At 40.4% G+C, this 72,089-nt stretch overlaps 1 protein-coding gene across 1 annotated transcript; it reads left to right on the forward strand.

The window, feature by feature from the left end:
- Nucleotides 1-13,168: 13,168 nt before the first annotated feature.
- LOC126278838 (odorant receptor Or2-like) lies at nucleotides 13,169-46,314 on the forward strand. The gene is made up of 6 exons (XM_049979113.1): nucleotides 13,169-13,423; nucleotides 22,643-23,091; nucleotides 27,598-27,697; nucleotides 41,837-41,941; nucleotides 44,571-44,732; nucleotides 46,252-46,314. Exons 1-6 carry the CDS (start codon nucleotides 13,184-13,186, stop codon nucleotides 46,312-46,314), a joined length of 1,119 nt encoding a protein of 372 aa, XP_049835070.1. The 5' UTR covers nucleotides 13,169-13,183.
- The last annotated feature ends 25,775 nt before the right edge of the window (nucleotides 46,315-72,089 follow it).

The raw sequence follows: 72,089 nt of genomic DNA on the forward strand, positions 1-72,089 counted from the left end.
GGAACCGGCAAGCCTTCCCTCTCGGGAAGCAGCGCCTAGACTTTGTGGCTAACCGGGCCGGCTCATATTGGAATACTGCGATGTATCTTTCACCAGCAGCTGTTTAACGCCAGTGCTTGCTAAAAGAACTAACGGAGACCAGACTGAAACAACTGTGGTCCATGAAGCTCGCGGGGCGTTTTAGGATTGCTTTAACAAGATGCCAAATGAACATGATAATATTTAGTGTGAGGGTTAGTATAAAATGCTAATGCCAGCAAAACTCTCTATTATTCGAAGACAGTTTGAATCACTAAGCAGATCGAACCTTGTTGGCCAAATAATGCGATTAAATATCTGTATTAGACAGTTTGCCGATTTCACCCTTCAGAGCCTTGCAGCAACTTCATGAAGCAGATGACTTTTCTCTGTAGCCTGCCTTATTGACGATAAGAGGTGAAACTGCTTATCTCCTTTCAACGTGGAGATTTTTGTTACCACTCACTATAATTTTCCAATAGATCAGCACGTGTACTGCTTTATTCTTTTGTTAAAATGAATAAGAAACGGAGTTTCAAATTAAATATATTATCTTTTTACTTGTGTTTAGAGTACTTAACATCTGAATTAAAGAAAGTCCATTTTACAAAATTTTCGTAATTTATAGAAAATCTGTTACTCACCTAGTATTGTCTGACCATATGGTATCTGTATGGATACTAAAATCAGGCCGTATAGGCCACTTCTGGAATAATTATCAAATATCCGTTTCATTTTTAGTTCCTGTCCACATTTCATAATATTTGTCAGTCGTTTCTCTTTACATCTATTGTAAATCGAAACTCAGAAACGCAAAGTTCGAGAATCATGTCCCTCCTTTGCATTCGACGTTGGTTCATTGGATGAAAACTTTTCAGTTTCCCTCTGCATAAATCCGAGTACGTCTAAAGCTGCCTTTGTCATTATGAGAGATGTACGCCGGAGCAAGTACTAAGTTCCTCGTCTCGTACTGAACTGCGAATACAGAATTTTGAGTGTATGGCCTACCAGAAGAAAAGCATGTGTCTCTCGATGTCTCAGATTAGAGCTTAACACGAATTTCTGCAGTATCTACGCACTGACTATGAAGAAGGGTTGTGATCCATGTTGCTCGTCTGCGCATCCCTCAAGCCAAAATGATTACTCATAAAACGATAACATTTAAGAGTGTTGCACGCCGAAATGATTTAGAAGAAGTACTACTTCAAGCACTTTTTGTATAGCTGTAGATATTACCAGAACCAACCTTTGCGTATTTTCACCCATTTTGAATTGGAGTAACACATTGGTATCTTAATAGTTGTAAGGTTGTATCGACAAGATGTTTGAAGGCGTGAAACACGACTAGACATAAATAGAGCTATGCAAACGTCTTTGATTACTGTAACTCCTCAAGGCATTCAGTGCACGGCTGCGGAAATCAGTCCTCTTTAACATGTGTCGATTAACGTCAGAATTACTTGCCATATTTATGAAATGTATACCGACGGTCAGACGTTTTCTGTCCCCCATGATAAAACCTATACATTTTATTTCAGTGTGCAAAGACGTCATACAAACGAAGCACACCAACAAAATAAATATTTTCTGCCACCATCACTAAGTGCAACACAATATTATTTAGATTTTAGCGTCTTCAAAGTATCCACCTTTTGCCGTCCGAGCAGCTGCTCAGATTCCTGCTATTCTGGAGATAAGATGTTTTTGGATTTTTGCAGATATGGAAGTTCAACGCCTCCACAAATTTTCCCATAGATCGTGACGTTAGATCACCTCAGTTTTGTGACCAGCCTGGCAAGTTAACTTTCCCACAGGTCTTGGAGGCTAGATGACTTAAGTTTTCTGACCTGCTTCTCATGTTCATCACATAAGAGTTGAATGGCGCTTGGTCAAATCATATTCTCCAGTTATCCGCATTTCTCATTCCCATTAATGTAAGCTCTGCACAATTTAGAACCAAGCTGGCATCATTGTCCTGATGCAGAACAAACCCATGACCAATATGTCTCTTTCCAGGTGGAATTACATTGTCTATCAGTATCCTGGAATATTTTCCTTCTTTCACGTTCCATTAATTATCGCAAGACAGCTGACTTTATCAACCGCAAAACATCCTCATGCTATGAGCGACCCTCCACCATTCTTACCGCTGGCGTCATGCACTAAGTCTTAATATATTCTCCACGAACTGGACAAAGATTCGACAATGGCTTCCAAATACTTCAAACTTACATTCATCCGAGAATAACACCTTAAAACATTACTGCACGCTCCAGTTTTTATGTTGCTGTATCCGCTGAAATCTTTTCATCTAACTTTGTTTGCGTAATAAGGTTTGTTGGGTGCTATGCACTCTTTTAAACCGTGCTGGTCGCAGACTAATTACTTCCTCATCTCAGGTACGGTTCGAGTCCTCTGACGTTTACTCTGTAGATATATGAACTGAAATCCCAATGTGATGTTACTCGTAGTCTTCGTGTTTTTGCATCGGTATCAATTTTCTTGAACCGCGGCAATTTATTCACCTCTGGAGTTTGAGATATACCAACTTTTGTTGTTATTGCCCTTCAAGAATAGCCTTCCTGACGCAGATCTTTAATTCCTGTATTTTTTGTAAATTGCAGTCTCGTGCTTCAGACACTTTGAAGGGTAATATGGTATGAACCTGTCAGATACACAACCACATTGTTAGATGCATACAGTGTACAGTAAACTACTGCTAAGTGATTGCTACAGAAACAGCTAAAGAACTGAGGCCCATCCGAATGGAATTGTCTTAGGTAACGGCATATCGATGTTGTTGTGGACACTAATCAGCGCCCCTCTATGCGAAAAACCGATAAAATTCACAACAGAGGCACTTAGTTTTACATGTTTGCACTCGTTTTATTATCAGAAGTGGAATATGGTTGAACACCCAAAACGAATCCCTGTTTTAACGACAGTTCTATAGTTGCGATTTGTGTTTGAAATATTTTGATCCGTAGAGTAAAATTTATTTTGTGTGCCTGCAGTTCTTGTAATTGTACCCTACCTCACGTAAATTAGGTTCGCTTCGAATGCCTTAATTACTGAGCGAGACACACTCGTTTACATGTATTTGTTACTACACCCTGTTCCGAAATTTTTACATTTTGAAACGTTAAAATTAAAAACTAGTCATCTGAACGAGTTATTTCATAGATAAAGTTTCTCAAATTTGAAAGATGCAGTTTGTAGACTTCTGTTTGATTACTGACTGTGCAAAGAAGATATTGTATAAATCACTTAAAACATGTCTGGAAGAAGAAAAAGAAGAAGAGAGACTATGTCATGAGTTCATAAACCCGTACGATCGAAAAATTTATAACCTTGTAATATAGCCGTAGATTCTCACAGAAAAGTTTGTGGGTTGCTAATCCACATGTTGAGCAGTTTTGTAATGTGATTCAGAGCACCGCTAGCATGTGGGACAATTGACGTTCGCTATTTGTTAGGCAGCTGAAAGAGCAAAGGGTGGAAAATATTCCGGATGGCTGTTAATCTTCAGTGGGAACTAGTCGAGTCGGTTGGAGTGTTTCATGCGGTGGTTGGCAGAACCGTCGAGTTAGGGTCAGAGACAGTAAGTAACATACTCGATAGATCATTGGAACATTGTCGCTTCTCAAAAAAGCGTACAACTTGTCAGTTGACTGGTAATGCTAGCGGTTCTGAAATTAAATATCGTCTTATGGTATGGAAGTAGTTATCCTGAATAAACGATGTGAGATTAACTCTAAACTCGCTTTGCCATTTCTCAGATACGGTATTGGACAGATGATGAAAGATTTTTGTTGATGCATATTAAACTGCTTTCTCAGCAGCTTACAGCTTTAAAAATGAATAATAAAGGTCAATTTCTTGAGCGAAATTAATTTTTAGCTGTGCTACACGAAATTGCATTGAAAATCTGTAGTATACATTTTTAAACAAAAAGGTGCCTTCCGTTTTACTGTTTACTGAGAACAATGACGGTTAGGATAGGTGAGTAATGCCGTCTAGCAGGCCTTTGTAATTCACACGAATTTGGTCTTTACTGTTATGTTGGTGCGTCCAAATATTTCGGTATATTTTGATATTAAATTACATTACTCATTCTGTATAAGGAAACATACGAAGAATCAATTCACATAAAACGTCCGCGAAACACTCTTTAATACAAATTTAGTGAGCAGGAATCTACTGACAGTGGAACTAACTCGTTTTCCTTCGTTATTTCTATGAACTTCGTCAAATCAGAGGGGCGGTACAGTTTAATGAAGAATTACAAGCTTGGGCCATGTTTGCAATATCGACAAATGGTGAATGTTGCTACAAGCCTTATTCTAGTTGTAAGAATTTTTCCTGCGACTGAGCAAGAACTTAAATTCATTCATGCAAGACTGTGAGGCACAGCTATGAAATGTACAAATAGCCTGCGTACAAGAGGATTTTTTTACACTTCAAACTTGTATACAATGTCCTGAGAGATGAACGCTCGCTCCAATTGAAGAAATCAGTTTCTACGAGACATTTAACTGTCATTAAAAAGGGAAGATGGAAAAGGTTTTATGAAAGGACATGATACAGAAGATTTCTATAAATCTATCGTTTCATATTTTCTATTTCATAATGCAATGATTTTTGTTTGAAGGCAGGCGGTCATCTGAAAAATTGGATGATGTGTTCAAGGGAAAGAGCTTCAGAAATGGAGCATGTCAATAACAAGGTAACACGCTGGTCCACCTCTGTCCCTTATGCGAAGCAGTTATTGGACTTGGTAATGATTAATAGAGTTGTTGAATGTCTTCGAGAGGAACATGCAGTCAAGTTATATCCATCTGACATGATAGATCTTCAGATTGCCCCAAGCACACTCAATTGGAAAGAAATCTGACAACCTTGGTTGCCAAGGTAGAATTTAGCAAGCACGAAGGCAAGCAGTAGAAACTCTCATCATTTGAAGGCTGGCGTTATCTTCCTGAAACGTAACTCCAGGATGGCTTGCCATGAATGTCAAGGAAACAAGGCATAGAATATCTTCAACGTACTGCTGTGCTGAAAGGATGCCGCCGATTACAACCAAAAGCGTCCTGGTATGAAAAGAAACGACACCCGTGACCATGACTCCTGGTTGTCGGGCCGTATGCAGATCGATAGTCAAGTTGGTGTCCCAGCACTTTCCAAAGTGGCATCTCCAGACATGTCTCTGGCGCCACTGATTGGAATACAACTGCCTTCAGTGATGCGTCTCGATTGGAATTTTGTCCCAATGGCCGGCGAAGAAGTGTCTGGAGAAGACTTTGACAGTGCTGAGACACAAACTCGACTGTCCCCTGCCATACGACTCAACAACCACGTGTTGTGGCCTGAGGTGTCGTTTCATTTCATAGTAAGTCCCTTGTGTCGTCATCAGTGGCACTCTTACAATACTGCCTTATGTCGACGGTATTCTACTTCCGCTTTTCGTTTTGTTCATGGCAAGGCATCCTGGGCTTACATTTCAGCAAGATAACGCCAACCAGCACAAGAAGAGAGTCTACCGCTTTTCATCGTAATTGAAAACACTACACTGACGACATATCTTCCCCAGTTAGCGTTTGGAACATAGTGGGCAGGCCGCACCAACCTCCTCGGGATTTTGATGTTGCAGAAGTTTTCACAGTGAATTCAGTAAAAATGTTTTGTTGTGTCATATTTGACAATATTTGTGACTAAATTGTACTACGGTTCTTTACTGACAATATACTACAGTTCCACATTACGACGTCAATATGGTTAAAATAAAACACAAATTGCGCTGAATGTCGATGGTAACCGTATCTCTGTGTGAGGGAGACCATCTGGTATTGCAAGCAACATTCAAAAATCAGTGGATAGAACAAATTAATGATCATTACTTTACGCGTCTCGAAGAACTTCAGCAATGTCTTCCGACATCAAGCACCATTTGCTGCTTTACCTCCTCAAACACCATTTGAAAGGGGAAGATGATAATACATCATGTTCGACATTAACGAAATGTAATTGACGTTAATAATTAGCTGAAATAGCTATATACACTCCTGGAAATTGAAATAAGAACACTGTGAATCCATTGTCCCAGGAAGGGGAAACTTTATTGACACATTCCTGGGGTCAGATACATCACATGATCACACTGACAGAACCACAGGCACATAGACACAGGCAACAGAGCATGCACAATGTCGGCACTAGTACAGTGTATATCCACCTTTCGCAGCAATGCAGGCTGCTATTCTCCCATGGAGACGATCGTAGAGATGCTGGTTGTAGTCCTGTGGAACTTCTTGCCATGCCATTTCCACCTGGCGCCTCAGTTGGACCAGCGTTCGTGCTGGACGTGCAGACAGCGTGAGACGACGCTTCATCCAGTCCCAAACATGCTCAATGGGGGACCGATCCGGAGATCTTGCTGGCCAGGGTAGTTGACTTACACCTTCTAGAGCACGTTGGGTGGCACGGTACTGCATTGTACTGTTGGAACAGCAAGTTCCCTTGCCGGTCTAGGAATGGTAGAACGATGGGTTCGATGACGGTTTGGATGTACCGTGCACTATTCAGTGTCCCCTCGACGATCACCAGAGGTGTACGGCCAGTGTAGGAGATCGCTCCCCACACCATGATGCCGGGTGTTGGCCCTGTGTGCCTCGGTCGCAGCTAGCGCCATTCGACGGCCAACACCGCGGTTCCTGGTGTGTCCGCTGTGCCGTGCGTGTGATCATTGCTTGTACAGCCCTCTCACAGTGTCCGGAGCAAGTATGGTGGGTCTGACACACCGGTGTCAATGTGTTCTTTTTTCCATTTCCAGGAGTGTATTATTTTCTGTTTTAGACTTACTTAAAGTTCCACTGGAGGAACTTTAAACATCGTACATTTTTAGAAGTTTTTCATTAATGCTTCGTCTAATCTTTCGCTATTTTCGACAGGAAGAGAGTGATGCATCATCTATATTACAAGACGACAGTCGTTATTGACTGGCTATACAGCTTTTTAGTTTTCTATCCTCGGCCTAGTTGAGGTTGTCTTATTGATGGTACAGAGATTGAACAAACATCATCGACAATGTTTTGAAAGTTTTTCACTAATATTTCATTTCGATAAGCACTTTCTTCGGAAGTAAGAAAGTAATGTATCGTGTTCTACACTAGAAAAATATAACTGACATTAATCACTGGCTTTTCTTCGTGAAATTTCCACCGTAACTTAATGTTAGAAAAGGTGCGGCTCATGGTTGCAGTACTAAGGAAGGCTATAACGTTTACTGACCATAACTATTGTTTCTGGACTCAAATGGTTTAAAGATTGTATTTCCTTCAATTTTTCAGACTCTACTACTAAATAATACCAAGGGTTAGCACCTTGATAAGATCTGTGTGAAGTGTAGCTACGAAAGTCAGTTTCTCAGCACTTTTGAGCAAAAACCGTGCTAAAACTGTAGTCCTTTGTAGAGATCTGCAGTGCGGTGTACTACTTATACTGCACTTTGTCGTAACTATAATCGATAGTGAAACTACGAAAAAAACCAAATACATGTTAATTTCGTGAACACCTAGATCAAAGTGCCAGCTGCTTGGTTTGCTTCTGTTAATAAAATACAGGGACAGGATCATTGACGTCATTATTTCCTCCATCAAACTCATATGGTTGCAGAATTTGCTTACCCAACATTAAGTTTACCACTTCAGCAATGGTCATTAAATGCACATATTTCACCTGTTTTAGATACTTTAAATGTGGAGACCAGAAAATTAAGATACATTTCCCCTTTCTAAACACATCCGGAGGGAAGGGAGGTTTATAAGGAAGATATTTTGCATTTCTAATGGATTAAATGTCCTTGGATACGTCAATTTCTGTGACTACTCCATCACGTGGTCATTTTACACACTGACTTTTAACATTTCATACTCGTATTTAGATTCTTTCCTATACACCTTTTAAAATAATTAGGCTCCCTTGTTTACGCTTTTGCAAATGCTTATGCTTTTTCTAATAGCATTTCACAGTATTTCTTTTTCCAAAAAATCCGGTTTGGGTCTTCTGATTTCAATCTCTTCCACTTTCAATTTGCTTTTGGAATCACGTGCACATAACGCATTAACTAGATTGTAATAACGAAGTTCTGTAATACGGAACAGTTTAAGAATGACACAGTGTTTCTTTTTCTTAAAGCCAAATACCGCATAAAAAGCAAATTGACATCGGTTTTTAAATATCTTGTGTCTAAAACTGCATAAGAAACAACAATGAGACCGATATTTAAGTATCTGGTTACTGGCTCAAGTCATGATCACCCTGCTGTCCATCGTTTCCTGCCGCACGATGAAATCGAGGAACAGCATTTTGCGCAAGCATCTCTGAGTGTCTCAGGGGTCACGTTAAAAATGCGTTCAGCAATGCTTGCCTTCAGTTAAACTAAGTTTGTGACTGGAACACTGAACACAGCGTCTTTCAGATAGTGCTACAACCAGAAGTCATGTACATTAAGGCCAGGTGATCTGGATGGTCAGGCTGTACGGAAGCGATGGCTGATAAGTCTAGCGTTTTCTAAATATCGCTGCAGTACCAGCTTCACTGGCCGTGCAATACGTGGAGTAACGCTAATTTGCATATAATTGATGCTACCTAAACATCCACGCTGTGAAATGGTAGGAATAAAGTTGGTGTGCGAAAGACTCTCGCAGCGTTTACCAATGACGGTGCATGTAGCAAGACCCGCAGGAGCCACCTCCACGAATAAAGGTGGCCCTACGAGAAAAGATGACGTCAAGCCGCACCACACACTTCTCTTTGCAGAATAAGAAGGTACCAGCTGATGTGGGAGGGGATTCTCCGTTCAGCATATTCCACAATTTTTTATACTGAATAGTCCTTGAAAACGTAAATGAGCTTCACAGAATGGTTCACGGCCATTCGTCGTCTGTTGTGTCCTGCGGTCGGCAAGAAAAAGAACTAACAGTAAATTTGAACACACTTTATTATAATTAAAGAAAAACGCCTTTTTGGCATACACTAACTTTTAAACGTAAGAACAACAAGAAAACACACAACTCTTATGGTGACAAACCAAGTAAGAAAACAAGACTATGGAAGAAAAATACTGACCAAAATCTACTCTACGCGGTACAAAATACAACGTGCTACTACAAACGGTGCAGCGAATGAATACAATGCTAGGGTGAAAGTAAGTACTGGTTGGAGCTGTTGTTAGCGGGTGGTAAACGCTGCCGGTCTGACGGTCTAGACGTGCCTATAAAGCCAGGTCGACGTAGTGCTACATGAGTCATATGAGTTCTGATTGGTGCAACCCTGTCACGTGTCTGCCGAAGTAGTTCCGTGGGAAGTCTCTTATTGTTTCTATCCGCTGCCGATGCTTCTCTCCGCACTCCTGTATGGGGGTCGGCAATCCACCTTGCGTGCCGGTTGTGCGGGCCCTCTAACAGTCAGGGGCCGCTACGACATCGTCCACTTCCATGCGAGAAAGAAATTCAAGAACAAGCCTTTGCCTTATTGGCAGAACAGCTGCTGAACATAAGTGGTTTTATATGGTTAGCAACACTGGTTGTTTCGTTCTATTTTATGCACCATACTCACAGACATATTTAAAGTTTGGGCAGAACATGCAGACCGGCGCTCGACTTCTTCCGGAATGGTGTGGTCACCTCTTCTACTGACCAGTGATTATTTGTTTTCCATCCTCTGCCACAATACACTTCAAAAGAAAGTATCCCTTCGAATTTCTAATCAGTCTCTCCAGACTGTTGGCAGACATAGGAATAATGCCTCTTTTCATATTCCTCAGTTTATGGATCTTTTGCAGGGCTACTAGTTCACTGTCATTGCTAAAAGAGATCTACCAGCACCGTGCGATCCTACATTGAGACATTCCGAACGTCTCAGAAGCAAACTGAGGATAAGCCGTCTACACCACGTTTTTTGTTATGCATATTTGCCGCTAACAGCGCCATTTAGTAGTAACATTTCCATTAAAAGATTATTTTTGTTTCCAATGCCTTGCACCCTTGTTCGATATAATTCCTTTCAAGTTTGACGTCACTCTGTGCAATGTTTCATTTTTTTTTTCACCGCTTTGAAACTGGAATTTCAATTACCCACTGAGATGAAAGAAAGTCATAGGAGTAACATTTCATAAAGAAGTGCATTGGCAGAGCTGTCGGTTATACTCAGGTGATTCATGTGGAAAGGTTTCCGACGTGATTATGGGAGCACGACTGGAATAAACCGAGTTTCAAGGTGAAATGGTAGATGGAGCTAGACGAATGGGACATTCGTTTTTCGAAGACATTGGAGAATGAAATAGAGATCCATAGTGTAAAGAGTGTGCTGAGAATACCTAATTTCGGACATTACCACAGACAACACAGCACCAACGCCCATCACTTAACAACCGTGAGCAGCTGCGTTTGCGTAGAGGTCACAGTACTAACACACAAGGTACAGTTTGTGAAATAACCTCAGAAATCAATTTGAGAAGTACGACGAACGTTTGCTTTACGAAGTGCGGCGCAATTTGGGCTTAGTGGGCTATGGCAGCGGACGATCGACGCGAGTGCCTTTGCTAACAGCACGACATCATCTGCAGTGCTTGTACAGGACTCTTGACCATATAGCGTTGACACTAGACTGCATAACCCGGGCCTGTTCAGATGAGTCGGTTTCCGTTGGTAACAGCTGATGGTAGGGTTTCAGTGCGATGCAGAACCTACGAAGCCATCGATCCACGTTGTCAACAAGGTATACTGCAAGCTGAGGGTTGATCGATAATGGAGTGCGCTATGTCTACGTGGAGTGGACTGGGTCCCCTGGTCCAACTGAACCGATCATTGACTGGAAATGTGTCACATTCGCTACTTAGAGATAATTTGCAGTCATTCGCGGACTTCATGAAACTTCCTGGCAGATTAAAAACGGGATTGAGACTCGAACTCGGGACCTATGCCTTCCACCAACGGAGCTACCCAAGTACGACTCACGACTCGTCCCACAGTTTCAGTTCTGCCATGGCCTCATCGCCTACTTTCTAAACTTCACAAAAGCTCTTCTGCGAACCATGCAGAATCAGCACTCCTGGAAGAAATGATATTGCGTAGACATGGCTTAGCCACAGCGTGGATGATATTTCCCGAATGATATTTTCACTCTGCAGTAGCGTGTGCGCTGATATGAAACTTCCTGGCAGATTAAAACTGTGTGCTGGATCGAGACTCGAGCTCGGGACCTCCCGAGTTCGAGTCTTTACCCGGCACACATTTTTATCTGCCAGTAAGTTTCATATCAGCATATCAGCGCACACTCTGCTCTAGAGTGAAAATCTCATTCTGGCAGGAACTCAATTTTAACTTGATAATTCTAATTTCCCTCCTCCTTCCTTCTTCAAGCTATCGTCCACATTAAACAATACCCAGTCCAAGCATTTAATAACCAAAATCTATATGGAGATTGTAAAAGGAGCGAAGATTACAATAAACTTATAGGTTTATTTAGTTCGTCATGTTGAGATTGCTCCAGTTCTTCTTTTATAAGGGTTTGATTCTTGAAGCTATGAGTCTGGCATCAGGTCCTCATGGTTAGTTTGAAGTAAGTAAATTTGAAGATCCTTTTTGCAGAATCTTTTAACGCAAAAACATTTTTTCACATTTTGGTATATCATACAGTCTTATGATTTTTCACATTAGCAAAGCCGAAATTACGTTGTTCGCACCTGTTATACAAGAATACGTCCAATCACATCAGAGGCAAGCTTACGACTCTCTCAGTCTGCGCGAAAAACACTGTTCCAAAGGGTTTACAATTTTTCTTAACTAATGAATTCCTACTAGTTTTCGTTACATTATCAATTTCGATTTTTGTTTCACAAATGAATCCAGAAATAAACATAGTAAACAGTACAGGATGGCGTAATAAATAACAGAAATTTTAAGTTAACAAATATTTCGTAATTTCAAATGTTTATAAAAAATTATTTTAACTGTACATTCAGAACTACTAACTTTCGTTTATAGCAACGAAATTAACATATTTTATAAGGTAATTCCTATCATAAAATTTTGCTTAAAATATAACATACTGTGTACAAAATTATATCAAAAATTTCAGACAATCAACTGAGGCAATACTGACCTGCCCAAAATTTTAAAATAATAGTGTTATTGACAACTGGTGTTGAGGAAAAGTATTGCTAGAGTAAGATGTCGTGTTACACAGTGCACTATGTCACCGGGCTATTACTGTTCGCAACTAGTTTGGAGAACGTTCTCAGCCATTCGAGCGAATGACTTGTCTATCGAGGTCGCACAACTAGAAACCTATCGAACATCAATGGAATATAATCGAGAACTGAGTTCGTGCACAACTCTCTGCACCGGAAGCACTTACGCAATTATACACAGCTGTACAGGTAGCTAAGTTCAGTATGTCCACAGCGGATCTCCAAACGCTTGCCGAGTTCATGCCCCGTCGAGCTGCTGAAATATGCCGGGCAAAATAAGGTCCTAGACGATATTAAGAGATATGCCATTGTCTCCACAGTATAATCTCCATGTATGTCTCTGAATTCGACATTTTCTTCTGCTTCTTCAGCGGTTTTCTTGAACCAGTGGAATCTCTGGAAGTACTTGTATATTTCCCCTCTGAAGTCCTCTCTGTTGTGCGATTGGAAGAGTTAGTTGTTCCAGCAGCTCTCTCAAGCACATCGTAAAAGTAACTTTGTATTCGTCCTTGAGTTGGAATTGCTCCTAATCACACGTACCCGATTGCGAGAAACATTCTCCGTACCAGCACTGATCACTCACTGCGATACCATGCCCCGTATATGCGCTGAGACTCTGCTGATTGGGTCACTCCTTCGGCACATCGGATGGAATCGCCCAGTGCTTAGAACAAGAATACGTTACTACCACGATATTTGTTCAATCTCTACCAGTAACTTCATGTTAGCGGTACTTACGAAGCCTCTTGTCGGTAATGTCGCTGAAAAGCAAAGCCGTACGCCCATACTCCCGTTTCTCTGTGCAGGGAGTACCACAATATGGCCAGCGAGGCACGGTCTCCTTCAGTGGCGGCGGCGGCAGAGGCTGCCAGCGACCTCAACCACTTGCTGCGGCCCCTGCACTGGACGGCCGTCATGCCACTCACACGCGGCAGCGCCACGTCACTTCTCTGCTACCGGCTCTACACCGTCGGCGTTATAGTCCTGAACTTGTCATTTTTCGCATCCACGGTCATAGTCTTGTACAGCGAGGGCACAGCAGACCTGGACGTTTTCACTCTGACGCTCAGCGTCGCAGACACAAACGGCACCTGGCTCTTCCGCATGGCGCACACCTTTGTGTGCGAGCGTGCCTTCCATAAGCTCTCTCATCAGGTCAGTATCGGAAATATGATACAGTGTGTCGCTTTACTGCAACTCCTCTCACGTTGTTCCACGTTCATAGATTCTGGATGCTTACTAATCTTATTCGTGAGTTACTGCTTTTGTCTCCAAGTATTCTACCAGAGCAAGTTGATAATCACTGTAAACTCACTCAGTTCACACTTCTAGGCAGCACCATCACACTGATACTATTCACATTTCACACAGTGCGGCACTAAAAGTCTCAGTGCTCTGTGTGTTATATTATTGTTGTGCTTGTAAGCTTTCTAATTAACTACTCACCCGAAATCGATGAAACTGGCGTTACTTCTCGACCTAATCGCCCTGCAGACGTACACATTTTTCACAACGCTGACGCCACGATTCCATAGCAGCGGCGAAGGCTTCTTTAGGAGTCTGCTTTGAACACTGGAAAATCGCTAAGGCAATAGCAGCACGGAAAAAGCCAAATGTCACTAGGAGCCAGATCAGGTGAGTAGGGAGCATGAGGAATCACTTCATAGTTGTTATCACGAAGAAACTGTTGCGTAACGTTAGCTCGATGTGCGGGTGGGTTCTCTTGGTGAAACAGCACACGCGCAGCCCTCCCCAGACGTTTTTGTTGCAGTGTAGGAAGGAATTTGTTCTCCAAAACATTTTCGAAGGATGCACCTGTTACCGTAGTGCCCTTTGGAACGCAATGGGTAAGGATTACGCCCTCGCTGTCCCAGAACATGGACACCATGATTTTTTCAGCACTGGCGGTTACCTGATTTTTTTTTTTTTTTTGTGGCGGCGAATCTGTGTGCTTACATTGAGCTGACTGGCGCTTTGTTTCTGGATTGAGAAATGGCATCCACGTCTCATGCATTGTCACAACCGACGAAAAAAAAGTCCCATTCATGCTGTAGTTTCGCGTCAACATTGGTTGGCAACATGCCACATGGGCAGCCATGTGGTCGTCCGTCAGCATTCGTAGCACCCGCCAGAATGACACTTTTCGCATTTTCAGGTCGTTATGCAGGATTGTGTGCACAGAACCCACAGAAATGCCAACTCAGGAGGCGATCTGTTCAACAGTCATTCGGCGATCCCCCAAAAGAATTCTCTCCACTTTCTCGATCATGTCGTCAGACCGGCTTGTGCTAGCCCGAGGTTGTTTCGGTTTGTTGTCACACGATGTGCTGCCTTCATTAAACTGTCGCACCCACGAACGCACTTTCGACACATCCATAACTCCATCACCACATCTCTCCTTCAACTGTCGATGAATTTCAATTGGTTTCACACCACGCAAATTCAGAAAACGAATGATTGCACGCTGTTCAAGTAAGGAAAAAGTCGCCGTTTTATTTAAAACAGTTCTCATTCTCGCCGCTGGCGGTAAAATTCCATCTGTCGTACGGTGCTGCCATCTCTGGGACGAATTGAAAATGAACGCTGCCTCATTTTAAAAGAATGCGCATGTTTCTATCTCTTTCCAGTCTGGAAAAAAAAGATTGGTAGCCTTAGAACTTGAATGCACCTCGTAGAACGCCAACTCATGTGAACAAGGTTATTCCGTCTTACATAGCGTGTTTGCGAGAAACGTGAACCGATGACGCAATATGATGTAGAAGTTTTAGGCGCCCGCGCTAGCCACTAGACGTCCCATTCGGCTTCAGACGCTACTTTGTACGCTGACGGACCTTCGGTGGAACGTCTCACAATGTTGTTTGCTATTTTGTGATCGCGACTCATTGCCACGATTCCCAGTGGAGAAAATTGCGTAGAAAGGCCTTTTCTCCGGAGAATGTAATGCTGTGCTGCCTTGGTGGATTTAGGTTTCGGACATACGTTTCCATCTGCCGTTTATTTTTCCTGTACGCCAATGGAGATTTTAGTGGGTTCTGTGAGAAAATTGAACTGCATTAACTTCAAATGGAAACCCGTGTCTGAAACCGTGATCCACCGAGAACTTCACAATCATGGAAACATAGCGCTATCTACGCAGGAGCAAGCTGCATCGTCCACTGAACTTCGTGACATTCGGCCTTCCGTGCATCAATGTATAAAGTCATACTAGCTGCTGGAGGGGTGGTCCAGGGGCAGACTGCGGCGCCTGTAACTTCTCCGCTCTGTAGCGTCCTTGGATGACTTTTGCCGCAACAGTTCTGCGACAACCTGTAGATTGATAAGCAGACAATATTCGTTTCAGACCCATTAGTTATTAATGGGTTATTCTTGTTGGTCCTACTAAAAATAATGAACACTTCACTACTAGTTTCGGTCAAATGACCTTTATCAAGGTAAGCTGACGTAAACGCCAGTGTTACTGGCTGTAGTGGTCTTGCTTCTTGACGAAAACAGCTGTACACAGATATTACTGCAAACGTTTTTTACGTACTACGGTAGGCTCAAAAGAGCAAATGATTTTGTTCAGATTGAGGTGAAACATTCCTTCCGTTTATGCCATTTTAGCTTAATCATGGTCATTTGACCGAAAGAAGATACGGGCTGCTAGGAGTTAGAAGAATAAAGGGAAAGGCTGCTAGATGGTGTAGTTATTAGTTCTTGCTGGTGAGCCTTGCCGTCACAATGATGGACGTTTGCGCTTGAGTATTGGATACAAACAGAGAGCTATCAGAATATTCACCCACTAATGCCATTGCCTTCCGTATTTACGACATGATTTCGGTACCAAAAAATTTTTTTTTTTTTTTTCAAATGGCTCTGAGTGCTATGGGACTCAACTGCTGTGGCCATTAGTCCCCTAGAACTTAGAACTACTTAAACCTAATGACACCACACACACCCATGCCCGAAGCCGGATTCGAACCTGCGACCGTAGCAGTCACACGTTCCGGACTGCGCGCCTAGAACCGCGAGACCACCGCGGCCGGTCATGATTTTGGAACGTTGGACGCAGTATTAGTTCACTCCCTTGAGGAGCCAGTTATTCCTTTTCAATGTTTTGCAGCCAGCTAGTTTACTATCAATATGCGCCTTGGCGATCTCACTTGTGCTTGACCCTGCTAGTTCATGTTTTTCCTATAACTCACATACCATGTTTTAGTCACTGGTCGCGTTCATTGTTTATTTGCGTAACTTTGTTTTTATCATGAACATCCACCTGTGCCATGATGATCGGAATTAATACATCGAAGTATTAAGTGTTCCATTATTTACGTAAGGGTGTAATTTAGGTGTTTTGCCTTTCGATAATAAACCTAGCTGTTGTAGTGACCGTTTGTTTCATTTATGGTTAGGTGATCTCTCCTCTCATTAAAATCTCTATTCGTGTGGTGTGGTTACCCCATTTTCACTTTTATTATGCCACTCTTATAAATTATCATTCAGTACGCCATTTCTGTCATGTGGCAGTATTGTTATCTTTAAGTAATATGCATGATTGTTTTGGGTCACCTCAAGTTGGACTGTAAGATTGTAGGGTCACGCACTAGGGTGACACACTGCACAATCTTTTTCTTCAGGAAATGTAGAAGCAGGACGATGCGTACAGAAAATCGTAGCTTCGAATCCTACTTCCATAGGATACTGCTTGCAATTTATCTGTTCCATGCTCAAACCTAAAGTTATTACGGTAAATTGCTGCGAGTGGGAGTCAATTTAAAAGGATCTTGAGACAAGAACTACAAGGCAGTGGGTTACTAATGGCACAACTTGTCACATATCAGGAGCAGATCCTCGCCTCCAAGCCACTTTCATTGCGTCCACTGTAGTGAATATGACACAGCTCTTGATATACTGGCCGGATAACCAATTGGAGCTACTTCCCGCCCAGAATCTAATCTACGTAACTACACCCTAGACCGTTACCTTCTCAATTCACTGGACGAATTGATGCAAGCGTATGAGGGACGCACTGCCACGTAGCGGATGCTCCAGTATGTACTTGCATACCGTGATGAACAATTCATTAAAATCATGGCTGTATGTCTCTCGGTTTCTGGTGCTGTTGTGCTCATGACTCTACTTAGTGTAACCTTTATCCCCTCTAGGTGCTAAAATGCTTGACCACTGGAGCTATCAGAGCATCGATAGCCAGAAGATTTGGGTCATTTTGGAAAACACTAATTACTTTAAGAAGACGTGAATGAACAGTGCGGTTCACCCTGAAATAGGAAAAGTAAAATTGACGAATATAATACATATCTGTCAAACTATGAATGTGTTGAGTGATTTCCCCAGTAATCTAAATGGATGACAAGACAGTGCAAAGGAATACCAGAAGGGGCAGGAGTGTTGTGCCACGTTTCAGACTGGCATAGCGAATGGTTTTTGCTAAAGAATCAGAAAAACGCCATCATAAGGGGAGTATCACAAAATGTTGGTGAACTTGATGTAAGAAGAAATATTAATCGAGCTGAGAACGCTGAACACATTACGATGCCGACAGGGGTTCTGAAAAAGCTGATGTGAATGTAGAAATGAATGTTATCAAGTTGAGAAATCAGCAGGAACGATCTGTCTAACTTGGTAAAAACTTTCTAAACCCAGAATCACATAAATATTTCTTTTTTACAAAAACCGGTTTCGACAGGCTTTGCTATCATCTTCAGGTTGAATAACTTCTTATTGTACAATTCCTTCTGTACTGAGGGCCAGTTGATATCAAAACTGGATTAAGATGAAGCTGTATGTGTGGTTTAAAGAACCTGGAGTTTCTGAATCTGTAAGACTTGCTGGTGTTGTACGCAGCATATTATCGTAAATGAAGAACGCTGATACCCGAAAAGAGAACTACATATTGTCTGACAAGCGATTCTTAGTGGTGCAGTTCTCAAGGGCATCCTGGGATGCTCTCTGAGTGAGGCACCCCTTTACATGTCAGCGATTCGCAGCTCGATTGCATATCGCAACACAGTACTGTTAAACGTAGCACGCAGAAGATGACAGTGATATTGGCTTTGGAATTTGACACCATGAATATAAAACTAGGAGAAGTGGTATCGTACTGCCGAACGATTTTTCTCTGCATCTAAAACCTGTTATGACTTAGTGTGCACGATGGCTGTGTTTTCAGAAGCACTAACCGAAATTACTTGTAAATTTTATTCCAAAATTCAGATAGACGTTATTAGTTATGCAGTCACAGACAGCCAATACTTATGAGGTGAGCTCTACACCTATATTCCCTCTCAGAGGAGTAGGGACTTTGTCCGTGACAGACGCTACCATTAATAGCAGCAAGTCGCTGCAAGAGTGAATGCTGCCGACTTGGCTCCTTCACACTGTCGGACCACCCAGTGGGAGACTGATGGTCATCTTCCTGGTGGGCCATCTGAGCCACCTAGCTGCCAGGCCATCACTACCTGAGTGGGCTGAGACTGTCACTGCGCCTATGCCTTTGTGTGGCATTCACTGTTGCTGTCCACCAACATCCATACGGGGTGTCGAGATTGGATACTTCACGGCCCAGTACGTGTCGTGTTGATAATAGGGGCAGATAAGGTGCCTGAGGCCACAAGCTGCTTGTCTGCTACGCGTCACCTTGCGCTGCATCCTGAGTCGGCGTCTGTGCCGCCATGCTGATTGCAGCACCTTGCTGGTTGCAGCCATCACCTAAAGGAACACACAGAACTCCGTAGTTTCGGCTATTGCTGACACTAGTTTTTTACCAGCTATCGCAGAGAGCATTGATTGCGTTCTCAGATCTGTCTCCACTGCTGTAATTGTTATGGTATAAAGGAGTAATTTAGGCAGCATTGTTTCCATCACGGTCCAGTACATGCCTACCACTAACTCGCGATAGCCTTACCCTGGGATGTGAACAGCCACACATCTGAACCTATCACAATCAGCTTCACTTCGCACCATATGGATTACACACCCCAAAGTTAACAAATTCTCTTAATTTAATTCCAGAATCACAAAATATTGTATGTGACATAGTAGGTCATTAATTAACCAAACGAAATTCAAGTCTTTAAAATGGAAAAATTCTTAGGCCTCATTAATTAAAACTACCGGGCTGAATTGACGTGGTCCATATATAAAATTTCTTCTCCTTCCTGACATTTCGTTGTCTACTGCAGGCAACCTCTTCAGTCGCCGAATCACCTCAGAAGATGTTGCCCGCAGTAGGCAACGAAACGTCAGGAAGGAGAAAAAGTTTTATATATGGACCACGGCAATTCAGCCCGGAAGTTTTAATTAATGAAGACGCCGGCCGTGAAAGCTTACATGTTATGAATTCTTAGGCCAATTTGGAAGTTGCATATCTTAGAAGTGTAACACCACCATAAAAGTATTGTTGCCCGAATAAAAGCATTTTTTAAAGATTGTTAGCCATCGCAGTTAGAATAAGGAAATGTAGTCTAACATTAAGTTCATAGTCTCCATCTCTTGTGCATAAAATATATCATTGCTCTATGTATTTAAAGCGGACACAGTACCTTTACGGAGAAGCTAAATGAGTTACTCCGCCCTTAATAGGGCACATACTGCTGGTTACTCTTTGATGTGTTTTGCCGTTACAAAGTCCTTCATTTTTATAAGTTTAGGTAATTCTTTGCCCTCATCGCAGAATTAGCTTTCCAGCTCAGTTGATAGTCGTAAATTACAAATGTTTTTTAAAACTAAAAAAAATATTGTTGATAGTAAGAAACTACACGCAATTAAGACTAATACGATAGTAATGTACACAGTCAAGTCACCTCAATGTGAAATAACCACCGCGTGCTGGGGGGATGCAGACTACAGTCCAGTCTTTACCGTAATCTGGAATGTGACCGATTTATCATACGACCGAACGAGTATGACCGTTGGCTTTTGAGTCAAGGATGGAAGCATTTCCGAAACGCCTAAGTTTGTAAACCATGTGTCGCTGTGGTTAAATTATGACGAACATGCGAAATGACGCTATCCGAAACAAGCGCCGCGGCGTCTGAGGTGCCTCATGGGTGCAGATGAAAGGGCGGGACGACGCCTGCAGAGATGTGAATGGGCGAATAACCTTGAGACTTTCGAGCAACTGGCCACGCAGATGAAGCAAAGGGCTGCCAATAGCGTGTCTTCAACGACTGTTTAGCGACCGCTGCAGCGTTAAGTCCCTAGAGCTCGCACCGAGTTAATGCACCCATGCTGACTGGTGGTTATCGTGATGAAGGATGGAATTTGCACGCCAGCACGGCTACTGGACGCCCACCGAGAGGCGACAGGTGGTTTTCTCCGATGATTCGTGTTTCATGCTGCATCGCACATATGACCGCCGGAGTGCGCAGCCCTGGAAGAATCGGTGGCAGGTCTCAGACCGGAGGAGGAAGCATTATGGTCTCGGGAATGTTTTGTGGCATTCCCTGGGCGATTTCATCATTCTGGAAGGAGCTATGGAAAAACACATGCATCTGCCCTTGAGGATCATGTCCAACGTAACATGCGATTCGTTTTTACTAGGCGAAATGACAACTAGCTGCAAGGCAATGCAATCTGTCACACAGATTGTAAGGTTTCTGCCTTTTTCTAAGAGCATCAGGAAAAGTTTACCTTATTCTTCTGAGCACCAAAATCCTCGGATTCAAGCCCAATCGCGAATATGTGAAACCACTTCGATCGGGCTGTTTGCGCCATGCATTCTCAAGCGAGAAACCTAGGGCAGCAGGCCACTCCTGCCTTCCAGAACCTCAATGTCTCAGATCGAGCGTGTCTCTCAGTGGTCTGCTCTGCAAACGCTGGCTATTAAGGCTTTGGAGAGGCGTTCACTAAAGTGTTTGGATAGTGTATTTTTCCGGTGTAAGGTAATTGTTATCTAAAATGCCAGCCACTACGTAAGTAGATTCACACAAGATGCCTCTCCTATCGCGAAGAATAGGATATAAAATGAGGAGTTCTGAACAGAAAAATATTAATGTATGTCTCATGACAGAGATATATACAAACCCTCCTAAAAATAATGGAAATGTTTGAAGAAAGATCAAGTATGCACGACTTTTAGCTACCCTATGTCATGAAATAAAGTAGTGAAATTTTTAGACTTTATCCAGTGAGAGGGAGAGACAAATATTTTTCCACTGTGATATCGGAATATAAATTCTGTATTGTATTTCTGCACTATGTTCGAATTCAATGAATTTTAATTGTAATCAGATATTTGGGAGTTCCAGAGAGGTAGTTGCGTTTGTATTATTCATAAAACCACACGTACGCGCTACGGCAGTTAATGGAAAAATATAACTTATATATAGAGATCTAAAAAATAATATGACTGTTCAAAAATGGTTAAAATGGCTCTGAGCACTATGGGACTTAACATCTGAGGTCATCAGTCCCCTAGAACCTAGAACTACTTAAACCTAACTAACCTACGGACATCACAGACATCCATGCCCGAGGCAGGATTCGAACTTGCGACCGTAGCGCTACTGCGGTTCCAGATTGAAGCCTCTAGAACCGTTCGGTCACACAGGCCGGCAATATGCCTGTCTTAGCTGGATTTTGGGTCTCTAGTTTTTTCAAGAACTGCTTGGAAATAAGTTATACATGGTAAGAACGGTATCACCAGCTTAATACCATAAAACTACTTGTATGGAAGGAAGGTCTCATCTCCAATTTTATGTGTAGGTAATATCGATAAGTAAGATGCGTCAGGTATCCCTGGAACATAGCCTCGACCTTTGTTCAAGAAAGATAAAGAATCATTCATCGTCAGCATCAGTATCGTTCAGACATTGTTATGTTTCTAACTGATGAAGGTAATGCGGTTTTTAGGACAAGGGACTTTAATGTGGTAAATGGAGGGTGTGAATTCCAATATACTTCTTGAACAGGTTGCAGCATTTTCACCATAGCCGCTATCATTCATCTCTTCCCGAAACACGTACTTATTCTTGTTCAACTTATCTGGTGTTCAACCTCTGACAGCTTCGATGCCGATATTTGGTTTAAAACTTCCTAGATCACATCATACTTATTTATTTATAACTACTGTTCAGCTACCACCTTTGTGAATTTAAAAGGTAGACCATGTAAAACAAAGTTGAGTGTTTCTTGCAGAGAGACCTTTGCTGTGTTCTGTTACAAGTTCTGTGATTCGATCTGACGGGGGCAATAACCGAAAGGTAAAAGACGTTAAGCAGTCTAGAAGACTTAATTATCAAATTCCGTATTTAGGAAATTAATTACTTTTATTAAGTGCCTGTACTTGCAGTTTAGAGGTCTCATAATTCTATATAAATGCAGTTGTCATTAAGTCCTTTGAACATACACAGTGATGCATTTCTCTGCCTGCAGGTGGGTGATGACTTCGCTGAGTTCCTGACTTGGGACGACATTCCGATGCTACGCGCGCAGTGTCGCGTTATGCGTCGATTCACGCTGACCTACATCTGGTTCGGCATTATTGCCTGCGCCTACTACCTGGTCTCGCCCGTGAGCGCTGAGGGCCTGCCCTTCATACTCGCTTTGCCCATTGATGCGATGCAGCCGGTCGGCTTTGCCGTCACGTGGCTCTACTGCACCGTGGTGACCCTCCATGCTGTGGTGATGACCATGGTGCTCGACTCCTTCAATGTCAGCCTCATCTCGCAGCTACGTGTACAGCTCACACTGCTCAACAAGAAAATTGTCAGTCTCGCCAGAGAGATGTCGGAGAGAACAGATAACTCTTCAGAAACGACTGACCATGCTGAACTTCATTATCGACTGCAGAAGTGTATCCTCCATCACCAAGCAATTATTAAGTAAGAACATTACCAAGTAGTCTGGACTGTACTATTTTCTACTTGCTTAAGGCGTTTGTATGCATACTTGAGACAGTATGTGATGTAGCCTTTTGGGTATTTCACTACCAACTAAAGTCTGATTCCAGTTCAACTATCGCATTCACATGTCCCCATAGATTCACTTTTCACCATCTATATGTTACACGGAAATAATGAAATCATGAAAAAATTGATAGTATTGGTTGGGAACAGATTAAACTGCAATCGTCAGGTCACAACTGTGAGTTATTTGAGTACTCTGAGAGATGGTTCAGTTTTAACTACAACAGATGTAATATTAGTTCACATTGTTACTTAAATGAATGGAAGATTTATTTAACTTTGACAGATTTCCTTGCTACAGGATTACTGGGTAGTTTACAATTATCATAGAACGGCAACGCATCACTTGATGCATTATTTTATAACTGATCTCTTCAGGTACAATGTTGAACGTTGCGAAGTGTATTTCATCAGAAACTGTAACAGTCTCTGTTCTCCTCGATGATGTTGACTGCTGTAGGTGAGATATCAACCTCGAGCAGAGTTCTTGGTAGCTCGACTCTATACTGACCTCAGTGTAAGGGAGTTGCTATGCTGTGTGGGAATGGATGCCTTCATTAGCGGTTCCGATACGTCGTTGCAGACAGCTGCAAGCTCTCGGTAAAGTCCGTGCTATCGATTCGCGTTACTGACATTTTTGTGACACCGCGGTCTCTGGACGGTACCATAGTACTGAAGACCTAAAAAACCCGTTCTGACTGCAGAACAATCAATAGATATCGCAACAACGCAGTGGCGTTGTATCTAACTTATACACGGTAGCTAGTTTTGCTCTAATGTCCCGAAATATTTGTAAAACAGAAGTAACAGTCTGAATAATGATAATTAGGCTCACACCACACCATAGGAACAGCGAATGGCATGGCTCGGCGTTTCCCCTTCAACCACTCGGTTAAGGTTGTAGCGCAGGTTATGCATGCAAAATGGGGTGCCAACTTTTTATCTTGATCATGAGCAGGACAATCTAAATACAATTTATATGCCTTCTTAACCAAATCAGTGATTGGTTTTCTTTGGGCTTTTGGAGTGTATTTCCCACACACATAACAAAAGTTGTCAGGGTGGTTTAGACAGCGACGAGATTTATTAGCTGCCATTTTTTCTTAATGTAAGTTTTAAATACAAAACGTCTGCACTATCTTTCACAGGAACCAGTCACTGAGGATCTCTTTCATACCACTACATTACCACACCAACCATTTACTGACGATTTGTAGATCTTCCAGCTCTCCTCTGCAACGCAAAAACAAACAATTAAGCATAAAAACAGAAGAACAGCGAAAAGTGAATACTGAATACAAAAAATATAAAAACTTCCAAAACTCAAAAGTGGCAAGTACCAGAACATTTTGAAAGGTATATTCGTATTCTACTCCAAAAAATACACACTAATTGCTGGCCGTTGAGGTCTAGCGGTTCTAGGCGCTTCAGTCCGGAACCGCGGGCCTGCTACGGTCGCAGGTTCGAATACTGCTTCGGGAATGGATGTGCGTGATGTCCTTAGGTTAGTTAGGTTTAAGTAGTTCTAGGTTCTAGGGGACTGATGACCTCAGATGTTAAGTCCCATAGTGCTCAGAGCTATTTGAACCATTTGAACACACTAGTTGATGTATCGCATCACAGATGCAAAATGGCTGTTGATTACTTTTATGAACAGCAAGATGTGGCTTATGAAGCTTGTGGTGACATGTTAGACCTCCAACAACCTCCAATGAGGTCTCGCTTGACAGCAATGAAGTCAGGGGAATTCACTATAGGGCGTCTGGCTCGGAGCTATCCTTGAAGTAACCGAATTTCAATAGTTCGTTGTGCCTGTGTGGTGCAATCTGGCGTTCAAGTTGGCGCTGCAAAAGCAGTACGATGGGCCACAGCCATACGCCGAGCACATGGCCTTCAAGAACCTGATCTTCTTGGTACAGTGACAACCGCTTCCAGCGGTCGAGTTCAGTGGATACATTCTTGCCAATTCTGTGTGCAGTATTGTAGAAGGAACACCCAAAAATGTATAGCCCTACTACACGACCTCGTTCAAACTCAGTGAATTGTTGATAGCTAACGCTCACGACCGTTACAGAGTGTATTTAAAGCTAACCTAAATTGTACCCTATAGTAGCGGTACTAGCCTCACTCTTATGCGAATGGCACGAAATTTTTATTCGCTTAGCCTTTCAGATGTATAAAATCACATAGCAACTTTCCTTTATGTCGTACAGCATTTTCCTGGTGTTGTGACTTTTTTTCCGTTGCTGTGGTACAGAGTCAGCTTAACACGTCATACAACCAAATTACTGCCTAGAATAATACACAGAAGAAATTGAAAGGAAGTTGAGGATGTCTCAAGAGACGATCAATTCGTTGTCACGACAGTTGAAGGTACGAAAGACAAAGACCTGACGTTGCACTTGACAATGGAAGGAAGACTTTACAAAAATCAAGGCACCTCGATTTGTAACCCTAGAAAAAATTTGACGCTTTAAACAGTACAAGATGTTCGAATTGCCGGGAAAAATACCTGTAAGATATAGGAAACGCCAGGTAATATACCATTTGTATAAGAACTAACAAGGAGCAATAACAATGGAAGGACAACTGCGAAGTACACTGATTGAGAAGCATGCAGAACTGTTCTTTAGTCTGTATAATGAAGAAGCCAAAACTGAAATGAAGAGTAATGTAAGGAGTGATATTGAAATTGAGAATGAAGGAGCATTGTTAATGAGATTTGTGGATGACATTACCATCCTAAGAGAAAGTGACGAAAAATTACATGACATTCCTAGTGGAATGAACAGTCTACTTAAAAAAGAATATAGACTGTGAGTAAACCGAAGAAAGGGCGTAGATAAAATGAGATTAGTGATAAATTTAACATAAAATAGGGGACCACACAGTAGGCGAAGTGAAGGAAGGCTACTATTTTCGAATCAAGCTGACGTATTTTGGACGAAGCCAGGACATAAGAAAACAGACTAGCAAAACCTAAGAAGGCATTCGTGGGCAAAATAAGTCGGCTAATTTCAAACAAAGGCCTTCATTAAAAGAAAATGCTTCTGATAATGTACGTATCATACAAATAACTGTATGAAAGTGAACCGTGGAATGTGGGAAAGCCAGGATAATGATGGAATGGAAACGTTTCAGATATTGTCATATAGACGTATCTAAAAATTTGTTCGAGTGATATGATACGCCTCTGTAGCCGAGTGACTCACGCCCATGCGGGTGACCAGGATTCGGTTCCCAGTACTGCCAAGCATTTTTCCTCCGTGGGAGGAATATGGTTCAAATGGTTCTGAGCACTATGGGACTTAACATCATGGTCATCAGTCCCCTAGAACTTAGAATTACCTTAACTTAACTAACCTAAGCACATCACACAACATCCAGCCATCACGAGGCAGAGAAAATCCCTGACCCTGCCGGGAATCGAACCTGGGACTCCGTGGGAGGACTGGGCAGTGGTAAAAGCCTCGTGATACCACTTGATGGGCGACGTAATTGACAGTTAGCGACTCCAAAGTCGAAACGCCAACCACGATGGGAGAGCCGTGTGCTAACTCCATTTACTGCATACCGCATTCAATGATGAGTGACTGACGATGACATATCGGCCGGTAGACTATCACATAGTCTTTGAGTCTGGATCGCGGGGTTTCCTTTTCTCCTCTTTGACAAAACACTAGGAAGTTTTCCGAAAAAAACTCTCTGGTAGAAATGTGTGAAAAATATTGAAGAGAAGGAAAGACAAAATGTTTCCAAATATAGTAAGACTTCAGCAAATAAGATTCACGTTACTGGACGGAGCTGGAGAGAGTAAAAACTGAACGACAATAGTGAACTCAGAATATCTAACAAGTGGTTCAAATGAAAATGATGGTACAGAACAGGAAATCATGTCGATCTGCACCAAATAAGTGAGACGACCAATTACTTAAAAAGTAAAGTTAGAGTTTTCTGGTTCCAACCATGTACGTTGTTCCAGAAACGTATTTATTATGAAGTAGGCTGCACGTAGATCTTCCAGCGCACTGGAACCGGAGGAAAACGGATGCAGAACACAAAATGCTTGTTCATTCTGACTATGAACACTTATTGCTTCTGAAAGCATCTACCTTCCCACATACACATGTATGTTTAACAATAGCATAAGTTATGTAGATGTCTCGTCATATTTGATAATAGGTTACATTATAGGTTCAGACACATAAAGTTTGTCCACAAATGTTGCACTGTATAATTTGGTTACTCTCGTTTTTTTCAGAAAATGTCACTCGGCTAACTAGACTCGTGCATTTGGTTCGTTGCGGACAGTCTCTTGCAACTAGACTGAAAATTCAAAGCAGTATTTTTGTGCTTCAGTTTCTCATCACACTTCCCAGTGGACTGCTAACAAGACGTGTCTTCTGCTGTGTGTTTTAACAGGAACGCAGACTTGTTGGAGAGCAGCCTGGCAGGGATGCTACTGGCGCAGAGCATGTCTATCGGCGCCTCCACTTGCTTCCAGATGTTCCAACTTGCTACGGTGAGTGAACGCACACAATCGCCTCGTGTAGTGGTCGTGCGATTAGAGGCGCCATGTCACTGATTGGTCGGACCCTCCCGTCGGAGGTGCGAGTCCTCCCTCGGGCATGGGTGTGTGTGTTGTTCTTAGCGTAAGGTACTTCAAGTAGTGTGTAAGTCGAGGGACCGATGATCTGAGGAGTGTAGTGCCATATGAATTCACACACATTTGAACATTTTCATTTTGAACACACACAATAATTACACAGGCTCGCATGTGGATCACTTATCCTATAATTTCATTCAGGAATTCTGATGTCTTTTTTTACGTTTTACATTAATCACCTGTTTAATCAGATATTCCATTGGTCATGTGACATTTATTTCACGTGGTGTGGAACTAGTCAATTTACATGTTAATTCTACTCATAAGTATATATTACATTACGTTAGTGCTCCCTTTACCGAGATCATAAATTGTGAAAACAGTAAAATCAAACGATAAAGATAAATATGTTATACTTTTATACTGCACATGTGCAAAGTTGTTAAAAAAATCGTGTACAGTGTAAGAAGAGAAATTGAAACTGTCAGCATCTGCGATGTAATATTATTAAATGATTGCATCGAACAATAAGAGAGCAAGAGATGTTAGCAAAAAAAGGCAAAGAAGGACGTCAGTGGAAGATATTACTAGCACAACGCTTGGGGTTGATGAGACACGTCTTATTGCAGTCATAGGGGAAGAGCTGAGTATTGGAACTGCACTACCAGGAAGATTCAATTATGTATAATACGTGACATCCCAAATGGCATAGGGGTAAAGCTACACATGTTCCCATAATACAGAAAGAAAAGCGAAACTAGTTTTCTTGTATTGTCTTTAATGCACTCCCTGCATTTAATGTCCTTATCCTGCTAATTGTGAAATCAGTAATGTGGCACAAATGTATTTCACCTTTATTCTTGAAGGAACAAATTATATTAAGTGCTCTTATTGTTAACCATACACTTATTCTACTTCCACAGTTGTGTTATTACAGCTTACTCTAAAATCTCTCCGTTTCAGCTGCATTAACTGTATGATGAGAGTGTGATTCCGAAAGACTGTATTCTCAGACTTAAAAAACTATGTCATTGGTGGATGTAGTGTCCTTTCTGGAAAATATAGTTTCTCTACCGTTGTTCCTATTACGTTACATCCTTAAAGTGCATACATCTGCTACTAAAATTTCTTTCCCCGTGGTAGTGGATGGGAATCACTGAGAGCTACATTTGATTGATAATGGATGTTACTACTTTAAATCTCTCAGATTCCCCATTCTAAAACTGTCTTTGTTTACTTTCGAGAATTTTTTCTTTAGTTGCATGGCCTGTTTCCATTTTTCCATGTAGTGATCCCAGAAGACTGTGAAACACCACAGTATAGACTTTCCATTGACACTCCTCAACTAACTTTTGGCACGCCTCGTCTTTAAGAACAAATCTCTATTTTTTTTACCCAGAGTTAAATGAATAAGGCGAAAATTACGGCTATAGGCCTAGCTCTTAAAGTGGAGAATGTACTCATAATTTCACTCTGGCTTTTGTTGCACGACTGGAGTAGTGTGTTGTGTATGATTTGGAGTTGGTTGCTGATAGCTAACAGGACACAGATCAGAAGCCTAAAACTTAAAGTAAGTGAAGGATCAAACAGGAGCATTGATTCACTTAAACAATCACATTTATTCACAAACACCTTTATGGGACCACCATACAAAATCAATAACCAAAAACTAATGCATGCATGAACATGAAATGGAAATCAGAATAACTCCCTTATCAGTTATATTGTTTCTTTCCCTCATCCCTCCCCAGTACGTCAGCACTCACATCCTACCACACTGATTGCTCCACACGATTCTCTTCAACTTGACTCTACTCTTCATCATTACTAAATTGTGATTTGAGTATGTATTTGCACCTGGGTGCGCCTTACAGTCCAGAATCTGATTTTGGTTTCTCAGATTGACCATCCAACTCGAATCTTCCTGCATCTCTATGACTTTTGCAAGTATACTTCCCCCTCTTGCGATTCTTGAACAGAGTTCCCTCTGTTACCATCTGATACTAATCTAGAACTGAATTATCTGTGGCCTCAATTTCAAAGATCCACTATGAAGATCACCTTGAAGAAAAGAAAGTCTCAGGAGTCCATTTCTTTAGCATTGGAAAGAAGAGAGCAGACCTTTCTTAAATCTTCAGCAATTCTACACAAGTTCAACTGGCAATAAATCATCAAAAACGAAGAATTTACGAGATTGCACGACATTTCATTTTACCGATTTGAACGAAATAGAAACGATGCGACTGCTTTGAAATGATAGGTATACGATAGCAAGTCGCAGGTTAAGTTGACCCTTCACTTACCTTATTTAGCAACACAAAAATGTAAGAAATCATTCTTATCTTTCTGTGGCCGAGAAATTCTCAGGTCACTTATCTAAGACAAATACCTGATAATCTATATATTTTTCAAAGTGGTCCGCATTTGAAAGAAAACTAACTGACTATGTGGCTATTATTTCCTTCCTTTTTCACATTTTTTACCGTATCGCCATCAAAATTTGTCTGAAGGTGACTCCTTCTCTACGCCATCCAACACGTCTTGACGTTGTTGTATATTCATTCCTATTTCTTCACTTCTGTGGAATTTAGCCTTCTTTTTTCTCGTGTCTACTCTAGATACCCTCTTCTAATTCCAATTTCTGTGATAATGCTGCACAGATTAGTTCTGGTTTCTCATACATATTTGTTAAAGCAACCGGCGTGTAGCTGAAACTACAGTTTCTTGTAATAATATTGTAGTCATTTACAGGTTTACCTGTAAAACCTCAGATCGATAACTCTTAAACTCTGTCTTTGAGAAATTTTCAAAATATACAGGACATAGCTTCTGAAGTGTCTCTTTTCTGACTTGTGTACCTTAGTTAAATGTAAGTAACTTCTTGAAAAGTGATACGACTCCATCATTACATGTACTAAATACGATATTGTAAATTCAGCTCATTATTTTTATTAGTAAAGTTGCTTAATCGACCATGTTTTTAAACTTTTGTTCCAAGAATCAGTTTTACCTAATATTTCAAAACTTAAAACAGGTACTTTCATTAAAGCCTCTGTCATACGTTTATAAGTGTAAAAAACTCTATAATCAGAAGTATTACCATTTACTTCTAATACTACACACTTTTGAAGTTTCATTAAGTGTGAATTTTTATGGAAACTCATCAAGAGACCATGCTGAAACTCAAAACATAATTTATGTATGTAGTTATATATAATCTTGTCATGTCTTGCTACATTACTTAAATATTAACTCCAATTTAGTTTATTACACAATTCTCTTTCTCCTATGCACAGACATGGATTAGGCACTGCTGACTTGACCTTGAAGAGTGAGAGTGAAAAATCTAAAACTCTGTGTCTCACAAAATACTGTCTGTCGCTTGTCACCACAGATGTAGCACTTACTTCGTCACACTGTCACTCAAGTACCTCCTCAGTTTTCCTCATATTGTACATGATTATTGTGAACAATGTTTCCTAACATAGTCGAAAGTCACAAAAATATATTAGATAACCTACAAGTCACCACAGAAGCAGCTGTGTTAACACCTCCTTCCCCCCTCTCCCCTCTCCACCGCAGAAACAACCTAAATTAAATATCTGTAGCCTTACGTAGTGTAACTGGATATGACCTGCAATTCATAGTCCATGTGTTCCACTGATTTTCTAAGAAGCACAGTTCACAGCATGTAGCTTTATTAGATAGAATATAAGGTAAGAAATAAGGATATGAATATGTGAAACACTGCATGAAATGTACAGCCCTACATGTGAACAGATAGGTGGACCGAGTGAAATGGTTATATTGGAACACTAACATAAGCCTACTGAACAAGTGTCACAAGCTTAACATAGTAAAATCGTAGGTTGTACAGTAAGTAGGCAGAATGTTTTTATTGCCATAAGTGAAACCCATTGATATGATGCACATTTAGAAGTTAGATACCTCTAAACACGATTTATAGTTAACTACCGTATTGTTTAACTTACAAAAGACCTTGAACTGGCAAATATGTATATTATTCCCCCAAAGAGAAACTTAGTGTCACGTACAGTTGCATAAAAATTAGAAAATTGGCAATAGGGAAGAAAGTAAGTTGACACAGAATTTACAGTCTACTTATGCAAAAGTCTGCAAATTTATACATACCTAGGCATAATCCATTAATAAAAGTGATAAAATACATTGTGCAACACTGGAAATTATTGCACTACTGTGAATAACTGGAAACATACCATTAGGCACTGCTTTTAATGCCCTGACTATATGTTGAGCTTTGCTTCACGCACAATGAGGCAACCTATGAAAGCGTCAGGTTTTGACATCGTTGCCCCTGGGGACTAAAGAACTAGTAAATTCGTTGTACATACCCCAGTATTTATTCTGCTTTGGCACGTTTACTGTATGTTGATCTGTTATCCACACGTAATTATTTCCTGAAGTAGAAGGTCTGTGACATCGTCGCCACGGGAGGCAGAAAATGCGTCCCTGTTTACGTGACAGCTGTATAGTCCCGTTGCCACTGTAGTGTCGCTACAGCTGATTTGCGAGCTCTCGGTTGTCTCAATACTAAGCAGATGTCGAGCTTCAGCCGTCTGAACGTTCCAGCCAAAGATGCACTTATTTCGTTTCTTCCGTAATTACATTTAGGTTGCCACGAAATGTCATGAGAACGTAAAATGAAAATATATTTTGTTTCTGCTCCCACTCCAGCTTACTGCATGGTATTTACATATTAAGTTCACAGCCAGAAACATGCATTGATTTCTATATCACGTACAGACTGATGGAATTTTTTTTAATAACAATATGGCGGACTATGCAGATGAGAATATGCAGGCACATCGTAGTTCTGTGCTGAGAGATCAGGATCTACATCAAGGAAGTACAGAGATAACCGCGTGCACCTCAGTGTGTGCTGACTAGCGTGTGCTGACATCTGAACGATGAGGTCGGCCTTCTCATGGCTCCGTGCGCCGACCAGTCGCACTCCACTGGACTCCTCACCAACACGAAAATACAAAACTTTACGTCAGCGTTGGTCGCACTGCGTGCATATGACTCTCGCGTTCCTAACTACCTTCACATAAACGAAACATTCGCTACGCGTCCCACTGTTATTGTCCTGCTGTAGCTTCAAGCGAAATACAGTGTTCAAAAGCGTCATCATAGTGCTTCAATATAAATATAATTTCTACATGTTCTCTATAACTATTTCACTTACATACACAGTGACCGCACCAACCTACTAGTGATTGATATTTAAAATTAACTGTTATTACAAACATTGCCTACTTTTTCTGAAGGCTACACACGCTAGTCTGCCACGACGTCTCCATCGTCTTTCATTAATACGTTCTACATCTCCATCCATACTCCGCAAGCCACCTGACGGTGTGTGGCGGAGGGTACTTTGGGTACCTCTGTCGGTTCTCCCTTCTATTCCAGTCTCGTATTGTTCGTGGAACGAAAGACTGTCTACTCTCTCTGATTTTATCCTCATGGTCTCTTCGCGGGACGTACATAGGAGGGAGCAATATACTCCTTGACTCCTCGGTGAAGGTATGTTCTCGAAACCTCAACAAAAGCCCGTACCGAGTTACTGAGCGTCTCTCCTGCAGAGTCTTCCACAGGAGTTTATCTATCATCTCCGGAACGCTTTAACGATTACTAACTGGTCCTGTAACGAAGCGCGCTGCTCTCCGTTCTCTTCTATCAAACCTATCTGGTACGGATTCCACATAGCTCAGCAATATTCAAGCAGTGGGCGAACAGGCGTACTGTAACCTACTTCCTTCGTTTTCGGATTGCATTTCCTTAGGATTAATCCAATTAATCTCAGTCTGGCTTCTGCTTTACCGACGAACAACTGTATATGATCATTCCATTTTAAATCACTCCTAATGCGTACTCCTAGACAATTTATGGAATTAACTGCTTCCAGTTGCTGACCTGCTATATTGTAGCTAAATGATAAAGGATCTTTCTTTCTTTGTATTCGCAGCACATTACACTTGTCTACATTAAGATTCAATTGCCATTCCCTGCACCATGCTTCAATTCGCTGCAGATCCTCCTGCATTTCAGTGCAATTTTCCATTCTTACAACCTCTCTATATACCGCAAAAAGCCTCAGTGAACAACCGATGTTATCCACAAGGTCATTTATGTATATTGTGAATAGCAACGGTACTACGACACTCCCCTACGGCACACCTGATAGCACTCTTACTTCGGAAGACTTCTCTCCATTAAGATGACATGCTGCGTTCTGTTATCTAGGAACTCTTCAATCCAATCACACAATTGGTCTGATAGTCCATATGCTCTTACTTTGTTTATTAAACGACTGTGGGGAATTGTATCGAACGCCTTGCGGAAGTCAAGAAACACGGGATCTACCTGTGAACACGTGTCTATGGCCCTCTGAGTCTCGTGGACGAATAGCGCGAGCTGGGTTTCACACGACCGTCTTTTTAGAAACCCATGCTGGTTCCTACAGAGTCGATTTCTAGTCTCCAGAAATGTCATTATACTGGAACATAATACGTGTTCCAAAGTCTACAAGTGATCGACGTTAGAGATATAGCTCTATAGATCTGCACATCTGTTCGACGTCCCTTCTTGAAAACGGGGATGACTTGTGCCCTTTTCCAATCCTTTGGAACGCTACGCTCTTCTAGAGACCTACGGTACACCGCTTCAAGAAGAGGGACAAGTTTTCCGTTCTGGCTGTGTAATTCACTGCAAGTCTAACTCTCATACGCAATGTGGGACGAAAATCGTCCAGCGTTTGCAAAACGGAAAACATAGATGTGCATTCATAGCACGTCAATATCGTCTTCTCATAATAAACTTCACAGATTGTATCTTCGTGACTTCGCGTCACAAATCCACACTTCAGATGAGCTAATGTTGTCTGCTATGCTGTCACAAAGGTTCTCACAGCTAATTTTAAGCAGTTTGCAAAATTTGGTCAAGTACATCTTCTACCAGTTCAGCCGCAATTGATGACCAAATTTTGGAACAGATTCCTACACCGAAGTAGCTTTCACGATAGAAATACAATTTGCCAACCTCATCTGCTTCACATAGCGCATTCATTACATGCGACAATCGATTTGTCATTAGGTACATATAGTGTCTTAACACTTCCTACATTATTGATAGCATTCTTCACTCCCCGACGTGATTTTTGAAATTTCTTGAGTTCGTTCTTCGATTTTTGGCGAAAGTTTCCTATTCAATTGAAAAAATTTTCAATTTTGTGAAGAAATTTTTCAAATCTCTGATTAAGTTTTTGCAATATTAGCTACCGTTAGTCGTTGCATAGCTACGCACTGTGCAATCAAAATCACAAATGCCACAATGCTCTCGGGAGGGTGGTTGTAGCGTTCAAAGTATTATCGGTCTCAAAATTCATGAATCGTCAAATTATTCTTCATCAGTTACAAAATCGCTATTACTTTGCTTTGTATCATCCATTATAAAAATGCTCACAACAGTTGTTAGTTATAACAGAGTAATGTACTCCTAACTTAAAAGTTCCTTCGCGAAATCAAAAATTATTTTTACAGTTCATAGTTCCTTTACTATTCACACCTAAGCAACGTTGCATCCAGTTCTAGACTAAGCCCCGCTGTAGAAGATTTCACAATACACGCTACTGAGCGATGCTGTGTTCCATTAGATTAACCGTTAGAACCACCTTTCTGCATGGCCACTCTTGGCTCACTGCTATCAAACACTAAGTAACTCGTTGTTTCCCGAGCATTACTGTGCATTTTTGACGTCAGTGATGTCATATTCACACCTCTATCAGTACCTTTCCCTCACAACATGTATTGTAACCTATAATCACTGATGGTACAGAATAATAGAAAGTCCACTGAAATTGGTAAATTTTGTAAATGATTATTTTACATGGCACTATGCAGAAATAGGAGTAAAATCTTCCCAGGACAAATGTAGCTCTCATAATGATTTACACAGTAAGTACAATAATGTTGTTTCCTACAACAGAGTTTGAAATGGAAAGGCAACAGAAAAATTAAAAGACTTAGAAGACAGTAGTTATAGTTGAGGTTCCATTTTTCTGCTCTGAAGGGGTGCATAAGCATCATAGAACCCCGTTAACGAACATTTTAAATGAGTGCGTGAGTTCAGGTAACCAGAGTTTCTAAAGAACTTACGAGTTGTGTCTTTACTAACAAAACTTAATGTAGAAAGAACTTGAAATGGCAGGCCAGTTGTAGTGCTAATTTCCCTGTCAAAAATAATTGATCCATCATGAAGAACAGATTAATGAGTCTCGGGTTGCAACATTGTAACAGTACAGTTTTCTAGCGATCCAACATGTATTTATTTTATTAGATATCCAGTCCAGAACCAGAAGTGTTCATTAAACACGTTATTAATTTCAGTTTACGATGACCATTTTAAGAGGTGAGTAGATGCAATAATCCAAACGGCAGGTTATGTTTAGTATGTCAATATGGTCATCATTGACCGAAACTAGTAACTTCATTATGAAAATAATCCACTTGCTTTAATATTTAAACATGTATACTTAGGTGATTTAGTGCCTTTGTAAATCAAAAGCAAAACTTTCAAAATGAAGAAAGGATACCAAATTTAAAATAAAGCAAAATGTCCAAGCGCGGTGACATTATTCTGAAGTTCGAAATTTACCAAAACTTTCAAAGCGAGGTGCTTTTAATTGCTTCCATAACAAAACTGTGTTTTGGAATCTGGCAGAAAATCCAAAGATGATGTGGTCATCGGTAAAGTACACCAGCTTCGAGACACTATCAATAGCTTCACTGTGCAATAGCCTTGGTTACGTTACCGAAGACAGTACCCTTAACGCGGATTTGCTACACACACTTTTCTCAGATACCTTCTCCAAAGAACACGAAGTAAATATTCAAGAATTCGAAACAAGATCAGCTGCCAACATGGGATAACTTATAAGTATATACCTTCAGTGTTGTGGCACTGAATGTATACCAATTACTTTCCTTCCAGACTATGCTAATATAATTGCTCCATATTTAGCAGTCGTATACAGCTGCTCGCTCGACGAAGGATCCGTAAGTAAAGATTGAAAAGTTGCACAGGTTATACCAATGCTCAAGAAAATAAATTGAAGTAATCCGCTGAATTACGGACCCGTATCACTGATGTCGATTTGCAGTGCTTTGTTCGAGCATTACGAATTACCTCGAAGAAAACTGTCTACTGAGAGAAAATATCGTTCTCGTGCAATATAACTGGCTTTGATTCTAATGAAGTAAAAAGTGATATCGACAGGAGATCTCAAATTGAATTAATTTTTTTTACATTTCCAGAAGGATTTTGACACCGTTCCTCACAAGCGATTTCTAAATACCTTCCGAGCCTACTGTGTATAGTCTCAGTTCTGCGACTGGATACGTGTTTTCTTGTCAGAAAGGTCCCACTTCACTGTAAATGACATAATTCAATCGAGTAAATGTGCGAAGTTACCTGGGGTTCTCTAAGGAATTCATAGAGTTCCTCAGGTGTTCCTAATCTGTATAAAAGTTTTAGGAAATAAACTGAGCAGCACTCAGATTGTTTGCAGGTAACGCTGTCATTTACCATCCAGTAAAGACTTAACCAGAACAGAAGCAATTACAAAATTATTTAGCCTATATATCTTTATGGTACAGAAAATGGTATTTGACTGTAAACGATGAAAAGTGTGAAGTCTACCACATAAGTACTTAAGGGAAACCCGTAAATCACACAGTCCTAACGGCTGTCAGTTCTATTAAATACGCAGAGATTATTTATACGAATAACTTATAAACTGAAAGGATCACATACAGTTTGTTAATGGTGTGGATGTGGACATTGTGATCACTGGTACCTCGAAGTGTACCCAACTCAGTGGGTTAGTAGTCTCTTCACTGAATGTAACAGTCTTCCCGCAATCATGTCTCATAATCTACTGCCTGATGTTTCTGCACAGTCGTAACAGCGCCGCTAAGTGGACTACACATATTAGCATAGGCTTTCCTTTTTGCGTCCATGGATCCACATTTTAATACCCAATCTTCTGCCCATGGAAAAATAAACATAAATGCTATGCTTGTGCCACGCCTACCAACCAACTTAAGAACATACTACTTGCATCGGCTGTAACCTTTCGTCTGCAAATGAACCTCATATTGATGCAATGTTGTTCAGTACACTGCTCTTATTCATGAATAGAAATATCTGCACTTATACCCCTTAGACTCAGTACATGATTTTGTGAAGACGGCAAATCAAACACTGAACTTTATCGGCATAACATTTTTAAGCTGCAACAGATCTACTAAAGAGGCTGTCTAAAGTTCGTTTGTCCTTACTCTTGTGGATTGTTACCGCGGGCTATGTGATTCATATTAGATGGGAATGACGGAAGACGTAGCAGGTTCAAAGAAAGGCAGTTTGTTTCTAATTACAGCGAAATAGGGGAAAGAGGGAGTCCCGGGTGTAGTACGCGAGATGGGGTGTCAATCGGTAAGGAAAACGCACTGTTTAATGTGAATGCTAAAATTCTTTTTGGGGCTCACTACAGAAGGAACAATCGTCATTGCAGTAAAATAAGAGAAATTTGAGCTCACTCGGAAAATGTTCTTTTATCCCGCTTACTGATCGAGAGTGGAATGCCAGAGTCATAGTGGTGATTCGATGAAACCTCTGTCAGGCACTTAATTGTGAATTGCAGCGTGGTCATGATCATGTTCCTACAATTAACGCATGACAGAATTAACATGAACGGCACAATATCTTGTGCACAATCTACTGATGATATAAAAACCTGAGAGCGTTTGACAGTACTGTCTCCTCATTTCTCATAGGCCCCTATCTAAAAGTAGTTGGGACAATACGTAACTCGTCACAGTAAAGCAAACATCCTAGAAACTCAGCTGGTAGTAGTTTTTATTTAAGTGTCTCCTAACCACAGCAAAGTAAGGGATACACGGGATCTCAAAATCTTCGTCACACGGAGAAGAAAAAGTTTTAATTCAGGCTTTCAAATGAACAATTGACAATGAATTGTACAGATCAGATCAATCTTCTGCTAATTTTTGGAACTGTAATAGAAAAACTTTCAACTGTGTGGGACCACATTTACCTGAAGACTGCAGGAAGCGACTTCAATGTCTGCGATGCACTCAGAGAAAGAGAAATGAGACAAATATTCAACATAGGTAACTGAGCATACTAGATGAATTACCATGGTTTGTGCATTGGATGAATTGCGCTATTGTCTAAGTGAAATTTACATGCTTCAAGCGCAGCATTAGAGGGTTCGCCGGCCAGGGTGGCCGAGTGGTTCTAGGCGCTACAGTCTGGAACCGCACGACCACTACGGCCTCAGGTTCGAATCCTGCCTCGGGCAGGGGTGTGTGTGATGTCCTTGGGTTAGTTAGATTGAAGTAGTTCTAAGTTCTAGGGGACTGATGACCTCATAAATTAAGTCCCATAGTACTGAGAGCCAATTTTTTTTTATTTTTTATTTGAGGTTTCCGGTCAGCAACATTTGAGAGACGGGAAGCGAATTCTCTCCCTTAAAAACAGTTCTCTGTTGTCTCAATTTTCCTGAGCTCTCCTATGTGGGGAGATTGAATGCTGCGGCTAATCTGACGAACGAATATGTTCTCGTTTCTCTGTACATGCAGGGGAAAGCAACAGAATCTTCTCACTCAATGCTTGCTGAAATAATCACAATATTCGAAAAGTTTGTTAGTGCTTTCGAACAGTCTCTCTCAACTGGTCAGCACCGATCACATCGCGCCTGTAAGCAGGGAAACCAATCTGGATTGGACAATCTGTCATTTCAGGAGTACAACAAAGAAGTTTTCTCGCCAGCGAAATGGCAGGAGGCACTCTCCTCTTTCAGATACAGACAGGAAGGCCATTTTATTTCTCAAATATCCTCTGGGAAGATTTGTCGCATCCGGTGGCATCCATACCTGTCCCAAACATATTAGCGCCAGCAACTCTGCACAACGAGCATATCTAAAAACAGAACCATTTTCACCAAAACCGACGACCACCCAGAAGGCACCCATTTCCTGCTACTGAGACGAGTTGAACAACTTATCACCGATTATACGGGTCTGCCTAGGCATCAAGAGCTACCCTTTTCTGGCGAGAGATAGAATATTTGCCAGTCCCAGCCAACTGGAATAATTTCACACAATTAATCGTGACAGAGGCGAAAATAATCGCTAAATGATATGCGACTGTCATATTACAATTGATTTCCATTACCGTAATTTGAACAAAATGGACTAATGAAAAACATGAATATATACATTCCTTTTCACTGTATAAAGTTTCGTTTCTTAACTGGGACAATTACAAAATCAACCATTAAAGACTTAACAACAGTGGCGCTGGAAGCTCTTGACACGGATGACTGTATTGCAGCCATATTCTTGAACCTGTACAAGAGTTATGATTCTATTGATTAGAAAATACTGCTAGAAGCGCTAGATGTAGGAGGAATAGTGAACAAATGCTCATATTTGCTGATGATAATTTTTTTGTAAAGCAATTGTCAGACTAGAAGTATATAAATATAGGGTGTCCTTAGATGTGTTCTCCTGGTTCCCGTTCTATCCTTAATAAATATCAATAGTAATCCAGGTACTATAAGAGATGGAGTAAAAATTAACTTTTTATGACAAACACGTAAATAAATTTAAAGTGAGTATGAATATGTCAAGAAGGGTGCATTCCAGGATAAAGATGAAAAGCTGCGTTGTGGTATTATGCCCAGATGATGAACCTACAAATTGTATAACACGTACAAAGTATTTAGAGACGAATATTGATTGTCATTTAACATGTAATGAACACATGAATGTATTGATAAAAATAATGTTGTAAAAATGTTTTGCTCATAGGTTTTCATCATCGTTTTATAACAGCCAGGGTCTTAGAGTGACATATTGCTCATACGTGTTCTCAGTTGTTGGCAATGGGATTCTTTTCTGAGTAGCAAAGGCACAAAACATCGCCACAGTTTTTAAGCTGCAGAAAGCGGTAGTACAAATAATAACTAGAAGTAGTAGTCGGGCTCATACTAAAGAGCTATTTAAAAAGTAGAGAATCCATAATGCACCATGTCAGTTTATGTACCAATATGCGGTGCATATCCATATCACTTAAGCATTACTGAAAGTTCTGTACATGGTAGTGGATTAATAGCCAGTGCGGGTTTACGGTAAAAAAAGTGTCAGAACAACCTTTTCTGTCAACCATAAAACTATAACATAAAATTTCTCAAGGAAATCAAGTATCTGTTCAAAAAGGCAGCTAAAATATTCATCGTAAGAATTAGATAATACACAATTAAAGATTACCTTTACTGCTCAATAGATGAGTGTTTATGGCACTGGAGTCAGTTCTCCGAACAGAGCATGGTTAGAGCAATGGGCATAGCAGCATCTTCATGGCCCAGTTGTCGTCAGTAGGTGTCCTTAGTGTGTGCGGTGATGAAAAGAAAAACTACGTTTGACATTACAATTTGTTTGAAGGGAATTGTGTGTAAAACCAATAACTTGGTACGATATGGACCAACGAAAACGGCAGGACAGCTGTTAAGACACTAATCACTTACACGGAAGGATAAAGTTTGCCTTCCACATGGTTTTCCTAAATCTCTCCAAGAAAATGCTGGAATGGTTTCTTCATGAAGGCATGGCCAACTGCCCATCCTGTTCTTACAGAGCATACTTATGTATACTGATTCTGTACAACTGAATTCTGCTGTATTATCATAATAATTGTAATATCATTCTGAGACATTTCTTGGATGAAGAAAACTAAGTAAATTAATGAATGATAAGATAAAATGACATCACAAATGAAATTGATTTAAAATTATAATTTACTCATGATTATAAATAGTGGAATTTCCCGAAATCGACCCTGCGGACTAAAAGAGCTTTGAAGACCCTTGTAACACACCAGTTATAGCCTGTGACTAATTTTGATTTCTTGTGCCTAATAGCAACTGTTTTACAGCGAACAAACGGTATGCAACAGACTGGGAAATCCGGCAGCTACTTGATTGCAATGCTTGCGGAGCTCTTTGTGTACTGCTACTTTGGAGATGATCTCATTAATGAAGTAAGTTATTCATTGCGAAAATGCTACTTCCATTAGCACATGTTTTACTTCAATAACTAGACTAGCGTCAGCACATATTTCGTTTTAAAATTACAGATACGTACTATAATATATTTAAATGTACAGGTTGTACTTTTAGGAACTCAGTTACATCTGTAATATCTGAAGGTCCTTGAATTAAAAACAATTGACTGTCAATTAAATATGCCAGTTTAAAAAGTATAGGAGAAGGCCTTACTGTAATGGTTGAAGTATACCTTATTCGAGTTGTCGTAAGTGTAAGTCATTTTATTGTTGCATCTGACGAAAAAAATTATTTTACATACATTTATCTTCCAAAGGACTACGGTTTGCTACAACAGACACTTTGAGGCTAATGTAACCTGTAGAACACTGGAATATGGAACAATGTCGAGAGAAATTCGATACACGATTAATGCTACTCGCATGTTCAGCACGGAGAGATTATATCCTGTATTACTGATGAAGCGATATCACAGAGCTTGCCAAAATTATTATCATGGTAGCTGAATAATTAATTTCTTACAAGAAAATCCGTTTCACCTTCCTTAGTCGAAAGAAGAGTGATCAGTGGGTTTACATCAACGTTTCCCAGCTAATTACAATTACGCCCAACAGGCTGATGTTACGTGTGTAATTTTGAAACAACTGTTCACTGTTAAACATTCAATTTGTAATTTTTCATTTACCTAATATAGGTACGAAACTGAAAGCCTAATCAGTGGTGTAAAAGAAGCATTAAAAGTACGAGTAATACGGAGTAAGCGTAATAAATTAATCTGCTACATATCAAGAAATTTATTTTGCTGTCTCATTACCGATGAATCTGTAACGATGTTGTTCAATACTTAGTGAAGATGTACGCGTATTAGCTTCAGAACTTATTACCCTAAAATAATGTTCCCCTTCTGTAGGTCTGTGTGTGAATTTTGCTTTTTGTCCCATATTACAATGCATTAATCATCACAGTTTCATCCAGCTCGAAAATGATCGTAAAACTGAAGTTAGCAGTAAACACTGGTATATGATTACACGGTTTCCTTACGTAGCAATCACATATGACTACAATTATTTTGTCTCATTCTCTCTTACTTAAAGAAATACTTGAATAACTTACTTATTAATAGTTATCCTTTAAAGTTATCATTGTATATCTGTAGCTCCATTTGTTTCACTAACTCTCGTTAATTTGCTTTATTGAACTTTTTTTCCTAAGAGGTTAAAACATTGAAATAAACAAAGACTTCAGGCTACCGCTTTTGCACTTTCCCTGATATACTTGACCAACTGTCTAAGAACATTTCAGAACAGCACGGATTGACTTGCCCTGCCTCTAGGTCTTCACTGTTGGCCCACATTATCAGATGAAATCCTCTTTCGCCAGAGCACTGTCCAAGAAAGGCAAGAGTACAGATCCAGTCTTCGGTTCAAGAACCTATTTCTCTCTAGAAGTGTCATATTACTATATTATCTGCTGTAGAATAAATGTTTTATACACAGGTAGTTGGGTCTTTTCAAGAGGGAATTCCTTTCGTCTCCTGTTCAAAATAAAACTGAATGCATCTCACGAATAAGTTGACATTAAAAGAAAGATAACTGAAACCTGCAGTTCTAGTCCACCCATTTTACATGCTTGATCAGCAACTCTAATGTGTGAGTGCGGGTAGCATCCTTAAACCAAGGAATATGATGATAAGTAAAATTCCTTATTTCTATTGTGGTTCTGACGATATTAAATAAATTTCATCGATTTGAAGATTTCACCCATAAGTTGATACACACATTTCTTCTGTTAATCGCGCCATACAGTAAGAGGTGGAGTTGGAAAATAAGTTTCCCCTGTTGACTGTGGGCAGAGTTTTGTGATGTGGGCTAAAGATGACACGGCAGGTGAACGCGCACGTGCAAGACACCGTTACACCATTGGGTGGAGGTCGACCGCGATCAAGCAGATGGCGCTGTCGCAGTGCCTGCGCAAAGCGAAGGCCAGCTGCTCAGTCTTTTCCCATAGCTGTGGAGAGAAGGTGCGTTTTGGAGTCGTGGTCAAAGGCAGAAGTGAGAGCTGTTATCCGCAATGAATGGGCACGTGGAGTATCAGGCACAGAAATTGAGATCCGTCTTGTTGAGGTGTATGGGTCAGGTGTGATGTCAAGGCAAATGGTGCCTACTTGGTGCCAGCAATTCAGCCATGCCCGTCAGCAAGTACAGGACATACCGAGACCTGGACGGATGCGCACGGCCACTACAGGTGCAAATGCCAGGAAGGTGGATGACATGATTAAAGCGAACCGGCGTATCACCATCGAATGAGTAGCGGCAGAACATGGAATCGGACATGATCGAGACCACAAGATCTTATAAAGCGGTATGACAAACGTCTCAATGTACGTGGAAATTATGTAGAAAAATAAAGATATGATTTATCTTTAATCTTTTATTCCCGTTTTTCTTTTTTATTTCACACACAATTCGACCACAGTGAACAGGGGAAATTTATTTTTCAACTCCCCCTCGTAATATGTGACATTTTAATAAATTTCGAGACTATTATGAGTATGATGGTCGGTGAGTTACAGTGACTTGCTGCTAATGGTGGTGGCATTTATAGAGCGAGAACGTGGCGCTGGCAGCTTACGACGCTGTGACGTCACTGCAGGAGTGTCCCCTGTCCATCAAACGTTCGCTGCTGCTCCTGATGCACCGCGCGCAGCGCCCGCTGCGCATCACCGCCGGGGGGTTTTTCCCACTTTCCAGGGAGTCCTTTGTCTCGGTACGGAGACTTTTCATGTATTCCTGAAACATTTTGTGCTTCGTTTCCTACTTATACTATAGACTATTTTAGAGATAACTCCCACATTCATCAGCACTACTTCCATGCAGTGCCCGTTGGACACATCTTCACACACTTTTCTGTATTAGAGGTCTGATGATATTTAGACATGAAACTATAACTTTTCTCTCTTCCTTCTCAAATAGGAACTGATAAGCTTATAGTTTTATTAGTTAGAGCATGATTCTTGAGTGGTAAGTGTTGTCTCAGAGGAACTCTGAATCATTTTTATCAAATTATAATACACTTGCAGTGTTTTCAACATATTCGTATTGCAAGCTGCCACAGAACACGAGGCTGCTTTTTGCGACAGTATGTGAAGCATTGTGTCTCTGTTGTACCTAGATTCCACTTACCACACGATTAGCGTAGTAATGGGTATATTAACTGGTTAAATAGCCTAAAGCTACACTCCACGGACATTACCTTCTGTTCCCATTGCGGGGGAATGTGCTTCGACACTAGAGCTCATGCAGTTTTAAGCCCAACTAATAAAGCAAGACTAGTGTATCTAACAACTGACGCTTCTAAGCCGAGAATTGTACAGAAAACATATGCTATCAGGAAACTCTATCGTTGTGACACGAATTCTAGGAAGCTTCTGCTAACTCAGTTAGAGAAAATACAAAGTAGAAAACACACGAAATTATGCACATTCAAAAATACATGATGAAGTGCAACATATGTCAAATCAGTTTACAGAAAATATTTTAGTACGCTTTAAAATATCAATACTGATTTAAAAATCTGATTAAGAAATTATTTGTAGCCTTTGTAACTGGATAGTAAACTTGAATAACGCAAGAACTAAGTGAATTCATTAAGACATTTTACTATCGTAATTTCTGTAATAATTAGTGATTGTGCTGTTGTTCTTTTAAATAGTTTTTACTTCATGTTTCAAACAAATACGCATATCACGTGGTTTAGAAAATTTACTTTAATCTACTCCTATTGACCGATAGTGATTGCTTATTCCGCCAATGATTCGCGTATAAAAAGTTCGTGTTTCTTCATTCTGCAAACTACGCTAGAGAAAGATAAATGATTTGTGTTATCCCCTCAATCAACATGCGCATCACTGTTTTTGAACTTTCTAGAGAGTGTAGATCTCCACAACTGAGCGTTATCTCGTACGTTTCAGAGATACTTGCAACGTATTCATAACTGTGAAATTTAAAAACTCTCTCAGTTAGAAGTTTACAAATTTAGAATTCATTGCGAACCTTTCGATTCAGGGGCGCAATAGATTCTGTAATATGTTGCCAGGTTCTGTTACGTTAATACCAGCAACAAGTCATTTCGTAATGGCTTAAGAATTTGTAATCTCAAGGAAAAAGTTACGTTAATTATGGTACTACATACATCCGGTGTGGCGGAAGAAATCTGTGTTATTTCTGAAAAACAAATACTTGACTAAATGTAGAATCTCCAACTCATGACTCCTTTTCTTTTGCAGGTCGTCAACGTGTCGTACTCATTCTTCGCCATTCTACGGAATTTCAAGAATGAAGGGGAGTAGCCCACATCAGTCTGTAACATTGTTCTCACGCTTTGTTCCGTTACAAAGGAAGATTACATCAGGAATGAGCAATATCATTTTATTTTCGTTTGTGAACAAGGAATTATTTTTTTCCTGAAAGCCTCTGTTACGTAGTATAATAAAACAAACTAGTCTAATAGTAAAAGAATTCCCAATTATGGAATGTAGACAGTAACAGTTGCAATCATAGACATTTTTACACAGTTCATAACGCATGCTATAGTCCGAGAAAGGTTTTATTGCTTACTCGGCTATCAGACATATTAATTGAAAGAATAACATAGATATTTAGCTACAGATTTTTACGTATTTTATGTATGTTTATTATCAACACACCCTTGAGCACAAGTCTTAGCTATCTGCAATGTTTGTACAATATATGGGCTAATATGCCCACCCTCCGAAGTGGTTTTCATCACGAAGAAATTTATTTTTCACTAACACTTGAAAAAACTGCTACATGAAGCCGAGTCAAGGATCACTTTACTACAGTACAAATGGTGACAATTGACATGAGACTTTACTATGAGAATTCATTACATGAAAGAATCAGTGCATCTGCACGTGAGGTATGGTATGTAATGGCTCCTGAATGTGTACAGCTGTTCACAGAATTTCCTTCCAGGCTTGAAGTGTGGCTTCGAGAGGTACTGCAACGGGTGCTAAGTTTTCTCTGGGGTAGCAGTAGCAGCATTAACTAATCTCACTTAGCAGATGTCAAGCTGACAATTACATCTACAGTTACACTCTCCAAATAACTGTCAGTCGCATGGCAGGGTTATACCTACTGCTGCACCAAACCGTGACATTCCATTGCCGACATACATTGCACCATACCTCATTGTCATCTCTATCGTAGTGTCCAGCATGTATGTATGGTACAGGACAGACCAATAGTCGACAAAATACACTCCGCTATGCTGATGAAAGATGGCATTTTAGAGCCAAATATAAATGGCCTTCTTTCCCAGATTCGAAAAAGTTTAAGTAGTTTTTATAGAAATAACGAGTATTTTGGTACTGTTAATGGCTAATTAACTACAATCAGGAGATACGGAAAGTATGGATGTTCAGTACCAAATTTTGATGAATATACTCACATTTTCCATGTAAAAATGCAAAGTTTTTATCCTCGAGTTCTTATTCTCCAGTGAATACACAATTTCACACAATTTCTTCTCACTTTATAACATATTTTTATCTTTCACGGAAATGAAGCTCTTTTTACACGATTTTGCTCACAATGTAGCGATTTGCACAATATTTTTCGAAAGCAAAACATATGCTATACGTGGAAAAAATATCTGGTAGACCATAGCTTCACTGACGAATGACAGCAGGCTTATTGCCGACTATCTACAGACTGACTTATTTGGCGTTGCGTACATTCAGTTCTGTATAACCAATTATGTTTTCCCAGAATTTATTAAAAGCTGTTTGGTGATATAAAAGATTAATATTTCATCCGGTTTTACACAGAGGAAAACTATAAATAAACGTTTATGTTTTTATACGAAGAAAGATCTACGTATAAAAGTGGTAAAAAAAAATGTTGTTGAATATACTCGTAAAGGACGAATATAAAATATCATGATATGCCGCATGGCAAGGTTTGTCTACATTGGTAATTAATATCATAGCAATTTTTCTACAGGAACTGAACGTGTTTTATATATATAGTGTATTCCCGTTACAAACTTGTAGGATATGTAGGGGTGGCGTGAGAAAAAGCCTTTGTTACGTAGGTATGCAACAGGGCAGTTACGGTGGCGGGTCGTTATGACAGATCGGCTGATGTCATTTGACTTTTATCCTACCTGTCTGACGTAGTTCGAGCCTCATTCATGTACCTGTTAGTGTTACAGCAACATGGCTGAGTACACGTTTGCAGAATACACTGACATGATCCTTCTAAATGAGAAAGGTCACCATACTGTAAAAACTTCGTCTCCTTTATCAAGGTCATTCTCCACAAAGTCCGACTCCCTTGCATGCCCTTTTCACCACAATTACGGAACGGCTTCCAAAAAGGGTACCTTCAGCGCCAGCAGGTGCCTCAAAGAGTGGTCGTATGCTCAAACTGGAAGAGTCGGTAATGCATCTCTATAAAGAGAACCAGTCAATAACTACACGAGCAGTCTGTTTGACTTTAATGAATGGAACTGTAAAATAAGTTTATACTGAGTCACGCCTAATCCATTACTTGTAAAAGTGGTCGTCTTACCAACGTGTTTTCAAATGGTTGTGGATGCAAACGCTTTGTTTCCGGACAAGGGTTCCAGTTCAAAGTATTTCTTTTCACTCCCCTGTACAGATCGTAGAAGTGTGTAACGGGAATTTCATAACACCGCCTAATAATGGTTCTTAATTTCATGTACAATAAGGTACAGTTTATTACTATATAACTTAAACTGGGAAAATATCCGGTGGTAAAGCGAAAACTATAGGATGACCAAGTATTGTACTATCAATGCGTTCATATAAAAGATCGCGAAAAGTGTAATAACATTATTAACAGTTCTGGAAAAGAATATCATTTCTTAAGTACCTCAGAGTATAGCGAACTTGTATAAAGACCATGAATATCGTATTCTACCACCGAAATCAGAATAAACATCGTCCAAAACGAGGTGGAATCGCAGCTTTCGATTAACTTAGAATGGAAACGGAAATTTCGATTGATTTAGAAACCCACAATCTTTGTTTATTATAACCTCCTGCTGCCACATGTACATCTACTTACATACTCCGCAAGCCAAAACATACTGCATAATGGAGGGTACTTCGTATCGCTGCTACTCGTTATCGTTCCTGCTCCATTGGGATGTGAAGCGAGGGAAAAACGATTCTAGGCTTCCATACGAGCTCTGACTTACTTCTTATTGCGATCGTTGAGCGATTTATGTGTTGGTGAAAGTAGGTGCGTTCTCGAGTCTGTTGCGCATACTAGTTCTCTGAAGTTTCTCATAGTCTCCTGTGAAAATAAGTCAGTTTCCCTCAAGGGATTCTCATTTGAGCATTTCCCTTACATTAGCGCGCTGATCTGAACTAAGGGCAACACATCTATAAATTGGTCTACGAACTGCTTCCTCCTTTGTAGAGGAGCTACACTTTCCAAAGTCGACGAGTCGACTTACTTACAGCCAAATTTAGTTGCTCGTTGCAATTGTTGACCCTTTTCAACGTTATGAAAAAGCGTTTAATCGAGGTGAATGTGTCAGATAGCACACCACGAAAACTGTTTTCTAACATTGCGAGACCGGTTCTCCTACCCCTCTTTCTTAATTTACATCTCACAGTCACCTAAAAACGGCACTATCCCGGTAAACAAATAGTCGTAACTTGCAACTTTGGAACTGATTATGGAGATCAGACTCTGGGGCAAGGGTATAAGTATGACGGGTTTAGGCAGCAGCAGAGTACGTCGAACCAGCGACGAATGAGACAATTTCTCAGACATCGATCCCTGTCCCTGCAGATCCATGCTCTTATTATAATTTTTCAAGTCGGCAAGGAGTATTAGGATGCCACTTCCTCGGAGGAGATCTTTTACAGTTATACGCAAAAGGACTCTATAGGGCCAATGTGAATGCTAGCCTTGCAGTCTTAATTACTTATTCCAGACAGACAGTTTTACATATCCCTCCCGATCTGTGTGACAATTAGTCATTCTTTCTATAGATGCAGCTCTAAAAATGTTCATTGTAACTGGTCAATTTCCTTTTAAGTTCACTGTACTCCAAGAGCTACGGTGGCAGGTTGGAATCCTGCCTCTGGCATGAATTTGTGTGATGTCCTTAGGTTAGTTAGGTTTAATTAGTTCTACGTTCTAGGCGACTTATGACCTCAGAAGTTAAGTCGCATAGTGCTCAGAGCCATTTGAACCATTTTTTGTACTCCAAAGGAGCACATCCAATGATCATTCTGTACACTGACGGAAAAAATATGGCAACATCAAACAAATAATTAATGCAGAACAATGAAATGTCGGGCATGCATTTGCCTGGATGACATGTTTAAGTGATTAAAACTTTAATGTCGTAAGTTAATATAAGTACGAGATAAGTCACCTCAAATAATGTGAAACGCTGGTATATTAATACTCCGTATGACCGCCAGAATGCTGAATGCAAGCATGCAAACGTGCTTGCATTTTGTTGCACAGGTGAGGGATGCCAATTTCTGGGATAGAGTTCCATGCCTGTTGCACATGGTCGGTCAACATAGGGACGATTAACAGAGCTTATGGATGACACTGGAGTTATCCTATGATGTCGTATGTGTACTCGACTGAAGACTGATCTGGTGGTGGAGCAGGCCGTAGTAGCTTGTTGGCACTGTAGAGTACGCTGGGTTACAACAACGGTACGTGGACGAGTGTTACGCTGTAGGAAAACACAGTCAGGAATACTGCTTATAAATGGGCAAAACAACAGGACAAATCACAAAAGTGACGTACAATTTTGTAGTCAGGATGCGTGGACTAATAACGAAAATGTTCCTACTCTCACACGAAATCGCACCTCAGGCGATCCAGCGTGTCTAGCACGTGCGCAGATCGGCTTCCGGCCCTAAACAGGCCCTCTTACAAAAAAAAAAAAAAAAAAAAAAAAAAAAAAAAAAAAAAAAAAAAAAAAAAAATAAAAAAAATTTAAAAAAATTGTTCAAATGGCTCTCAGCACTATGGGACTTAACATCTGTGGTCATCAGTCTCCTGGAACTAAGAACTACTTAAACCTAACTAACCTAAGGACATCACACACATCCATGCCCGAGGCAGAATTCGAACCGGCGACCGTAGCAGTCGCGCGGTTCCGGACTGAGCGCCTAGAACCGCGAGACCACCACGGCCGGATCCAACCGAACAAAAGCCATGACTGCCACCGAGACAGAACCAACTTTCATCAGAAGACATAACAGGCCTCCAGTCTGCTCGCTAATGAGCTTTCGCTTGACACAAATGAAGTCCAAAAGGTGCTGGTTTAAGGTCAGTGGAATGCACGGTACAAGGCATCTGGCTGGGAGTTGTCCTTGAAGTAAATGATTTGTAACATTTCTTTGTATCGCTATGGTGTCAACTTCTGCTCCAATTGCTGCCGCAGATGCCGTATGATGCGCCAGGGCAGTAGACCCAACACCGATACTCTACCTTCTCGGTACTGGCACGTGGCAGTCCAGAGCGCGGTGTTCTTGCGACTGTACTTTCTCCTACCCAGTGCTCCCAGGAATCATGCACAGGACTAAGTTTCTGTTAAGTCTTTCCGCAATATAAAAGAAGGAACATCCAGTTTTTCATAGCCCCACTGCACAACCTAATTCAAGCCATCTGAGGTGTTAATAGTGGCGTCTTTATCGCCTTAAAGGCTCTCTAGGCTAACATCAAACCACCACGTCCAATCTCTAAGGTAACTAACGCTCATGATCGTTACAGCGTCTATTTAAAACAGACTGACTTCCATCCGTGAAACTGCTAGCCCCCAATCTGAATAGACATCATCTTTCAGTTGAAATAATACCCCTACCAACTTTCGCAAAATTCCTTCTTCAGATTACTGTACACACCGGTGCCTCTAATACCCATAACACGCCCTCTTACACTGATGCACGCCTGTATTCGTCGTGGCATACTATCGACAGGTTTATCAAGGCACTATTGGTCCAGATTGTCCCACTCCTCCACACCGATTCGGCGTAGATCCCTCAGAGAGGTTGGTGGGTCACGTCATCCATAAACAGCCCTTTTCAATCCATCCCAGGCACGTTCGATGTCTGGAGAAAATGCTGCTCGATCTAGTCGAGCGATGTCGTTATTCTGAAGGAAGTCATTCACAAGATGTGCACGATGTGGGCGTGAATTGTCGTCCATGAAGACGATAGCCTCGCCAATATACTGCCGATATGGTTGCACTGTCGGTCGGAGGATGGCATTCACGTATCGTAGAGTCATTACGGCGCCTTCCATGACCATCAGCGGCGGACATCGGCCCCACATAATGCCATCCCAAAACAGCAGGGAACTTCCACCTTGCTGCACTCGCTGGTCAGTGGGTCTAAAGGCGTTCAGCTTGACCGGGTTGCCTCCAAACACGTCTCCGACGATTGTCTGGTTGAAGGCAAATGCGACACTCATCGATGAAGATGACGTCATGCTAATCCTGAACGGTTCAATCGGCTTCGTTGGGCCCATCTATACCGCGGTGCATGGTGTCGTGGTTGCAAAGATGGATCTCGCCATGGGTGTCGGGAGTGAAGTTGCATATCACGCAACCTGCTGCGCACAGTTTGAGTCGAAACACGACGTCCTGTGGCTGCACGAAAAGCATTATTCAACATGGTGGCGTTGCTGCCAGGGTTACTCCAAGCCATAATCCGTAGGTAGCTGTCATCCACTGCAGTAGTAGCCCTTGGGCGGCCTTAGCGAGGCATGTCATCAACAATTCCTGTCTCTCTGTATCTCATCCATGTCCAAACAACATCGCTTTGATTCACTCCGAGACGCTTGGATACTTCCCTTGCTGAGGACTCTTACTGGCACAAAGTAACAATGCGGACGCTATCGAACTGCGGTATTGACTGCCTAGGCATGGTTGAACTACAGACAACAAGAGCCGTGTACCTCCTTCCTGGGGGAATGACAGGAACTGATCAGCTGTCGAACTCCCTCCGTCTAATAGGCGCTCTCCATGCATGGTTGTTTACATCTTAGTGTGGGTTTAGTTACATCTCTGAACAGTCAAAGGGACTGTGTCTGTGGTACAATGTCCACAGTCAACGTCTGTCTTCAGGAGTTCTGGGAACTGGGGTGATGCTAAACTAATTTTGATATGTGTATACAATAAGTGTCTACATTTTGCTACTTATAGATTACAAACTTTTTTTTTTTTTTGGAAATCCACCGTACAATAAGGTGTTCATTCCCATTTGTTACAAGTTCTGAAGTACCTGCAGCTCTGAGGCGTTAAAGTCAGGAAGGGTAGTTACACACTCACCCCTCACAATTTTTCGGCTCTTAGAACTCACTTTTTCTTTCCTGCATATGCGTTTGTTTGGAGTTCACTTTTATGAGTGTCCACAAAAGTTGTCTTCGCAGAAGTAGCATTGCAGTTTTACTTGATTTGCAGTCAGCTAACAACGAGGCAAGAATCCGTCGGTTTCACAATATGTAAACATTAGAAATGTTCCATGGCGAAGTGGGGCTACCGAGAGGGAAGACAACCATGTTTAGCCTATGGCTCTAGTACATCGTACTGCATTTAGAGCAGCAATCTGAGCAGCGATTGGCTCCACAGTGACATAATCAACTGTTACAAATCGGTTACTTCAAGAACAGCTTCGATGCAGATGCCCTGTGGCCTGCATTCCAATGTTCCCAAACGACGATCCAATGTGCTAGACACTGCGTTTGAGGTGCGATATCGTGTGAAACTCCCTCATCTGTCTGTAATAGGAAGGCGACTCTGGAGTCCTGCATCGGTAGCATTAATCGTGCCTGAGTACGCCATATGCCAAATTTTTGAAGAAAATCGGTTTTTCGTCCATAAAAATCGAAACGTTGAAGCTTATTATCCATTCTACATTTATGGAATGATTTGTATGTAAAGCGAAACGTGTCTCGTGAAAAATTCTTAAATTCATATAACCCTAAGTTTATCAACTATCACTCATTTGCCTTGTATAATGGATCTACCACAAAAGTGTGGGACTCTTTTTCAATCCTACTTTAAAAATTCTTCAGTCTTAATCTTATCAGACATACCATTCTCATCTTTCACTCCCACACATATCAGCCAACAAAGTGCTGAAAAGTTTCTTCTTGTAATTTACCCCTCTGTATTTTACTGTTTGGGAATCCATAGTAAGTTGTAATAATCCTCCTTAATCGCAGCGATCCATTTAATTGTCTCAGTTTTTACCTAACTTCTTTTTTCGTAGAATTCTGCTATTTGTTTTGTCAACCTATTGGGCGCCATTCGTTTAAGGTGCACATAAAATTTCAGTCTTCATTTTCTCATGTATATATGTCTGTGTATTCTTCTGTTTCCATATTAGTTCTCAGCCTGCAAGCTTCCCCATCCGTAATTTTGGGGCCTAATACTTTATTAATAATATTTCTTTCATTCTTTTGAATTTCTTCCATATCCCTCTTTATGTTTATAATTAAAGTTTCTGCTCCAAAAAGACATTAAGGTTTGATTACAGTGCTCTAACGCCTAAGTTTACTGAATTTAGAAATGATATTTGTTGTAAATATTTTGTGTTAATCAGGATGCAGTTGCCATTTTTCGACAGCGATCTTCGTTTTCAGCGTTTTCCATAACATTTCCTTGTATAATATCCCCCAAGTGCTTAAACTTAGGAACCCTTTTTATTTTTCCATATTCGGCGCTTAAAACTTTGGTGCTCCTTCGTAGCATGTCATATATTCCTTTATTCTCGAATGGTAATTGTAGTTCTACTTTTTCCGCAACTTCTTTAATAATCTAAATTTTATTTTGTGCTGTGGTAGTATCAGTAGTTAAAACTGCCAGATCATCTACAAAGGCGAGGAAACCTACTCCAATATTACTTCCGGTTAACTTCATTGACTGCTCTACGTTTTGACTCGACTTTTGCTGTTGCCATTCCGTAATTACCTTTTCCAAAACAGTTAAATAGTCATAGAGAGAGAGAGAGAGAGAGAGAGAGAGAGAGAGAGAGAGAGAGACCATCTCTCTGTCTAACTCCAGTTTTACATCAAATGGTTAAGAAATTTCACCCATGCACTTAACTTAATTAGTGTTACTATCTTATATATAGCCCTTGCTCCTCTAAAATTTGGAGAAAAGATTAACGATCAATTGAGTCGTAAACCTTTTTAAAATCCACAAATGTACATGCAATATTGTTACCAAAAATCCTTTGGTGCCTAAGGATTAGTTTTCAATTAAGAATTTCTTATGGACAGGATCTGTTTGGTCTAAAGCCTGCTTCATGTTCACCAATTTTAGGTTCTAACTGTTCTTGCGCTCGGTCAAGTAAACAATACGAGAGAGTACTGTATGTGACAGGGAGTAGGGTGGCCGGGGTGGCCGAGCAGTTCTAGGCGCTTCAGTCTGGAACCGCGTGACCGCTAAGGTAGCAGGTTCGAATCTTGCCTCGGGCAAGGACGTGTGATGTCCTTATGTTAGAAAGGTTTTGAGAAGTTCTGAGTTCTAGCGGACTGATGACTCATCATTTAAGTCTCGTAGTGGTCAGAGCCATTTGAACCATTTGAACAGGAGAAGAAAGACTCCTCAGTAATTATAAACATTGGTTCTATCCCGTTTATTACGCAATGGATGAAGTGGAGCTGTTTTCCAGTCCTTAGGTACTTTCTCAGATTATCAGGTAAGTTCTATTAGTTGAGTGATCTCTTTTACAGTATTAGGGCCAGCTGATTTTAGTAGTTTTGCATTATGCCATCTTCTCTGAATGCTGTATTGTTTTTAAATCTCTAAATTTGTTTAATTATTTCGATTTCGATATGTTCTTCAGAGTTAGGGTTGATGTCATTAGTTTGCTGTGGTTAGAATTTATTCGCTGGTTCTGGACAGTTTAATCGTTTTTCCGAAATAATTAGCAAGTACCATGCAATTCTCCTGGTTGTTAAGAGCCAAACAGCCATTTTCATTTGTGACGGAGACAGTTAGTTTTGTTTTAAATGTTTTATAAAAGTTGCTTGTATTGTTCTTTTGGAAGTCTTCTTTGATTTCTGAAAGATCGGAATTTTCGTACTTTCTTCTAGTCTGTCTGATTAATTTAGAGGTCTATTTGCTTACAGTCAGGAAAGAGTTGTTCCTGTTTTCAGTTTTGTTACTCTTACAATTTTTGAATGCCTCATGCCTAGACGTAAATGTTTGTTCACAATATATTTCCACTAAGGATGTTTTTGTTTCTTTCGAAGTGTAATTAAATTTTGTGCTGTTGTGATAAACTTTTCTGAGGCTTTGCAACTGTTGGATTGTTTTTTTGTGAAGTCCGCCCGTTAAGGTCAGTATTCCAGAAATGTCAAATTTTGAGATAACATTTTTTTATTTTAAGGGTTTTTGAGGTTGAAGTTTTACTTTTATTCGCATTAAATAATGGTCAAATTTTATATCAGCCCCTTTCCTAACTTGGACATTTAAAATGGCTTTGTAATTGGTTATGAAATTACTACATGATCGATTTGAAATTCCCTAACAAAAGTATTGTGTGCCCTCCAAGTTATTTGTTTAGAGGGGTTCGTTTTCAAATGTGTTGACATGATTTTAAGGTTAAAATTTTTGCACGTTTCAACAGGTCCTTAGCCATTTTAATTTGGCCAATTATGCGCAGGAAATCCATCCACCGATTTCTTACAACCTCGTTGATTCTTCTGGATATTTCAGAGACTTAACATCTCATTAGGTAGTGGAATGGGTATACGAGAAGTAGAGGATGCGTTTGTAAGTTTGGAGTAGCCTGTCACGCTGTCTCCAACGATCAAAGTCCTTAATTTCTACCGTATCACATCCCACAACAAGACAGAGAAAAACCACACCAGTGCAGCTAGAACTCACGCTCTGAGGGTTTGATACAAACTTAGTTATATGTACAGATAATAATAATAATAATAATAATAATAATAATAATAATAATAATAATAATAATAATTTCATGTGGTTTAATGACCTGCTCCAATTCCTTCTGCTGGACGCTACTCCTGCGACTTGCGTGGCCCTAACCTACTCCAGTTATTCAAAAGGGAAGAAGGACACGCAGTTTAACGTGGAATCCTATTCATGTGTTTTGTCTGTTGACTGCCCAACTCATCGCGAGGTGGAGGCTATGTTAAAGCGAAGACTTATAGCTCCATGGTCCAACCTAGAGTCGTGCTTGACTTAACTGAATACTATCCTCTACCGGTTCCTGAGTGAGTTTCAATAGACGACAGCATCTTTTCATTACATTGACATACAACCTTAAGTTTTTACGCCGCCAACGGACGTTAGACCCTAGTATTTGACACAAGTTCCAAATTGCTACTTGTCCCTTTCCTGAGAAAAAGGGGTCTCAACGAAAGAACAGATAAACACACGGACAACAAACGATATAAACTGTGTTTTATGTGATGTAATTTCAATAGTTTTTGTATTTGTTCCTTTGCGTGTGTTGTGATTTCTTGTTAGGTCTCAAATTTCATGATTTTTGGTCTATGAAAGTACCCTATCAGTTTTACTAAGTGAGTTTGCGGCTATCGAAATATGTGACGTAAATGGTCGTATCTTCTTATTACATTTATTTGGAAACTTACGTTCCTCACACCGCCGAGGGACCATAGCCTTTAGTATACGACATGAATTTCAACGTGATTCCTCTACGCGTTCAAGAGAAAAATGGGTTTTAACAGTCGGACAGAGAGACGGATAGACTGACAAACAAATAAGCATTCGGATAAAGTTTCTGTCTATACCGATTGAGGGTTTGATCTCGATAAAAGAGACTGTGACCACTGGAGCTAATGCGACACGCAGGCCCTCTGCTATTCTACGTCTGTTCTTTCCTTGCTGCTGGTAAAGGTGTTCTGCTCTTACCACTAAGAATATTTGCAAACACTACATTGCTGCACAAATTTTGTTACGCCTAGTTTACTGTTCTGTACTAGTGCCATCAGCAGAATGTGTTTAGGTGACAATATCAGAAGCTGTGTGTGTGCATTTTACAACTTTTGATCAATTTTTGTGATGATTTCTTACTTACACCTCAGGTGCTTTCGTCTGGTTTATTTCGTTGGGAAGCAAAATGTTTCAACTAAACACACAAAGACATCAATCAGATAGCACGCTACCCGACACACATGTAATGGACACTAATTCACGCACCCACCCACTCTCCCATACACACAGGCGCGCGCGCGCGCCCGAACGTGCGCGAGCTCTTATAGGTGGTGCAAAAAAAATGTGTGTGAATTCTTATGGGACTTAAGTGCTAAGGTCATCAGTTCCTAAGCTTACACGCTACTTAACCACAATCATCCTAAAGACAAACACACACACCCATGCCCGTGGGAGGACTCGAACCTCTGCTGGGACCAGCCGCACAGTCCACGACTGCAGGGCTCCTAGACCTAGGTGGCGCACAAAAATATTCTGCAGTTGGGAAACAACGTAGTATGACGTATATTAGTGCAAGTGCAGTTTCCTTCTGTGCTGACAACAATACTTAGTTGAGGAGACACAATAAAATTTCTACCAACAAAACAGCAATTACTAGCAGAAAACTACGTCAACTGTAGGGAATGATGCTGAGTAGCCGTAATATTACGTGTGTGACTACTTGCTTAACAGCGCGTTATGCCGCTTTTGGAAAGGAATACAGAACTGATTTTGTATGGATTGGATTGGAAAACTCCCTGGTAAGTTTCCAGAGGTACGGAACATTTGATGATTACTCGTAGTCCACACACGTCCCGCAGACACGTGGTTTATGGAGGCAGGGCTGCTTCACAATTTCCGGATTACTTTTCAGAAGCAGATATTTTAGGTAGGTTTCAGATTTGCTGAATTTCACGGCCATGACTTCAAAAATAGTTTGCTGTATTGTCGTCAAACCACTGTAGTACAAGTCAGGACTTGTAAAGCAGTCACTTATTGTGCTGGAAGACGTCTGAAAGGATATCGAGTATGAAAGAATGAAGACGTCCACAACAATGTACACATACACCACAGCTGTCATGATGCCTTCAATGAGCAACCACAGCCCAATGAAACTCCAGGTGAGTAACCTTTACAACGCCTGTTCGCAGTGACTTGTTTCATCTTTCGAGCAGCCATTCTCTAGGGCGTTGTCCTTTGACGAAACGATCATCGACGTGGTGCAAGTATCAATGTCATTCATCTCAGAAAGAGACAGGTACCCGTTAACCCAAGGTCTAATCTCAATGATCCAATACCCAGTGAAATCGTTTTCCACGATGGGGACACGTGAGGCTAGTCTGCTATGGAACCCAATGTTCCGCAATGGGGGCTGTATGGTGTGCTCCGAAACACATGTGCCCACACCACAACTGTGCTCTGTCGGCAGATCTAGTACGGACCGTCGCGCATGCTGGTTAACCTAGACTTTCTGTGACGAGATGTTGACGTTGATGACGTAGCCGCTTACTTGTATTTTTTCCTGCTTTTCAAACAACATAATTTCTGACAATAGCAAAAACGAATACCCGTTGATGAAGCAATTGTTCCCTGGTGCAGGGCCATGAGAATCTGTCCTTTGCCAATGTTGCTGTGGTTTTCCTCATTTCTGACCTGCTTCACCGCTATAATGATTCGTCTCTGTCATGGTTACCATAAGTTGGTTGGCATTCCGTCACTGACACTAAGAAGGGCATCGTGCAACCCGAAAATCCTCGTTTGTAAACCACACGTCTGATTATTGTACCCTACTATAAACTCGAACGTCTACTGGGCCCCTGACATAGTGAGAAATTCCATATTCTTCACACGACAGCAAATTTTTTGATTTGTGGCACGTATCTTCCGTAGAATGATTCCCTATTCGTCTTTGCGCCATTTAGGTTGTTAACGCTATGAGTGCCAATCTTCTGTTGAAAACAGAGGACTGTGTATCGAACAACATTACATCAGTATTTACTTCATTTGCATACTAATAATTATAGCTAATAAGAGTAGTAAGTTTTTAGATTGGTTAGTGCGTCTTAGTACATGTGGCAACAGCAAGCCATTAATGTCTATTTTTACCCTGGGCAGCACGTCAGATATTGTAGTGTGGACATGTGGAAGCCAACTCGTTAGTCTATACCGATAATCGTAGTTCATTTAGTGATGCAGTTATGACCATGCAAAAAACATCATGTAGTAACTTATTTGAAATGTTTACGGGAAGACTGTTACACACAGAGGGAAAACAACTCAGTGAAGTGGGTACGTATTAAGGGATGAATGATCACAATACTCGCAAACAAATGCCTATCAATCTATATGTTTTCCTTACCTTATCACGTGAAGGCACCAGGAAGCATTCATTCTTGCGGTGGAAATTGCTCGTAACACTGTTTAATCATCAGTGCACATTTTAAGTAATAAAGCATCATGGCCGGAATGGCCGTAGCAGGACGGCTATAATTAAATTTCCGTTACTTCAGGCAGTGTAGGCAGTACAGAACTGTATATGGATGATACTGAGGCGGTGCGCTGCAGGATTTATGTTGTTAATGGTGCTGGTATAGTGACTCGCCGTTGGGCGGTGGTGCTGGTACAGCGACATAGGAAAAACTCGATCCCAAAGACCAATGACATGCAGCGTGAACCTCACACCTGACAGTAATCTGCTTCTGATTGTAGAATGAAGGCTTTCACGACCGGGTGACATGGCTGTTGATATACTTTCCGGGATGTGAGGTCGTGGTACAAGAAATTTTTCTACTCCTTACGTTTCGCCCAGGACTGCGCTGGACTCCCTCAGAGGCGCTGCTCCGCTGAGTCTTGCCGACTGACTGGTCAGGTGTCTGAGAGCGACTTATATATTGTGAGAAAGGGGGGGCGTGGTTCAAGTGACACGTGATGAGCAGTGATAATCCATAGCAGAGATAAGGTTGACTATCGATTACCACCTTGTCAAGATAAAAATTGTTAGCAATTTTGTAGAGCCACTGTCCATATATCGCTGAGTTTCATAGCCTCCTCTTTCCTATTAAAATTATCGTGATGTTTACAAATTTCAATAGCTTCTCTGTATAGGCGTGGATAGTAATTAAACGTTGTACATAAAACTTCGGAATCCGAAAACTTCAGTTGGTGGTTTCCTGGTTGAAGAGCATGTTGCGCTACAGCTGATTTTTCTATTTTTCCAAGTCGACAAAGACTTTTATGCTCTTTTAGTCGCGTATTTACGCTTCTTTTGGTAGTAGCAATATAAACTTTCCCACACGTACATGGAATTTTATACACACCACATGTCGACAGAGGAGGGCGTTTATCCTTCACAGATCGTAGTATTTGACTTTTTTTTGTTGGTTTAAAGACTGGTGTTATGTTATGTTTTCGTAAAATCTTACCGATCCGATCTGTTACCTTTTTAATAAAAGGGAGAACTACTGTATTTTTCTGTCGTTGTGGTTAATTCTTATCTTTTGGTCTTCTGTTCCATGGACGCAAAATTCTATTTATCTCTTTTTTTGAGTAGCCATTTTTTTCGAAAGCCTGCTTCAGATGTTTCACTTCAGCATCCAAACGTTCAGGTGTACATATCCGTTGCGCTCGATCGACAAGAGTTTTTATGACACCCCTTTTTTGTTGTGGATGATGATTAGAATTTTTATGTAAATATCTGTCCGTATGTGTTGCCTTCCGAAAAACTTTATATTCCAAGCTTCTATCGGACCGTCTCATAACTAAGGCATCCAAGAAAGATATTCTGTTATCCTTCTCTGTTTCCATGGTAAACTGTATTTTTGGGTGAATTTTATTTAAATAATCAAAGAAATCGTCCAAGGCCTTTCTGCCAAGGGTCCAAACCACAAATGTGTCATCTACATATCGATACCAACGAGATGGTTTGTTATTAACTTTGTGTAGAGTTGATTGTTCAAATCTCTCCATGTAAAGATTGGCAATCGCAGGGCCTAATGGATTACCCATTGCTACTCCATCAAGTTGTTCATAAAATTCATTATCCCACTGGAACTAACTTGATGTGAGACAATGTCTAAAAAAAACAGTCATATCTTCTGGAAAAATATCCGCTATGAAAATCATAACTTCGTTAACAGGAATCATTTTGAATAAGGACACAAAGTCAAAACTTACAAGAGTATCTTCAGGGGCCAGAGTTAGTCCCTCTAGTTTTTCAATAAAATGACGGGAGTCTTTTATATATGAGTCCGTTTTTCCAATAAATGGTTGTAAACAAGTTGTTAAATATCTTGCTATTTCATAAGTGGGAGAATTGATGGCACTGACTATGGTTCTTAAAAGAAAATCTATTTTGTGAATTTTAGGTACACCATACAATCAGGGAAACATAGCTTCACTTTTCAACAAAGTTCTTTTATCTTCTTTTTGGATAGAGGTAGATGACTTAATCAAATTATTGGTTTTCCTGAGTACACTGGCTGTAGGATCTCTCGCAAGTTTTTTATACTATCCTGACGTTAAAAGGTTCAAAATTTATCTTCGGTAATCTTCTGTATTCATAACAAGAGTAGCGTTCCCTTTATCTGCAGGAAGAACCACTATTTCTTCATCTGCATTCAAATCCATAAGATCCTTCCTCTCACCTTTTGTTTAATTACTTTCTAGAGGTCTGCTGTGGCTTAAAACTCTAGTGGTTTCAATTCGAATTGCATTCGCGGTTGCCTTAGGGATATTCTTTATACCTGCTTCTATATTCGCGATAATATCTTCAAGTGGTACTTTCACAGGAGTTATAGCGTAATTTCCTCATTTTGCAAGGACGGAAATCTCGTCTTGAGATAACACTTTCTTTGACTTGTTTATAACAGTATCAGTCATCATCGTATTACTTGTAGTTGTTACATTAGTTTGTAACTTTCCGAACTTTTTCTTATGTCTACTATCGTGGCTTCCATAGTTTTAAACGTAAGATAATCAATTTTATTCCACAGGTCTGTCTGTATCTTACAAGCTAAGAATAAATGAAGCTTCAGTAACTCACAGTCAACGGAATCCGTTTCTCGTCTTGTGTGATGTATCCTTTCTCGAAGTAATGCTCTTTCTGTACAATCATAAATCCGATGTACAGGAGCTGTCCGGGACATCCTCTTCAGCTTTAAAAAGTTCGGTATAGAAGACGAATCTCTACAAGGTAACAAAAAAGTTAAAGTACAAATTAAATGTGCTCTCTTCTTACGTAAAAATTCCAGGCGTCTAATTGATTTTGAGAAATCCTCCCTGTAGTCTTCTGATTGTAGAATGAAAGCTTTCACGACCGGGTGACATGGCTGTTGATATACTTTCCGGGATGTGAGGTCGTGGTCCAAGAACTTTTTCTGCTCCTTACGTTTCGTCCAGGACTGCGCTATAAACATCACGATAATTTTAATAGGAAAGAGGAGGCTATGAAACTCAGCGATATATGGACTGTGGCTCTACAAAATTGCTAACAATTTTTATCTTGACAAGGTGGTAATCGATAGTCAACCTTATCTTTGCTATGGATTATCACTGCTCATCACGTGTCACTTGAACCACGCCCCCCTTTCTCACAATATATAAGTCACTCTCAGACACCCGACCAGTCAGTCGGCAAGACTCAGCAGAGCAGCGCCTCTGAGGAAGTCCAGCGCAGTCCTGGACGAAACGTAAGGAACAGAAAAAGTTCTTGGACCACGACCTCACATCCCGGAAAGTATATCAACAGCCAGTAATCTGCTTCGCCAACAGGTGATCCCTGGCTTCACAGTGTTTGTGAGGTCCCGAGCGTAATCCGTAACACATTTAGAGAAAACCAAATCATTGGCGAACTTTCCCAAATACGTAGCCTCTAATACAATCAGATTTGAACCCGTGTGATTTGTGGCTATGGTGTTACCTGAAGGACAGCGTTTATGAATGGGACACCAACAATCGTTGGATGCTGAAGAGAGCATAACAGGGAGGTAGCCAACATCCCACAAGCAGTGGAACGATCTGTAGCGCAAATTCAGGTGGTCGTTGATGCCGTTGATCACTACATTGAGCGACTTCTGTAACTAGTCACGTAAACATAGTGTAAAATTAACAAAATTTGCTCTCTCTTGCCGAAATCAAATTGTTTGTTTCAATACTTTATTCCTCATTTCTCTTCCCCGTCCCCTTAAAATCTTTTCCAAGAGGATTTATGGTCCAACTATCACTCGTTTCTCACGGGAATCCTCTCAAGTAACGAAAGTTTCATTGTAATCTTCTTTTATTATGAAACTATTATCTGTAAGTTCAGTCTGGTTAGTTATAGCGCTTAGAATAATGACGTGAAAACCTAATTTGATGCCACAGATCTGCACCTCAAGAACGGTGATGAAGTGAAATACCTCTTTTTCTTTTTCTTCTTCCTGCGTTACGTCCTCTGTAGAACTACTGCCAGCCACTTCATGATTTTTATTTTCCTCTTGTCCTTCCACCACCTCTTCATTCATTCTCTTCTAACCTCCCACTCTTCTACTGAGATCTTTAGTATTTTCGTCCATTGTCAGCCACACTGATGTTTCTCTACCTTCAGAGGTCGCTGATTTAACAATCTACACATGTAATCAATAAATGGTAGAGTTTTGGTAGATTGCAGTTGTCTTATTAATGCTTCTCAGAAGAAAACCTAATTGAGTTATCTGAATATACGCCACTGTTTCTGAGTAATGATAACTGGTATATGCAGAAATGTGAGAGCTCTTTTAATCGCACAGAAATGCAACCCATGGATGTTCAGTAACCACGGCAGTGGATTGATTGAGGCAGGCCAGCAGATATTAAAACAGCCTCTCGAATGCTTCTAATGTTCGGTACAGAACAGTTATATTCGTGTATCATACTCGATGCCAGATATAACAGCGCAGAAAGGTTGTTACATGTTGAGTCATCTGCCCACTCACGCTTAAGGAAAGCAAGTAGCTTGTTTCACAGTGCACCACTACAGTGCTAATGGCCATCAAGAGGTTCCACGCTGTTCTACACCAGCATCTACCCCTGGTATGGGGTGGAACCACAAGCCATCATCTCGGCAAACACCACTACACCACATGTACTTCACAAAGAGTGAACGTCTCTTGGGTCGTGCTACTTCAATAACTTGACACAGTCTCTGCTCAGTATTTTCTTAATCTGCAACCTAACAAGCTGACTGATATGTCAAATTATAAAGTCAACCACTGTTAATGTATATATGTACTGTTGTAGAGTACTTATGGTCCAGTTAAAACAACTGATAAACATTTCTATGTTTAAACTTGTGACTGCAATATTTTTTTCTACTCAGTAATGTCTGGACTGTTTTATCAGAAGTATGTCTGCACAAAACTGATTAATCAGTCGATCTGCGAACATAAAATATGTCGTTCTTCCAACATTTTCTTTTTCAAGTTGTTAAGAATATTCTAAAGGAGGAAATGCAGATTTAGTCAGCTACTTAGGTGTTCCACAAAGTACACGTTTCCAGAAATCAACAGAGGTGTGGGAAAGAGGCGACATAGATAGTAGATCTAATATTTAAGTGAGATGTTCTGCTACCTAACTTGCTGGGTCGTCTGTTATCTCTCCTGTTTTACGCTTCTTATCGACGGTTATTAACTTGATGGTCTTGTAATATGCCGGCCCGCTATATTTCGGGGTAAATGTGAAATGTTAACAATTCCAGAACTCATTTCAGACGCTTCAAGATGTTATTTGGTAGCCTGAAATGTTCCATATATTTTTAAATAAAATTCAAAAGGGCATTGTGGACTTAGACTACAGCAGAATGAACTGCTCGCATTGGAGTTCCTGAACTTACGTTACTTCTTCGTGTATTTGGTACTGTGGACACATACAACAACAATTCAAATTTGAGTAACGCCTTTACAAAGCATAATTTACCAATTATCCACTTCCTATCGTGTTCTTATTTTGTATGAACTGTTGACAGGAAACAGTCCACTCGTATCCGCTCGCGTCACGTAGTCGTCGTGATTGTCAATGATGTCCTCCAGCGCGTTCCTTCACCAGCTCGTATCCACGAACCGGCTGTAATCCAAACAAATTTCTTTCGATGACAGCTTTTTCTTGCAGACATTGAAATTACTATTACAGATGCGGATATGCGCCATAGGACACGAATATTTGCGAAGTGAGGATTCAGGTGATCAGAACAGAACGCTCGTAGCTTACATACCTTACCTCCTACAGTAACGTGAATTTAATGTTGAGTACGTTTTCCGCTGCAAGCATTTATTAGAATTTGAATGTCACCGGTTGCTAATACAGACACATCGATCAAATTAGTATAGACTTTCTGATCTTTATATTTGTCATTCGGTATATGGGTTGAGTTTAGATAAAATATTTGAAGGAGTAAATACAAAGACATTCTGCTTGCTTGCAGCAGGTGTCACTTCTCTTATGTCAGTATTTTATCTTAGGGAAAACAAGGGATATTCACCACAACTTTTCTTTGATATCTTGGGGTTTGTACCCCTGAATTCAATCAGTTGCAATGTATAGTTAGTGCCATATATGACAACTGGAACGCATGGTACCTTCTTTTTATCAACTATTTCTCCACTTTTTCGGAAAGTTGATGGATTAATAGCGTAATAAACATATTAAGTACACAATTTGGAGTATTTACACAAGTAGAGCAAACTTTTAAACCACCGTTCCACATTATTCTATAGTTCTCTTTGTAAACTCCACAAATTGCAAATTAATACAAAAGCGTAGCATCCTGCTTTTAAAATTACTTACGTCACCCTGTTACGTTACCTTGGTCACCAATAATCACTTATATGTGATATGTTAAAAGAATAAACAAGTTCATGAAACACCAAGGTGCTAAATGCATTAAAGAACAAATGCTATCCAATTACTTACTAATTTTATGTAGTTTCACTCACAGTTGCTCAGAAACATATTACAACTTCACGAATAACAACAGAAATCCTATATAATAGACTCATTTCTGAATGTTTCCCTCTGTCAGCAATACTGCTGATGAGGATTACACAGTTATTGAATTTACCATAATCACTTTCGGCGTTTTCCTTCAATGGAAAGAAATTAATTTGATAGTTCATATTTTCATATTCATATTTAAGGAATTATTTAATGAATCTGTACAATTCAACACTAATAACTATAATCGTCAATTTCACCAGTTATAGCTATCGCAAACATGAATTGCACCAATAGTAAATAACATGTGGGGTATTATGGTCCCTATTGGGCGTTTCTTCAGTTTAACAGACGCTGCAAAAGGAAGAAATCAATAGAGCTTGTACTTGTTTATACTTTATGTTTGGTCCATCCATAATCTAAGAACAATGGACCTAGCCCGCGAAAGGCAAAGGTCCCGAGTTCGAGTCTCTGTCAGGCACACAGTTTTAATCTGGCAGGAAGTTTCGTATCAGAGCACACTCCGCTGCAGAGTGAAAATCTCATTCTCGAAACATCCCCCAGGCTGTGGCTAAGCCATGTCTCCGCAATGTCCTTTCTTTCAGGAGTGCTAGTTCTGCAAGTTTCGCAGGAGAGCTTCTGTAAAGTTTGGAAGGTAGGAGACGGATACTGGCAGAAGTAAAGCTGTGAATACCGCGCGTGAGTCGTGCTTCGGTAGCTCAGATGGTAGAGCACTTGCCCGCGAAAGGCAAAGGTCCCGAGTTCGAGTCTCGGTCGGCCACACAGCTTTAATCTGCCAGGAAGTTCCAATAACAATACAAGTTTGGTCATGTACCTGAATTAAATGTGGCTAATACAGCAGTAAATCTAATAATCAACCAAAAAGTTGGAAAATGGATAAGCTACTATGAACTGCACAGTAAACGAAATACAGTAGCCAGAACAGACGAGAAGCCAAAGCCAACCACAGAAATACAAACTGAGGAAAAAGAAATTATTTAAACAGTGTAAGTAGGTATAAATTAATTTTTCATGTCCGACTGGAATTGGATAGTAGGTAAAAGATAGAAAAGATATATAGTAAAAGAACATGGAGAAATGAAAGGAGGTTACGCCCAGTAAACTTTCGCACCAAGCATAATTTTGGATTAAAAATCAAGAATGAAGGCTGTAAACTTGGAAGAGATCTGGAGACACCAGAACGTTTGAAGTAGTTTTCATAGTCGTAGGAAAGAGTTTTTGAAACCAGATTTGAAGCTGCCAAACATTTCCAGCTGCAGCTACATACTCCAACAGTAATTAATTGTTGAAGATCTATAGATTAAAACTGAACATACAGAAGAATTAGTGTAAAATACTAGGGAAGGGGGAAGGGTGGAGGTACTTTATGCCCACCTTTCGAAAATATTGTAATGTGCTCTGTCACTTTATATTTTAAAATTTGAAAGAAATATTTATTGTTTCTAATCGAATCTTCTACGGGATTTCATAAAGGTCTTAATTCTTAATAGTAGAGGTCGCTTTCTAAATTAATGTCATATTCCATAATTTTGTGTTCAGGACTCTACTAGTATATTTATATCTCTCTGAAGCTATGCTGAGAGTAAATAAGAACAACAGTTAATAAAATTTACATCTTTTAATTTTTGTTGTTGTTATAGTATACGTAATTGTTCAGAACACTGGTGCTGCCAAGGGTGTGCTAAAAGATATTTTCAGGTTTAGGACTCCACTTATACATCAGCTCCTATTCAAAAAGTGTGTTTATGATATAAATTAACAACAATTTACTTTTTTTAAATTTTGAAGGTGATCATAAATAAATTACCACCCACCTGTCAGGGTAATGTGCATTGCGTTGATATTGCTATGGTTAAGGAGATGCGACATGGATATGTTGGAAGATTCAAAAGTTGTTGACAGTTTCAAAGGGAAAATTGGGCTACAATTGACTGAATCATGAGTAACAACACTTTAGAAGAAGAATGGGTTTTATTGAGAAATGAAATAGCAAAGGCAGCAGAGTAACAAACAGGCAAAAAGACGATAACGCATGAGATATGGACTCTAATTCACGAAAGGAGTATATTTAACAATTAAGCGACTGAAATAGGTAAAATAGAATGCAGTATACTTAATAATGCCGTTCACAGGAAGTGAAAGCTGCCAAAGTAGGAATGTAGAGATAAAAATGCGGGGCTATAAAACAATACCAGTATATGACTCTGGAAGTGATGAATGTAGCGCACAGGAAATTTTAAGAAACATCTGTGGAAAATAGGATCATCTTTACGAATATTAAGAGCTCAAATGTTAAGCCATCATTAATAAAAAAAGAACAGGAGTCTGAGAAGTGGCAGTAACTCGTAGAAAGAGAAGGCAAGATTTTTGAAGGCGGTATTACAAAAGACAAGAGGAAGTAAAACGAAAATGAAGTAGAAGGTATAATACTAGAAGAAGATTTTGACAGAGTTCTGGAAGAAGAAAGTCGAAACAAGTTGACAATAATACCTACGAATTGTCGAGATCCTAGAAAGGGCTCTCCATCAGAAAACCGCTTCGTCTGATATGTACGGTATGTGAAAAAGCTTAAATATTACCAGTCTTGGATAGGAATATATTAATTGTAATTCCGAAGAAGGAAGGTATCGATAGAATCGAACTGAATCCTAACACGATTCATTTACTTAATAATGGATAAAATTGGTAAAATCTGATCTAAGAAAATAGTAGTCTTTCTGCAGAAATGTAGGAACACACTTGGAAATTTTGATACTACGACTTGTCTCAAAATACAGATTGACGAAAGGCAAAGCTACATTTGTAGCTTTTGTAGACTTAGGGAAAGATTCTGAAAACGAGTGAAGAATGCTCTTTGACATTTGAATTTAGTAGAGACAAAATACAGCGAGTGAAATGTTAATTACAACTTTCACAGAAACTGGAATGCATTTACATGAGTCGAAGGACATGAAAGGGATGCAGTAGTTGAGAAGGAAGTGAGGCGGAATTATATCCCTTGTAAATTCAACAAAGAGTAAAGGAAACCAAGGGGGATATATAGAAACGGACGTGAACTTGGAGGTTTGCTTATGACATTGTAACTCTATTAGGCGCGCAAAGTACTTGGAAGAGCAGTTCAGTAGAAGGACGGACAGTGTCTTCTATGGAGATTGTTTGATGAACGTTGAAAGATGACTTTTCTGTCTTAAAGTTCTTCAGCCGTAGTACCATGAAATGACGCAAAACAAGTTATGAACCGAGGAGTATCCAAGTGACTCTCTGTTCACAACAAATTTCTCTATAATCATACAAGACGAGCGAACGCAATGCTCGTTTCTTTCTCTGAAGTTTTTAGGTAATTGAAAGCTGATGTTAGCTCCTGTGCATAAACTAGATAAACAGCTCAGAAATGTAAAGGTTACACTAATTATTCTGTTTATAATTTATGGGCTACCTAAACATGGAAGAATGGAGAAAACACAACGTCTAACTAATTAAGCAGCAGAAGTTACGTAACAAGGCAAGAAGCGCGAGCTGCTCAGAATATGTAACTGACTAATGGATCTGTGACACTTACGTTTCACCAAAACTCAGCTACCAGGCGCTGATCAGCACCAGACGGAGACCGGAAGATCAATCAACCAGAATATTAGTTGGAGACTCTTCACTGCTGACTGAAATTAGAAAAAATCTCCATGGAGAGGACATTGGCGGTGCCAGCGTAACGTATGGATATATCGCTTATTTAGTGAAAAAGGTGGAATCATAGTGGAATCTCTGAATTCTTGGTGAACAATATACACATTAAGAAACACTAGGTTCGTTCTCCTATGGAGTATTGTCACTTTCATTGTTGAATCCCTCCAAACAAAGCACTGTTGCAATGCTAACTCGTATGACCCAAGACACCAAATTATCGCAGGAAAAGCAACCGATCTTTCGTGCTGGTCGGATCGCGGAAAGTTGTCTCACTCTTTCGTGTACATGTAGGCAGGACAAATTGGGATGCTCAGTTATTCTCTGTGGCAGATAGTACAGCGCTGAAAGGGCAGTCAGCGTCTGTTCCATCAAAAGTATGGGTGAGGTATGGGTGACGCTGCAGAACAACTTTCACGAAAAGAGCCCTACTCCTTCCGGTTTCTCGCGCCTCTTAATGTTTTTCGCGCCTCTTCATGTAACTCACACGTCCTCACGCCTCCTGCTGGCAGAATTAAACAGACACCACAACGGCAGAGCACCTTCCTACAATGAAAAACGCAAAAAAATGCAAAGCTTTCTTCTTTGACACGTATGTCCAGGTTACTCAGTAAAATAGTAATAAAACAGTGGCAGAAAATGTACCAATATCTCATAAGGATGTGTGACACGCACGTAACTTTAGCAAATATAGAATTAGGGTAATGAAATATAGCTTAACAAAATCAGGTGATGATAATGGAATTCGATTAAGAAAAACACTAAGAGTACGGTAGGCGATGAGTTTTACAATTTGGAAGGAAAAGAACTTACAGTACCTAAAGAAGAGAGGATATAATATGCTGACTGAAAATTTAAAGAATATAGTTTTTTGATGTACAGAAATTAGGCGAAGACCAATGTAAGTTTAAGTTTCTTGCAGTCTTTCCTGGAAGTACTTTTATGAGATGTAGTGGAGGTAGAACATGAATAATATGCAGTTCTGGAGGAAGCTCACACATCTCTAAAAATGTGGTCTTCAGAAGAATGTTGAACATTAGATAGGTAGAAAAAAATGAGTAAACAACATGACAAAAAGAGGACGATAGGGCACATAATAATACTCCTGGAAACTTCATTTGGGTTGTGGAAGGAAGTGAGGGTGGAAAAAATGGCAGACAGATTTAAAGGCAGTTTCAGAAAGATGTTGATTGCAGAGATGAAGAGACTTCCATGGGATACACTATCATGGAGACGTACATAACATTAGCCTTCTTCAGTCGCTCAACAGTGTATCCTATATTAACTAGTATTATTTGTGAATGGACAGCTTATTTCAGTGATGTTAGCGGGTATTGTTGACAATATGGTCAAATGGTTCCAGCAGTCAGAATGACAGCATGTGTTACACAGTTATAATGTTATTAATTACTAATCATGGTAATAGCATATGTATGAAGTACAATGTAAATTTGAACAATCTTGTCTTTTAAATAGTTT

This window comes from Schistocerca gregaria, chromosome 6 (genome assembly GCF_023897955.1).
Source record: "Schistocerca gregaria isolate iqSchGreg1 chromosome 6, iqSchGreg1.2, whole genome shotgun sequence".
Classification (NCBI taxonomy): Eukaryota; Metazoa; Arthropoda; class Insecta; order Orthoptera; family Acrididae; genus Schistocerca; species Schistocerca gregaria.

Excerpts from the sequence above, each read along its gene's own strand:
- LOC126278838 (XM_049979113.1), top strand. The coding sequence starts at position 13,184 with ATGCCACTCACACGCGGCAGCGCCACGTCACTTCTCTGCTACCGGCTC. Across the intron at positions 41,942-44,570 it reads GAGATGATCTCATTAATGAA|AGCGAGAACGTGGCGCTGGC; the intron begins GTAAGTTATTCA and ends TGGCATTTATAG. Across the intron at positions 44,733-46,251 it reads CCAGGGAGTCCTTTGTCTCG|GTCGTCAACGTGTCGTACTC; the intron begins GTACGGAGACTT and ends TTTCTTTTGCAG.